Here is a 72,089-nt window from a genome sequence, read left to right as displayed (position 1 = left end):
GTGGGATTAGGAAAATTCACTTTTGGCGTATAACTATGAGGCTGATCAAACGGATGTTGCACAAGACCGCTGCCGCTGTCTGGAGAGTGCCTTAGGGACAACAGGACCAAAGCGGCCAGCAGCCACGTAAAGTTCATAAAAAGATAAAAAGTGGTAATTTTGTGTGAGACAGAAACGATGATACCACATGTTTGTATTGGTCTCTCTCTCTCTCTCTCTCTCTCTCTCTCTCTCTCTCTCTCTCTCTCTCTCTCCCACCACAACCTATTTATCTTCAGATAACTTTGTCAGATTGTCAAGCAAACTCTCCAGTGGGAGCTCAGCCCGAAGCCCATTAAGAAGGAATCATCTTCGGCCTGGCTGGCCACAGACAGCCAATACCTTCCCCAAGTATCACTATGACAACGTTAACCGGGCTCCCGTTACTGCCCCCAAAGCCAGCCGAGAGCATCTAATCGCGTTTCTGACTGCAGCTGACAGCTTTCTTCCACTGATTACAGAACAATAGGACAGAATCGCTTTCCCCAGACCAGATGTAAGACAAGTTTAACATGTCTGTAATTGTGTTGTGGATTTTGGTGCGATGGCTGGGCTAAAGGAAAGTGGTGAATATTAAAACGGCTTGGTCCTGGCAGCAGCTGGGGAGGACAGCGTTGCTGGAATGGTATGTTTCACTTTACTTTAACTCGCATTGACATGGAGTCAGGTTTTCTGCTGCTTCGCACATGCACACACTCACCCGTGCACATTTACACACACACACACACACACACACACACACACACACACACACACACACACACACACACACACACACACACACACACACTATAGACAGGGCTCATGAATAATTTGGCTGTGTTAAAGTTGAGCGCAACTGATTTATTCTGTGTTCTTTTGAAGACCAGCAAGCTGGAGGGGCTGTGCAGAGAGGATTTCGAACAGAGACGAACAGTAGCAATAAATGAGAGAGAGAGAGAGAGAGCGAGAGAGAGAGAGAAAGAGAGAGAGAGAGAGGGAGAGAATAAGAGGAGCAGGAAGGGTATTTGGTCTCTGTGGACTAAGTGGCCGCTCTTATGCTGCTGCCTTCATGTTCCATCCCCAGCAGCACAAACAAGATGAGAATTATGAGTCCCAACACACTGACAGCACATTTCAGCCCTGTGCTGACACACAGTAATAACTGGGCCTTCTTTAATACTGATGTGCTGTTGTGTAAGGAGGCGAACAGAATGCTGTTGATGTAAATGAACCAAAGGTTCCACCTGGATCCATCTCGGCTGAACGTGGAGCGGTAATCCCAGAGCTGGCCTGCGAGGCTCTGGAGCACAGCAAGTCCAAGGGGCCAGCATATCACCTCCTAATGTCCCCTGCCTGACACCCCAGTTTAACAGGGTAATGACCCAGAAATAACAGCACCCCATTCATTTGGCTCGATCAAAGTCAAAGTCTCTTTATCTTTCACTCTGCAAACACTCACACACACACACACACACACACACACACACACACATGCATGCATGCATGCGCACATTACATGTTAGCATGCTTCATGTTTTTCACTGAGGCTGACCGACAGCTATCTTAAACCATGATCATACATCTAGCCATCTAGCTGCTCTTATAAGAGGATATGTGTGTGTGTGTGTGTGTGTAGTGCTCCGGTGCTGAGATCTAACATCTGCACAACACGTTGCAAACGCAAAGCCACCAGCATTGTGGAAGACTCCACACACCCCTCACACAAACTGTTCACCCTCTTGCCATCTGGAAAAAGGTAGCGCAGCATTCAGTCCTTCACCTCTAGACTGTGCAACAGCTTCTTCCCAGAAGCCATCAGACTCCTGAACTCTTTCTAATTCTGATTCCAAACAAATGGACACTTCTATACACACATACATAGACACATGCTTATACACATTCATGCACACACACACACACACACACACGCAAACACACACACATGTATACACAAACATACACACACATACATACGTACATACATATCCATACATGCACACACACACATACATTGTTTTTATATCAGACAAATTGCTGAAGTCAAACTTCACACACACACATAATATGCACTCCTTTTGCACTCTTGAACACTCTTTCTACTTGCTGCTAGAATACTGTACTAAATCAGTACTGTATTCTGAACTGTTTATGGCTGCTACTGGTGACTGCTATGTTCAGTATAGCATGTCACTGACTCCTATGCAGAAACCTACTTTACATATTCTCAGTACTGCACTGGTCAAAAGAATGCACTGCCTGTTCATTGTGGATTGGTCCTGTCCTGTATTTATTTATTTGGTATTTTTGCACTGTACTGTATTGTTTACACTAGTGTAGTGTGTTGTCTGTTGCACTTGTTGTGTGTTGCACCATGGTCCTGGAGGAGCATTGTTTTGCTGTGTACTTGTATATAGCTGAAATGACAATAAAAGCCTTTTGAACTTGAACTTTGAACTTTAGGATGTCACCCCATACACCCTTTGAGTGGTTTGGTAGCTGTTTGTTAGCGTGATTTGTTTTTGTTGAAAGTAACTCCAGTAGGAACAGCAAAGCCTAAATTCAAACAAAACACTAAGATACAAGATAACTACAGGATAAGAGTTTCAGGTTTCACAGCATTTATTCTGTTAATCATAACATTCACTCAAATTCGCCCAAAATATTAATGACAAAAAGTAAAATATTCAGACATCATCAAAATACAGAGGAACAGCTAGGAACGAAGTTCTGTTGTGTGGGTGGCTGGAAAATCACATTATTTACGGTGATTCTGTATCATCGTGTTTGAATATGCGAGGGATGAAATATCGCAGCAGAAATCTAGGGAATGTATGAGGGGGTCCTGTTCCGGCTGGACCCTGGAGTCTGCATCTGTTCCTCTGCTACAGGCATGAAACAGAGCCCACTGCGTTGGCTATAGGCCCAGCTGGTTAACTCAATAACATAAAGCAGCCGCCGAGTAGCTGATATTCAGAAGCCCGGTCGAGGAATTTTGCTTAAAATCCAGTTAATGCATGAAAAGGGAGAGAGAGAGACAACCATGCAGTATATTGTTTCTTTTTATGAACTACAGGGCATAAATAATAACTTATTTTGGGGCATTTTCTTTCTTTAAATGCTCTTTAAATGCGATGTGGTGCCGCATATTGTTTGGAGCTGTACATGGTTTCTGTGAGCTCTGTTATTTGCATGCCAGGGTTGGTTTATTGTGCGTTCTGCATTGTATTAAGTATTATGGAACCTCAGTAGGCGTTTTACTTGAATAAATAAAGGTTCAACTTAATAATACACATAATAATTCTCTTTCTCCCTTTTCTTCTCTCTTTAATGCCCTGAAGGTTTAAGGCACAGATTGAGTTGGTGCTTTTAAAAAGCAGCCATATGCATTTAGATAGTTTCTCCATCATTTAATTTCCTATTTGCATTATCCACTTAAAAATAGGAACCAGTGATGCATATCACATGGACATGCACGTCTTGGAAACCACTGATGACATCATACTATGACCGGGTATTTCACCTTATTAGGAGAAAGGAAGTCTGATATTCCGGTGTGTTCATTTATACATCCCCAAAACATTGATCTTATTTCTATTTTCTTGCCCATGTCTGATCCATGTCTGATCAAGACAAGATAAGAAAAAAAGTTCCATTTGTTGTATGAGGGTATGTCACACTGTTTGTTTGTGGTACATGTTAATAATAATAACAACATATAAGAATATATAAGAACAGACTGACACAGCTTCATATGCATGCCATTAGCAGTCAACCTGAGAGTTTATTCCTCTCAAAGCTGTCTGATCCCTGCTTCAGTCTCTGTAGATATTCTCCTCCCTCCCATGTCTAGCCCACTCAGGGGATCCGCTGACAACATTCATATCATTATACTGTCTCAGCCCTGTGCTACCGATGAGTTGAGATGACAGGATAATATACATATACAACCCCCTTACCACACCAATCCTTACCACATGTACACAAACATGCTACACACTCATGCATAGACATCAAACACACATGCACACAGACACTAACAATGAACATCGTACTTCGACTCCGGTGGCCAATGAATGCCACTAGGCCTATTTTATTGGCTTCTGTTAGAAGCAAGCACACAGGCCTCTCTTCCACATGTCATTAAAGCAATTCCTTATCAAGCTTCTGTCTCAGCTGATCGGATCGAGGGTGCAGGGCGAGTGAGGGGTGACCCAGACCTGCCTCGGCCGCACGCAGCAGAGGAGACTCCTCGCACACTTTCGTAGGCGTGCTCATAAAGTCACTAATGCACACCCATACAGGCACTCTCCTACCAACCAATAGGACCAACAGATCAAAGTGCGCGTGCGCGTGCGCACACACACACACACACACAAACACACACACACACACACACACACACACACACACACACACACACACACACACACACACAACAAAACACACACACACAATGATCAGCCTTCCCAGAGGTCTTGGCAATCTCTATGTTCCTCCCCATTGTGAGTGTTGCCTTTTCACTTTTATCCATCTGTCCCACTGACTCATTGTCAGACTGTTGTCTGACTGTTGTCTGCCCCACCCTCCTGAATTACATCCTCAGTGTTGTATACCTCTGACAAGGTGTTTCTGTGTCTTGTATCACCTCCCTCCTCTCTCCCTATGCCTTGCTCTCACAAACCTACTTTCTCTCTCTGCACTCTACCTCCCTCTCTCTCTCTCTCTCTCTCTCTCTCTCTCTCTCTCTCTCTCTCTCTCTCTCTCTCTCAGTATGAATTCTGATGTCCTTTGGCAGTGTGTCACTGGACAGAGGAAAAAAAGAGTCTGGAATGGAATGGAAGCTCAGGGAATGGACGTTTTCTTCAATAAACCTTCAAAACTATTGAGCCCAGACCAGCTAGGGCATCATACAGCAGACTGATGGAGAAGATCTCCATTAACATAAACATTCTGGATCTGAATCTGAAGCATACATGAATCAGAAATTAACGTCTGTATACGAGGATGTTTTTATAACTTGTTTGGTTCTCACATGTCTTCTGAGTGTGTGAATCAGTACTGAAAATCAGTACCAGAACTGAATTAAAAAGCCAGGGCTCACTAAACTCTTTTTATAGGTATTTACCTATGATGGTCCCTTTGTTTGTGCTTTGGTGGAATGGCACTGGAGATGCTCTTTCTCTGTTCTTGAATATGAGCAGTAAAACCAGGCAGCAGTGAGCTTAATCCAGCTCAATAATTTCTGAGGGACTTTTCCCATCCTATCAGCCCCTCCCATCTCTCACTGTCCATGCACCTCTCCCACTATTGACAGGATTGACAGGAATTTTTCTTGTAATTTATTTGCCAACTGAAAATGACAACTGGATTACAGCAGAGGACAGAGAAAGTGATGGATGGGGTAGGGTGAGCTCTCGTAACCGCACATATTCCATCTAAAGTTCAAATTCAGACATATAATTTCTGAAGTCCCAGGCCCAACTGCCATCAGCCCGGTGCGTCTGTGTCCTTGATATTATTTCTGGATGGCGTGATGCCATCTGGGGGCGCATTGGCGCCCTGTTTAGTGTCAATGTCATAATGCGATCATGGAGCTCCCCCCGCGAGGCATGGGGACTGTAGCGAAGGCCAGTGACATATGTTGCATTTCGAACGTATCTCTCGGAGCCCTCCCCACTGGCAGAGGGGAGCAGGCCTCTCACCAGCGCCGAAGGCAAACGAGGAGACATGTCAGGCCCATGCCCACTGGGTGGTGGAGAAGTGGAGGAATGCTCTCCTCAGTGGGGAAGAAACGATAGGACACAAATCTGTCCTAACAGTCCTTCACCGTAAGAGACTAAGGAGCACTGCTGACAGTACCAAGAAATCTTTGATGCGGCTCTTTTCACTCATACTTATGGAAACTCATATTGTGGAGGACTCTTGGTAGGGACAGTCCCAGTCACAGGCAACCTAATACCTAATACAGAAGCAGCCAACCCCGGTCCTCTGTACACCGTGCCCTCCATATTTTTTGTATTTTCCACAAAATCAGACAAAAATGACTGAAGGCATCAGTTCGTTATCAATCCCTCCATGATCTGAGTCAGATACAACAGGAAGCAAGGAAAACATTAAGAGCATAGAGTTTGATAAACTTAGATGCTAATCTCAAAACATAGCGAATACTGCTAAATGGAGTGCTTGTTACAATATCTCATTTTGTATGTGCTTGTCTTATATTCCTCCTGTACAGTATGCCATTAGAGCACACCATCTTCGTCTCCGTTAAGTGGCTGGAATCTCTTTGAAGAGGGAGGGATAACCATAGACTATTTTAGTAAGGAAAGTCTCCAAAAAAGGCCTTGAGCCATTTTGAGACTCTGAAGAATAAGAGCAACTTCCTCAGTCTTCTGGAGCTAATTGCTCAGATGGCATCAGACAGGGGTGGAGCTACATGGCCTGGAGTGCACCAGGACCCTACAAACGGAGGACGTTTAAAGAAGTGGGCAGGCGTGCACTGTGTTTGTGTTCAGATGAAGAGGCCACCAGCTGCCCAGTAGCCACGGTCATCCCCTATAACAGTATTCAGATTGTGTAGAATATCTCTGCTGATAATCAGCAGCCCAGAGGCCAGAACAGGCTTGAGTTCAGTAATTGGAGGCCCAACTCACTTACAGCAATACACCTTACTCACCTTAAATAAGCTCCAGTCAGGGGGCTGAAATGATATATGCGTATCTTTTTCATTTTCATACACTGAATGCATTCTACCTTGGGCATTGTCTGGGTCAGTGGCTAGTAGATCTGCCCCTGGCTCTGCCGAGTGTGTTTGTGTGTGCCTGACTAAGGTAAATGACTTAAAGGTAAAATTCAGATAACAAATATGATGAACACCTTGTAGTAGCTGCTACCACAAAGTTCTTTGTTTTCCCAAAGGTAAACTTAAGATCATTTACATGACTGCACTTTTACCCCACTAAAGATCAAAGGTTCTAAATTTGATCTCAGCAATTTACTTGTCTGCCAGTGTGTCAAGGCTAGTGTTGCTAAAATGAAGTAAAAGCCACTGTGAGTCAAATCACCCCACCCAAATCACCCCAGCTGGATCACCCCACCCAAATCACTCCATTTACATTTACAGTTACATTAACGGCATTTATCAGACACTCTTATCCAGAGCGACTTAAAAAAGTGCTTTGTCATTTTCTCATAGAATATATCCTAGTACAGTACAGTAGGTCAGAGTCCCACATACCAATGCACTAGAATACTGTAAAATACAGGGATCACTGCGGATAACTAGAAGTACACAATACATAAGGTCTATCTTAAACAATGACAAGTGCAATAAACAATAAGTGCTAGACTATGTTAAACAACATAAACAATACCCTACACTAAGTATTAATTTAGTCAGTCAATATGGGAGCAGGGTCAGTTGTCCTTTAAATATTCTGCAAATAGATGGGTCTTCAGTCTGCGTTTGAAGACTGCAAGGGACTCTGCTGTCTGGACAGCAAGTGGGAGTTCATTCCACCATCTTGGAACCAGGACAGAAAATAGTCTCGATGTTTGTCGTCCATGAGACCTGAAGCAAGGTATTTCAAGCTGAGCCGTACTTGAGGTTCGAAGTACTCGAGGTATGGATCGGGCTTTCACCATTCACCTCATGTATGAAGGGGCTGGTCAATTTTTGGCTTTGTTGGCAAGCATCAAGGTTTTAAATCTGATATGTGCAGCTACTGGGATCCAATGAAGGGAGCGCAGCAGTGGAGTAACATGTGAACTTCGGAAGATTGAAGACCAGTCGTGCTGCTGCATTCTGGACAAGTTGTAGAGGTTTGATGGCTCTTAGAGGAAGATCAGCAAGTAGCAAGTTGCAGTAGTCTAGCTTTGAGATCACAAGAGACTGCACAAGCACCTGGGCAGCTTCCTGCGAGAGAAAGGGCCGAATCCTTCGTATGTTACAAAGGAGGAATCTGCAAGACTGGGTTGTATTAGAAACATGAGTTGAGAACAACAACTAGGTTGTCTAAAGATATACCCAGGCTTCGGGCAGCTTTGGATGGTGTTACCAGGGAATCCTCGCCAGATCACCTCACCCAAATCGCCTCAGCTGGATCACCCCACCCAAATCACCCCCATCAGAGCTTCACATAGGATTCAGCCCACTCATTTCATACCAGCAAACAGAACATCTCAAGTTCTTCACAGGGGTCATAAGGTAGGTACATCCTTTCATCTGTGCTTTGCTCGATTAAGCCCATGACACCACCAGAAGACTCAAAAGTGAGGTCTGGAATAACCCCCATTATTTTTTATACTGGTTTTATGTATTGTTAGTTTGGGATTAACTATAATTTAATTGCAACATTTTAATCATCGTAAAATAACATCTATTGTGTTGGGATTGTATAAACTGCAGAAATTAACTGAACACTACACTTTACATCTAACCTGAAGAACACTATTGGAAAATGAAGAAAACAAGAAAACACACTTAAATTTCCTTAGATTTATTTTGTTTCCCAAGTTAGCTAAATGCCATAAACGTAAACATAAACATAAGTTAGCTTTTACTTGATATAAGGAGAAGTTGGCTATGGAGAAAAGTAGGGATCAGATCTTCTGGCACCACCAAATGAAAAGCACAGTCAAAATATATATTTTGACTAGGCGACAAATACTGAAAAAAAAAGGTGTTTTCCTAAGCAGGCAAACACATTAATAAGTAAGAATGTATATTGGTCATATATACACTATAAATGAGAGGAATGGTCATAATCAATATTATGGTGTCTCTGGATTCCTTGTGGCCGTACAGACACTGCAGCCCAGCGCAGTGATGGCAGAGGGCTCTGAGATTTCAGCCCTGACCCAGGACCATGCATCATTAACTCCATTCTCCCACACAGCCCATCTCACTAAAAAACATCACTACAATTAATCCTGCTTGCCCAGTGGAACAGCCACTGCATCTCTCCTTCTCTTCCTTCACAAGCCAACACCCCCCAACTACAATCACTACCACCTCATTGACACATCTCCTACCCGGAATCACCCCCCTTGCTGACCTAATTGTTTGGGGTCTGTGCTCCTCTCCGTGGCCCCAGATCTCACTGCCATCTCTGGAGTAGGTCTGACCATCTCTATGGCAGGCCATGGGGTTACAAAAACCAGCAGACCCTGATTACCGAAACGTCTGTCCTCTTTCCTCACCCCAGGGAGGCCCTGCCCTGCACACCCATACCTGTGAAGCAAGTGCATGGCCTAGGCTGCTCAGGGTGATAGAACTAGTTAGCTCTGGACTGTCTTCAGCACCAAACACTGGAAAAGCATATCTGCATAACACATTTATGTCATTTAGCTGATAAATGTGTTGGCTCATTAGCCATTAGCCATTAGCTCAATCAAGCATTTGTTGTCCTCCAGGTAAATGAAGGTCACAGAATGAGGAATAATGACAGGGCATTGGGTAAGCTTCTGTTCACTGCACCAAAAAAATGAGGAAGATATTCAGAGCTTGATTATCAGGTTATGCCATTCAGATTTTATCTGCACAGCCACTCTACAAGCAACCATTCTCTGAAAAAATATCAACCAAGTGCATCTTTTTTATTTCAAAGTTGCATCAAAAGCTCTGTTGATATGTTGAATATAATTGTTGAAAAGTAACCAAGTGATAAAGGTAAAATACCATTCTGTTCTCAGCCATTTAACATTTTATATTCATCTCAACATGTGAACTGGATGATAACTGATCAGAAATTGTTTGCTTGATATGTAATTAGCTTCCAATATGAGCCTTTAATTGAGCCCTTATACCACAATTTATGGTTTTAAATCTTTGAAAATCACCTGCTGGTGAGATGGCTGCTGCTGATATGGAGCTGAGGGTATAGAAATACAGAAGTGAGAGTGGAGGATGAGCTGGTGTCCAGAGCTCTGGAAGGACGAGGAGCTTTATGTCTCTCACTGATGTGTACACACTCAACTCAGTCCTACTGAGAGGAGAAATGAGGGTTGTGGAAAGGGAAAAAGGGACAGATGGTGGGATAATTAGTTGAGGGAGGAGACCTGGTGGAAAGACAGATACAAAGAGAGAGATGGAAGGGGTCATGGGCACCAACTTGTGAGAGTGGTGTAGCTATGTAATGCCTGCAGATGAAAACCAGAACAGCAGACTGTTCTACAGACTGAATTATGACTTCTAATAGAAGCATTCTCAGGGTTGAGTGGCTTTGCGTCACTGATAAAAATTATTTTTCCTGTCTTTGGTCATATATAGTAAAAAAGCAGGCACCACGAAGAGACTGATTGCAACAGATGAAACAGAATGGCACCAGGTCATGTGTATTATGAAAATCCATGTTTATGCTAAGATGATGCAGAGATGAACATGCTGTGTGTTGGTGCATGCATTCTGCTCAGTTCAACTTCATTATTGTTATACATATAATATGAATTTCTGTGTAGTTGTACAGTAAAAGAACAACCTTAACTCATCATATTTGAGGTGCAAAAACATGATATTTGAGGTTTAAACATCCAGCATATAGCAATATACTGCAAACAGATAAACAATATTATTTTGCTATTGTGTCTTTGCTTATGTGCATGTCTGTTATGAATTCATGCTTTATATGGAGAAAATGACTGCAAGTTAGGCTATAATAATCATTGAATACCCATTCCATAATCCTCTACTGCTATGCCATACTTCTGAAAGGTCAGCAATTGTCTGTGGTTTAAGTGCAACAACTGTGATCCCCATAGAATGGTAGATAACTGGGGAGATGTTTTCAGAGACTAGCGCTTGGTCTCAGGATGCAAACATTTTCTGACAGGATGACTCCAACTGCCATTTTTCTACAATGCTTGTCATGGACATCAAAAAGAGCGAACAAGGGAGTGGCCATTTGGTGGAGTGCTTTGTTGATAGTGGTTGACTGTTTTTAGCCTGGTCGCTCTTCCCGAGTGACAGATTAACGGCTGTCCCCTTGGTATTGTTATGACACACTTTCAGCATCAAGGACAATCCAAAGGGCAACAGAGCAAAAATATAGAATGTAATATGTTCGCCTTACCTTGGGGAATGGACTACTCTTGCATGGATTGTGTGAGGCAGTCCTAGAGGAAAAAGCATGCCTGCTCACACCACAGCAACAACTTTTCTTTGAGATAGATCCAATCTGCACTAGGCCATTTCACATCATTTTATTTTTGTTAAATTAAAATTTTGATAATTAGATTGAGAAACATTGTTTAGAGTGCATCTGGGTGTTTTGACTTTCATGGGTGTGAAAGTCAAGCACCAAAATAAGCTTTCATGGAGACAGTCTTGAGATTTTCACAGAGACAGTCTTGAGTCTGGTTCCCATACCTAACAATTTGGCGTTAGAAAGAAAGAATACATCTTAGACCTCTTTATAAGCAAGAAAAAGAACTCTGCCTCCTCACCTACATTATTACAAACACCTACCTTTCACAAAGACTCACTAAATTAGTGAGTCTCGTACTGTACCCCTTTATTAGGAACATTCTTAACATGCCCATGACACTAACAGAAGTAGAAGATGCATGGTAGTGATATTTTGCTGCTATGAGTATATGAGGCAGAGCAGTGTTATTGCAGTTTTTACACGTTACTCCAGGGTTGATATGTTGCCATTTAAAAATATCCAGCCAGTAGTAAGCCTGTGGTTGGAAAATTAGCACTTATAAATATTTGAAGAATAGTTTACACAAATTGTGCATAGCAACATATAGGCTATAGTCTCTGGGATATAGAATAAATAAATGCTTCTGTTAAAGTGGCTGGTGAATTAATAGTTTTTTTTCCAGTGAAGTACCAAAAATATTTTTCATCTTATGGAAAATAAGTAAAGTAAAAGTAAGAATAAAACTGTTTAATAATATGCAGTGTCATTTCTTTAGATCTTGTTAAATCCTCAATAGATAATGTGTATAAATTAAGCTCAGAATGTAGCTAGCTTGTTTATTTAGGGAGTCATGCTACTACTATAACAAAAACTCACTGTTTACTTCAATATTCTATTAGTTTCCTGAGTTAAGCATTCTACCAAGTGGAACTAGGAATATACCAGTGAGGTGTTGTGTTGCATGGTCCGTACTGTCTGCAGGGGTTAGGAGGGATTCACATGAGACACTGGCAACCAACTGACCTATAGAAAAAAGTGCTGCAGTGCAGATGGTCATCACACTCCTTCTGGCAAAATCCATGGCGGTTGAAAAGGAGTCATGGTCATCAGGTTTGGCTGTGTGCCAAGAGGTTCGGTCCCAGCTGATAAAACCCCACTACTGCTGGTGTGCCTTAAAGCAACACACTGCATCCCAGAGTGCTACAACCAGACATCAACTGGTAGCTGTAAGATAACATATTAGGCCTGAATCAATGTTTAGATAGGTCTTCCTGAAAATAAATAATACATCCCTAGGCCAGTAACTATATATAACTTACCCATAATAAACAATGCATTACACCTTTCCATATTTTTCATTGTGTGTGTCCTTCAAATGCATGAAAGAGTGTATAGTAATCTATTTCTAATATAAATACATTAATGTTTATAGAAAAAGTAAACTTTAGTGGGAGCGTTTTATAAACGTATTTATGTGCATTTTGATGGTTACATGAGAATTTTAAGAAACTATGCTGAAACAAGTTTATAGTCCAGCTGTGAAATCTTATTAGTCTTTCTAAAATAATATCAAGCCTGTGACAAAACTACATAACATTTCACAGTCATTCAAAGTATGCACTCATTACAGCATAATTCCTTCTTCCCTATAACCCAAAGGTGAATGTTCCCCGGCTAAATGCAGGGGGTTGTGTGTTCAGGCCTTGCTCCCGTTGGGAGGTTCCCCTGCACTGCTTAAACGAAGAGTGCTGACAGGCGCGTGGATCTGCTGCAACAGAGTCGTGCTGTGCGGATCCAGCCTTACTCTCATTACAGATCATATTCACTCCTAAATAAAAAGATAAAAAGATACACATAGAAGGACGCTCTCTCTCTCTCTCTCTCTCTCTCTCTCACACACACACACACACACACACACACACACACACACACACACACACACACACACACACACAATCAACAACTTTTTTTCCCCTTTTGTATCCAATGTCATATCCATCTGGCCGGTTTCTTTGCCATTCCACCGCACAATGGCTGTCCAGTCCTATTGCTGGCCGTGGTCTGTGTCTCTGAGGACACTGCGCGATCATTCCTGGACTCGCGCTCTGCCAGCCTTTGCTTCAGAAAGAGGATCAGAGTGCACAAATGTTTCACTTTAATGACTAATTCACCGCAGAAAGAAAGCGCCTTTGTTGCGCTCTGAATAGAGGGATTTACCTTGACTTCCAAATCAAATTGCACGTTTCAGTATCATTTCATTTTGGATTTACTTAACACTTCCTGGACTTCCCCCTCTACTTCAGCAGTAGTGTGGAGTAGGCCTGTATTTATCATTGGCTATACATACTGCATGACAACTGTAAGCAGTGTATATTTTATATGAATAAATACATATATACCTAAGTGGTCGGCATCAAGAATATTAAACATTGCACATTAAGTACACAGTTGTTTGGAATGCGCCTCTCCGCGTGCGTTTTCTGTTATGAAAAATGACAACGGCAACAAAATTTGAAATTCAGATGGCTTTCCTTGGGGACTCCCATTTGCGATGCGTGGCAGTAATGTATTTGTTGTCTTTAGCACTTACCACTGACATTGAACATCATTAGGTAATGTGCAGTCGCTGGTGGAGCAAAAATAACGTGTTTATCATAATTATTTGCCGTGGATGTCATTTGAGCACCCCAGACTGGTTAACGCACGCCTCTCTCTCTCCGACCCATACTGCTATTCAGCTATCTTCACCATACTGCCCAAATCTTCCCATTCATCATTGCACTTTTACACACTGGTTTCTGGGGAAGAACATCATTAGTATAGTCTGTTTATAAAGGAGAACGAAATGACATTTGGGGAACAATAAGACAGCCCGCGGAGGTCTTTAGCATCATTAGCATGGAATAGCTATTAAGCTCCATGCAGAAGCCTTGTCACCTTATAGAAGGAAATCATGTCCACACGAACACTGATGTGAACCTCTTGACATGAACTCGAGTTGCACAATTACTGCAAGATTTTAGGTTCAGTGGAGAGAACAACTTTATTTAACAGGTTTCTGGGTTCAAAATAATTTTTGCATATTTGCCACGCTAATACTGAGCCCTAACATTTTACATCATTTTATCCGTATTTTTCAAATGTAATAAAAAAAATTAAATGCTTAATAAATTGTCTTAAATGTTTGTTACTCAGAATACCTAGAATAAAATTGCTATCAAAATGTTTCAACGTTTTCAACAGTTTTATGACTGATGTTTGTACACTGGAACAATAAAGTAAACACTTTATTGTTCCAGTGTACAAACATCAGTCATAAAACAAACCATCCTCATTGTTCAGCACCAGTACTCAACCCCCAACTGAAACCAAGCCCACATGGGACAGCTTTCAACATTATCTTACATACTCAGACTGTAATATTAACATCCTTAGTTCTAACAGTAAAAAAAAATTAAATAAATAGTTACATTTATAATGTAATAATTATATGTAGAGACTCTATTCTCTAATATCTTAATAGAAATGTCTAACAGTAAACAAAACATAGCTAAGCTAAAAATGAAGGGAAGACAAAAGAAAAAAAAAGCAAGAAAATGAAAAGAAGCACAAGCATCAACTAAAAGTGAAGGCCATGTCATGCAAAGCAGATGCAAATGAATCAGGTTGTGTCCAGCTAAGATGACACAATAAACATAATAATAATAATCATAACGACCTTTTTCATCATGACACTATGCTTTGACCTCCACTGTCTCTTTCTAGTGTCACTGTGCAGCCAATAACACTTTCCGAGAAGTAAATCCATCCAAATCAGTCTTCAGCATTGCACAGTAGACAAGCACATTTCCAGACATTTATTTATACATATGGGAAATAATATAGGCTAATATCCCTCCCTTACTACACAGAACCTTCATATTTTGCAATATTGGATTATTATTATTGAGGTTAGCAAACTACATACAGGGCAAACCCCAGAGTCTAACATTGCCCTGGAGCAAACTACAAAAAGGCTTATCTCACTATTTTGTTTGCCACAAAGACAGCCATGTATCTGGTTCTTAATAATGGAGAAATATATGAAACATGGCATCACATTCCCCGTAAGACTGCATTACAAGTGCTTTTGTTAGAAATTAGACTGGACATGAAAGTATCACAACAGGAACTCATCTATAAACTTGAGTAAAACAACAGCAATAAAACTGAGGACTGAGGGAAAACGAATTGATCCGCAACAGTGTAATAATGCAGAAATATCCTACTTAAAGTGTATAATGCTCTTGTTAGCTACTTAGTGTCATGTTGCTCTTTAAAATTATGTTTCCGTAAGTTTCAATAATAAAACAAACAAACAAGCAAAAGACATTTCCCCTATGTTCAGGATCTATAAAGCAACACTGATGAGAAATACATTTTCATAATGTATAACAATGTCTTGTTACCTGATACCTTTCCATATTTCAGACATTAAACTGCTAAAATGCCAATTCATGTCTTTAATGTACACAAAGTTATTAAACTTTGTTCCTGCTTTGTTTGTGATCATGTTGATACAGTTTTCATTTTCAGCAGTTTAAATACTGAGCACATGCTAGGTACTCAGTTAAACTCACTTAAAGTTTAAGTCTGTAAGTCATGAAATAAAGAAAACAAAACGCATACAAGTCAGTAAAACTGCTTCACTTTCGTGTATGAGGGTGTGTGTGTATTGTGTAGCTGTGCAGTGTAATGCTTCTTTTATTCCACATTCTCTTCATAACTCCCTCGCTCACTATGTCTCTCTCTCTCTCTCTCTGTCTCTCTTCCTGTCTGTGTTCGCTGTCTCCATCTGTGTGGCCTGCTACAATCTTTGCAGTTGGGTTCTCTATCTCTGTATAATGTGATTGCACGGTGTCTGCCAGCAGGCTGCACTGTGTTTGCGAGCAGCCTGGTCGGCACGTAGCTCGCATGCAGACGGGCTTTCGGACGGCGGCACACGTGGCACGCGTGCCAATCCAAGTACAAGGCTCCCTGCTCTACCGCCTGCTCTCCCACCCGCCACAACAGTGGCTCAGCTGGCATCCGAGGTGTCCTGACGTATGCATCACACACGTGTGACAGGATGCTGCAACACACACGTGACCTTAGGCTGCATGCAACTTTACACCACATTAGAAGAGACACACGAAGGGAGTAACACACAAAGAGGATGACATGCACACACATGTGGGAAGACACAGGCATATACACATACACAGTCACATCATTGTGGACACAAATGCACAGATATGCAGTTTTTGTGTGTGTGTGTGTGTGTGTGTGTGTGTGTGTGTGTGTGTGTGTGTGTGTGTGTGTGTGTGTGTGTGTGTGTGTGTGTGTGTGTGTGTGTGTGTGTGAACAGTCAGAGAGCACATTGTATTTGCAGCATTATGATACATGAATAGTGTGGCCACAGAATCTGCCATTGGCATGTGGCACAGAGAACTTAATTCTTTTACGCTTTGAAAGCGTCCTCTTTTTTAAACTCGCTCTCAATACTCCATGTTCCTTCTAATTACCATACAAAGTAAAATGGTCTATTATCCATCCGTAGAGGACTGTAGGTCCCGTGTCCCTCCTACCACAGCCCCTGGCATTTCATGCTATAATAATAACATTTTTACAAAGGTCTGTACTCAAAACAGATATAGTTGTACAAGTACGTTTGTTGACCGAGCAGATGATCATTAATGTAACGTTTTACGGAGCTTATTTCCTCTCCCAGTACTGTGGAGCTCACAAATATAATTTTCCTAGCTTTTTCTAGAGGTCAAGCGGATGCTACTTTTAGTGCTGAGATATATAAAAGGAGATGTGGAATATCTTGTCTAGGGTATAATAGTACATTACCACAATGCCAAGACAGCTACTCCATCAGTCCTTAAATGTCTCTGGTCCTCCATCCCCCCCAACCAACTCAAAGGAGCTGTCCAATCTTACCCAACCGCCTCTCTCTCGTTCACCAATCCAAGACTCTCTCCTCTCCAATAGCCCCCTCTCACCCCACTCTTTCTTTGTCGCCATCGGACTAATAAAAGCCCAAACCAATTACCAGCTAAATGTTCTCAGCATCCAGATGTTGAGATGCAAGGGGATGGAGATTGGGAGGGGAAGGCAGAGGGTGGGGTGTCGGGGATGAGGCAGAGAGAGAAAGAACACAGTGAAAATAGGTCATACGCACATGCATCTGTTCGCCGGAGCATAGCCGCAGCATTTCATGCTACATTAGGCCGCTTTTTAAAAGCTAATCCGCCGGCATGAACGTTTTCTGCTTAATTTCATGGCGGTGCAGCATGGCTACCTGGTGCCGGGATGGGGTGCTGGAGCGTGGAGTACAACTACGCCACCTAATAAAACTCCCATGGGGCTGTGGGCCTGCAGAGAGGGAGAGATGAGGATCTGTACCACTCTGGTCTATGTCTGTCTGCTGGTGGGGGAAGAATAACAGCTAGGTGTCATTATGGATTCCTGCTCCACTGCTGGCAGTGTTTCATGTGGAAAGCACAAATACAGAGCAGCAGTACGCTTGTTTGGTTTATGTTAAGCCACAAGGTTTCAGCTGGGATGCTTCTAGCTATGAAAATCAAGCAACAGGGAGAAGCACAGCTCATAAAAGCATCCTCCTGATATCTGAATACATTGGGTTTAAGGCTTATACACAGTAAAGTATATGCTGAAGCCTTTTCAGAATGAGGTTTTGCTACCATTATGACCCCTGAGTCTACTACATGTCATAGTCTTCAGCACCTCCAGTCTGTTTCTGCTGTTAGTGTTGTGTGCTCTATCCACACAGATCATTATCACTCTTCTCTTTCTGAAAGCCAGTGGGGGAGGTTTTGTGAATTAAAAGCATTTAACCTGACTCTGACTGAGCTCCATTTGCTGCATAATAATGCTGCTGCCCTGAAGCTAAGTGCTAATCAACCCTAACCCTCCTCCTTCTCTCCCCCCATTTCCTTTTAATTGGACACATCCAGCTGATTTGGCAATAGGGCCCTTTTACAAGTACTTACCAAGATCATTGATTTGAGAAATGATCCAGTGCACTGTAAGTTATGATTGGGTGGGTTCATAATGGCATTAGTGGGGCCGGAGCACTGATGTCGCATTTGCTAATTGTGGCTAATTTAGTGTGAAGTTTGTCTCGGGATGGAGATGTTTGGGGACTTCCCTCATGGCGCCTATGCGTAGTCAAGGAAAACCATCAAACATTTTATTAGTAGCAGGAGAGAGGAGGCAGAGAATATATATTGGTCTTGTAGATAGTAGTCAGGGGATCCACTGTACCTGATTCTGCAAAAAACGCTAATTATTATTATTATTATTATTATTATTATTATTAATAATAATAATAATAATAATAATAATAATAATAATAATAATAATAAAACCCTGGAAAATCCCTGTAAGTCATGTTTGACATTATATGTGTTATCATCAAGGACAACACCATAGTTGTGCATCAAAGTGATTGAAGTAACTATTGGAGAATAACATGCTGGACATGGAGATACACAAACATGGGATGATCTGGGCATGGGGGATCCACTCTATAAATCCATGATTTAAGTTTCTGAACCCCAAGAAGCATTAAAATTCCTTCAACATTTTAGGCATTTGCCAATTCAGCACTGCCTGGACATTCCATTGCTCCACAAAACTACTCCTGGTTCAAATCACTTCCATAAACATCAGGATGTCATCAGTGTAAACAATCCAAAACTGGTTGAGCATGTCTCTGAGGATCTTGTTTACATAGGTGCTAAACGGCCTGGTTGTCTAGTAGTCTGAGGTAGTACTAATCATTTGTTAGTGTTGTGAATGAATGAAATTGTGGGGGCTATGCAGGTCAAGCTTAGTGAAAAACCATCAAAGTGTAAGCATACAGAGACCTCTCTTCTTCTTAAAAAAAAAAGAAGAGACACATGCCAGGGAGGTAGATGTCAAATGAACCCTTCAAAGTCCCTTCTGGATGAACTGCTTTATGGCTGCAGTGTCCTTAACTGAGAGGCAGTGTACCTGGGAATGAAGAGCAGTGCCAACCAAGGCTAAAGCAGTGGCAGCTCTGTTGCCTTGGTTTTGCTAAAAAACCTTCATCCAGATTACGGTGTGCTGATGGGAACCATACTTCCTGGGACATTCAGGGGCTGTAGGGCACTTGGGAAGGATATAAATGTACATGGAATCTTAAGGCACTGCCCCTGGTACTGGGTACAGCCAGTGATTTCTTGTTTATCCTTGGAATTGTGGGAGTTCTGCTCTAGCAGCCAGGGTTGCCCCAGAGCACTGTGGCAACTCCTTCACTAGCAGAGATATGTGTCTTGTGTGGACAGCTCTGGCAGTGAGTTGCATAGGGATGTCCACTCATGGAGGATGCATTCAGAAGAGAGTCTGCTATGCAGATGTTTGGACCTGAAGGGAGGGACCCAGGTTGCCCTGGAGTCAATTAGTAATGAGATTAAACAGGCAGTTCAAAATGGGTCAAGCCCCATCACTGCCAAGTTGCCACTGTTGGGCCCCTAAACAAGGCCATTAACCCTCAATTGGTTGAATTGTATTCAGTCATAATTGTAAGCTGTTTTGGATAAAAGTATCAGCTAAATGCCATACATGTAAATGCACCGGGCCTCAGAGGTAAACAGGGCAGCAGATAATGCTGGCAAATCCTTAACTCAGGGTGAGTTCACCCTTATGTGGCTTGTCCCATCACAACAGAAGTTTGTGGCCTCTACTGCCTTGCCTGAGATCCCTCCATCAGTCCCATAACTTTGCCTCTGTGATGGCTTCTGAAGAAGACTTGAGCTGGGAAACTCCAAAGAGCCTTTGTCCAAGTGTCCAGATGGCATGAAAGGGTTGAACAAGACTGTCCTCAGTGATTAAGAATAGGCTGTACAGAGGACCCAATCTTAACAGCCAGCACATACCACAAAAGTAGTTTGCTACCACATGCACACAGGTAGAGGCTCACAGGTAGAGCTGCACCTAAATTTCAGAGGTGTGAGAAGCTTTAACTCTGGAATTTCTTTCACTGTGTCTGGGCTCAAGGATGTTAAAAATTTACAAATAAACACAACACATTAACATGAATACATGAAACAGACATTGTATGGCTAATGCTACTCTCATTTGAAGACAGCTCATACCTCTATAGAGGTGCTATTCTGGATCTTATGAGGTTGAGTCATAGTAGTATTTATTGCTGTGGTTGTAATACATGGCAGTAATTAGACGGGATCACTAATGAGCTCCTGTGTGCAGCATTTGGTTTAGCCTTGCATGTCTTTTTAAATTGCCAACACTATGTCCTTGTGCTTTTGTGCTACAGTGTAGCTCTTCGTAGGCCTCATCCAGCAGTCTGCTCTGAGTTTCTTGGGGCCATCTTGCCACCTACCCAAAGGTGAACTCCTGCCACCTCAACACCTGGCCGCCCCTTCTGCTGTGTCAGTTCAGGAAAGGCAGGCTCTATAATACAACAATCACATTGAAATGTGCTTTCTAACTTCATTTCTAAATCTCAGAGATTTTTTGTTCACGGAATGTTCCTCGTATAAAATGCTCCTAGGCTCAAGTGATTGGTGAAATGTGTCCCTCCAAAATGAAGCAGTATGTTTTAAAGGCAGTGTAGTCTGAACCCTGCAGATGCTGGTGGTTGACTCTGAATCAGTGATCTGTAGGACAGGACAGAACCCAGTGTAGAATGGATACTTTTTTACTTATTAATCTTCATCATTCATGTCTCTCTTTACACGACAGTTTAATGACGTAAAACTGCTGATTTAAGATCACACACACACACACACACACACACACACACACACACACACACACACACACACTATATATATATATATATATATATATATATATATATATATATATATATATATATATATATATATATATATATATATATATATATTCTTCCTCTCACAGAAAAATCAAAAGGTTATAAGCGCATATGTACCCACACCTATGATGAACTAATTATTTAGCCCTTCACATTGCCCCATTTCTATCTATAGACACCAGACAGAATGGTCTCCACCTCCACCATACAGAAGTCCTATTTAGACCAAAACAACTTTATTTCAAGGCCAGTTATTCTTCTCTCCTGCTCTAAAGCGATAGAAAGAGGCTGGTGATCTCAGCGCGAACTTCTCACCTCCCTCTTACCTCTCCATCTTTCCCCTTCTCTGTCCCCATCCCTCCTTTTTCCTGGACATATTATTTCATTTAAACTTCAATCCTATTTACGGCCCCTCTTTCCCCTCGAATCGCCCTGGGCTATCAAACAATTCATCCAACAGCTCTGCGAGCCTGCTCCACATCATAAAGATGCAGCAGGGATACACGGGGAGAGAGAGAGATAGACAGAGAGAGAGAGAGAGAGAGAGAGAGAGAGAGAGAGAGAGAGAGTGAGGAAGGGATGGAAGAGAAAACCTCTAACTCTGTCCCCAGTCGCCTCGCTGACGTCAGTGTTGGTGAGGCATCTGTGATGAAGAACAATGAAGCATTAAGAAGCTGATGAGAGAGACTGACAAGAGAGACTGCGATATACACACTCAGACACACACACACACACACACACACACACACACAGCGGGCACACAGACGTGTAAACAAATGCATGTGCGCACGCACACAGTGATGGCCATGCAGATGTGGAAGGTGAAAAACTGAAAGAGAGAGAAGACAGCAAAGCTGCTGTTTGCTTACCTGGCAGGATTTTGACATGTGTCACATTACTGTATAGCCCAGCTGGCTGACAGAGGCAGACAGTGTGGTATCGTACATCGGATAATGTGAGCGTCGGTTTACTGGAGTATATGTACGTGTGTAAAGGACGATCAAAAGAAAGGCCCTGTTTTGTTTTAAAGTGAATGCGCGTGTGTTGCTCACAACTGTCATGTTAAGTGTGAGGATATGACACACACAGACAGCTCTAAGAGAAAACCACAGGCTCAAGCTTGTCAGAGGAGGAAGGAGGAAGTGTTGGAAGAGCAACAGCACAAAGCCATTAGGAAAATGTGCAAATCTGAGAGAGGAGAGAAAAGAGCCTTTGAGATAAAACGAGAGAGAGAGAGAGAGAGAGAGAGAGAGAGAGAAGAAAGGCCGACAGAGAGCACAAGAGGAAGGAGGTAGCGGAGACTCTCAGGGAAGACCCTTTCCTCCTCTGCTGTGATAATTTGCACCCAGAGCACGCTGCTTGTTGTCCACGTCAGCAGGACCACGGCTGCCGCGCTCCTCTCATCTCCGACACTCCGGATGAAACGGCACGCCCGTCATCGGCCAATTAAAGCCTGACGCACGAACAACCGCACGCAGAGGCAGCGTTCAAGGCAAGCCGTTTGTAGACGTGGGCACAGGACACCTCTGCCCGACTCATGTAGGCATGTGTGGGGTGGGCGTACCTGGACGAGGCCTGCAGCGTAATCTTGCCGTGTGCCCTCAAAAGAGAGCTGATGTCAAAGGGAAGTGCCGTCAGCTCCGCCGTGTGGTGTGGCCCAGTCTCCAGATATCATATGCTGCTATAGGAAAAACAGAGGAGACCAAAGAGGAAGCGGCAGTACGCCGGAATGATGGACAGGATGGCAGTATCAAAAGCAAGACCCTGTTTTTCACCTGCACGACGGCTGCAAGTCATCGTGCACTGAAGTCTGTGTTCAGCTTCTCTGTCTGTTTTGAACACCAGAGACTGAGATTTGACTACTAAACACAATAAGAATTTTCATTTGTGAGTGGTAAAGTGACAGAGGAAAGAGAGAAAAAGAAACAGAGTTATAGAGACAGAGGCAAAAACTAGAGCTAAGATTTTGATGGGGAGTGGTGGTTGTAAAATACCCACATGCTGACCTATAGCAAGTTACAGAAAGATCCAGTGTTTGGGTTTTTTTGTTGTTTGTTTGTTTTTCTGAACTGATATACTTCAAAATGTGCCTTGCTGTATGCCAGTGGCAAGATTCATATTTATCGAATTTTTTTTTAGTATGTCAGTACATATGTACTATTTTGAGGGTGTGCAAATGAACTTTGCAAATATTCATCCAGGGGTAAGGGTATGTCTGTATGTGCGTGCTCTTAGAAATGTGAGAGAGAAAAAAGAGCCAGAAAGAGAGTGAGAGAGAATGAGAGATAGAAAACGAGGAATCGGGGGAATGAGAAAAGGATGTGAAATCATTTGACTGCTGACTGTCCTGCTGGCTAGCCTGAGGCTCTACCACATTTCCATTGAGTTACTTTATGATCAGGCCACTATGTTATTGAAATATTATCTCTTTAGTGCCGGCTCATTCGGCCATGGAACGGCAGGCCCACATTAGACCCATACACACCAGCGAACAGAGGGCACTCACTATTCAGACCAAAATGTCCCTTTGATCCCAGCCAAACCTGTATCCACAGCCACCTCGGGAAGGTGGGGGGGGTGTTATGGACATATTTTATATTTCACACTGCTTGATACTGTGAAATATTTGATTAATATATTAGAGTGACTGACACTATGGATCTCATGACAGTTGATATTGGTAGCACATATTTTTAGGCAAAAAAAATTAGTGATCATAAATATGTATAGGAAAAATGCCAAGTTTAAACAAAGTACATATTGGGAAGCGATTTGGAAAAGCTGGAATTTTTTTTATTTAGAGGCATAATTTCTATTTTACATACATATTCTTATGTACAATAGAAATTAATGTGAAAACATAACTGTGAAAACGGTAATTTGCAATGTTGGTAAACAACACGTGCAAAGAAGAAAGCAACAAAGAGAAACCAATTAATTGTAAATTCACTCCATAAACTTTTGTTAATCCATGGAAAAAATTGGACCAGACAGACATGGATGGATTTTGTACATTGTGACTCTGTTTTTGCAAAAGCACAAAGGGTGTGCTTGAGATTAGGCTAGACCCAGACCAAAACTAGATGTTACGAAGCATATTCACATCAACATTTGTGAACATTTGCTAATTCCTTTGTACAAGAGTCTCACTTACTCTGCTTGCCTTTTAAGGTTTATCTTGGTTCAGCCTAATCCTGCTCTACAGAAGTGGTGATTTAGTGCTTTTCAGTGCTATTTAGATTAGACTGAACTGAAAGTATGGGTGGAGCATATTGCATGCATGTCTGCATGGCAGTGGATGTACTGTCTGTCTCTTCCTGATCTAGCCTCCATGGCTGGGCCTGGGCCAAGCTGCTGGCTCCTCTAGCCCTCGCACCATCCGCACCATCCTCAAGCGTGAAGGTGAAGGGGAGCTTATCTTCTCTCTGAGCTGACGCTGACCGCACAGCCAGGAACTAGCTGGGCCGCCTTGGTCCGTGCCTCTGACTGTAAGGCTCCTCATGATGTAATTTATGGCCAACGCCTGTGTGTGCATGAGCACTTGTGTGTGTGTGTGTGTGTGTGTGTGTGTGTGTGTATGTGTGTGTGTGTGTGTGTCTATGTGAGAAAGAGGGAGAGGGAGAGAATGTACCCATGTTCATTTTAAATACATTTAAATGTGACCTTGCTTGTCAGAGGAAGAGCGTTGGAGCTTAAGTGAGTAGCATGTTCATCAGGCCTCCCCTGGTCATGGAAGTGTACTGTTATAATATCATTTTATTTAAAATGGCCTTCACTGTCTGTGTGACCTCTCCTCAACATAGATGGAAATTTTTGCCAAGCTCCAGATCAGCCTCGAGATGCAGTGTTTCCATGTGATTTGATGAAAGTAGTACTCACAAACATTCTGAAGTACAGACATTCATTTAACTACACTCGGATAAGGCTTCATCTATACTTACCTTTAGAAATAATACCAGCAATATTTGTACATTTTGTATACATCTTTGTTTTCTATATTATTTATTTTATAAGTGCTGATAGCACTTATATGTGGCTGAATAGTGTGCTCATTTTGGTAGTAACAGATCCAAAAGCAACTTTGCTATTTCATTCCCCATGCCTTACAGAAACCTATAAAAGATAACTATTTTCTCCTTGTTGTAGAAGCAAGTAAACAGATAGTATGTTTTTAAACAAAACATATAGAAATATTCCTTTAAACATTCATACACAAACCCATGAACTACAAGATTGGATGAGAGAAGGAAACTTCACCCACCATCAGAGAAGTTTGCTATCTGTTAAGGTATGGTTCAGTTTGTTATTTGTTAAGGTATGGTTCAGTTTGGTATCTGTTAAGGTATGGTTCAGTTTGTTATTTGTTAAGGTATGGTTCAGTTTGGTATCTGTTAAGGTATGGTTCAGTTTGGTATCTGACTAATGAGAAAATTAAAACAATATTTTTTAACGTGTTTGGATAAATCACAAAATCAGAGTATTTGGAACATCAATATGCCATCATGGTCTGAAAGCAACTTCAGAAGGATCTGAGCCCAGTGCATATTCAATTTAATTCAATTCAATTCAATTCAGTTGAGTTCAGTTGGATTCAGTTGGATTCAGTTTAATACATTGCTTTTAACATCCCCATTACAGACCTAGGTCTAGACCCCTAAAGAGTAAGCTAGGGGCAACAGTGGAAAGCAAAAACTTAGTGGCACAGCAAAAACCTGTCTGCTTGGGGGAAGTAGACTCCTTGGGTGACAGTAGATAATAATAATAAATGGAGGCATGATGCAAAGTAAATTATGTAAATAATGATAGTCTAGTACATCATGATGATATACATTATTCCCATGCATTATTTTGTCTACTAATTTGCAAACGAATATTATTCACAGTACTGGATGATAAGGTTACTTAGATACTTAAAGGCAAGATCACTTAGAGGTTTATTGGTTAATAATAGTCTTTTGTAGTCAATATGATATTTAAGTGGCAGTCAGTACAGTGTCAATAGAATTGGCCCAGTATGGTTCACACTGTCAGGTTCTAGTCAGTCCTCCAGCTGCTGCATTTTGGACTAGCTGGAGCTTGCTTAGACTTATGGGAACATCCAGACAGCAAGATATAAAGGCAGTCTAACCTTGAGGTGATACACACACGGACTAGAGTGAAAGGCCTGAAAAAGAACTAACATTGAATAACATTGTAAATAACATTTATAATACTCTCGGTGTTGATTTTGTGCAGCAACACCATGACTGGATTCAGCAAGAATATTTGGTTTCTAGTCTCTGTCTGAGGACTTGGGCTAGTTTGTTTAGTGGGTACCTATTTGTTTTATGGCAGCATGGGACTGCACCTCTTTCATACTAGTTCAGATATCTTCCCAGGCATCTAAAACCACATTAAATATGATGTGCAAATTCCCAAGCTGCTGCTGAAAGCATACATCACAGAGCGCTGGCGTTCCTCTCTCCGCTGTCTCCGGCTCCTTTCATCTGTTATTCACCACTCCAGAGCGGAGGAGAGGGAGTGTGCGTGAAGGGACGTAAGACACATTTGCGTGCTCATCTTTTTTTCACTGAGCGCCCCTTCCTGTGTGGAGCTGTGCCGGCTCGGCCTCTAATAACGTTTTCAGCAGTGTTTACTAATGTATCATTCATTAAGCTGCAGCCTCCACCACGAAACATCATCTGTCTGGCAAAGTGGAGATTATTATCGCCTTAAATCATCTGACAATATACCTGTGTGCCCGGTCCTGACACTTACTCTCTCTCTCACTCTCTTTCTCTCCCTCTCTCTCTCATACTCAATCTCTCTCTCTGCCTTTTGCCCTAAGGGTCCGTGGCCTTCTTCTGCTTTTCTCTCTCTATCCCCCCCCCCCCCCCTCACTCTCTCCTGCCCTGATGAGATATGAGTTCAGCTTCTGATGAATGTCATATTACCAGTGTCATTGGGTGAGTGCTACTGGCTGGTGCAAATAGTATTTCTCCCTCTCTTTCTCTCACTCACTCTCTCTCTTTCTCTCTCTTGCTCTGTCCTCTGTCACCATTCTATCTCTCTTCCTGTCGGCTTTCATAGTCTATTCTCCATCTCAGTCTCCCACATCTATATCTTCTGGCTTTATCCTACCATACATCATTTAAAAAAGTGTAATAGGTCTCTTTCTCTCTCCCTCTTTTTCTCTCTCTCTGTCCCCTTCTCTTTCTAGCTTTCGGTATTTCTTTTCTTTAGTCCAAGAACTGATAGCTGTGTTTGCACATTTTCTTTGTGCAGAAGGATTCATTATCATTACAGCTTCTGTGCTCAATATCTACATAAACACAATTAAGGTCTACACGTGTGTACAGGTGCTGAGCTGGGCTTGAGTTTTACGGGTCCTCCTTTCTCTTTAAATGCACATCCATCTCTCCCCCTTATAAATCCCCCCCCCCCCCCCCCCCTTGATAGAATATAATTACGTTTGACTTTTGAGCAGCATCTAAGACCCAGCATGGTGAAGGAAACCCTTATATTCACTGCTGGGAGCGTTCTGAGACCAGAAAACTGGTAAAAAAAAAAAATAAAAGTATTGAAGCTCACCATAACAGTCAGAATAAACAGGCTCACTGAATTAATTGCAGAAGAAGTAAAAAACACAAGTAAGCAGAGCTTAAAAATATACCAAACAACAGTCACCGAGCTCCTGTGGCCATGCCCACAGCCTTGAAGTTCTGGAACATTTTGACCCTGCTGCTTCCACACAGCCTGAGCTCTGGCAGCTAGATCAGTGTTGCTGTAGCTAACTCACAAAGTGCTTCTCACATTTGCCCGAAAACCAAACACTTTTATACTCTTTTTATATACTTTTTTTAAAAGCATCTCTGAAAATGTTTCCCACTGAAAACAATCCAACATCTAATTTTCAGTTTTCTCCAAAGTAGGATGTGAAGCTTTGTGTATGTGTGTGTGTGACCTCCATAATTTTTCTTTGCCCAGACTGTAGTAATCTGCTTATTCACATAGACTCTATTAAATGTTCAGTTTAATTTTCAAATATTCCTGAGAACTGTTCACCTAGAGTTGTAAGTCCCTTACAATGGTGTGTACTATCCTAATTCAGGGGTCAAATATACTTTTTAAAACTTAATTTATGTTTTTTTAATTCTCTTGCTGTGATATGTGTTCATTTATATTTGTTAATGAGTATCAGGTTTATTTACATTAGATAGGTCAGTAGATTGGCTAGAATCTAGTTATCAATAATAATAAAATCAATAATCAAAATATTAATAATGGAAATGAAAACAGTCTTTCCTTTACCCCTGAATACACAAAAACATTTTGAATATTATTTATATACTGAAATTTTGGTTCTCTGATTTATTACTGATTTGTTACTTAAGGCAGACACTTCTTAAATAAATTTTGGATATATGAAAGGATATTTCAAATAATATTTTACTGAGCATTGGGCATCGTGGCATGTTGGAAAAATTCATATATTGAACTCTTAACTTAACCTGAATAAATTATCCTGAATCTTTTTCAGTTCAATGTATCATTAACGCCAATGAAAATGTCGCAGTATTTCTAATACCGAGGTCATCAAAGTGGCTACATGACACTGGGCAGTGTAAACTATAGCTCTGTAACAGTTCATACCACTCTGGCTACCTTAAGCTCTATTGAGAAAATCATTTTCCAACTGAAGCTCCACATAGGCTGACCTATAGAAATGGATTTAGGCATTTTCACTCTTGGCGAAAATTAAGTAGAATGTCTTGGTTATTCTCTGTGGTTCTCTTGGCCCTAATTGGGACTTGAGGAAACCCCTCAACTGTCTCAGAAATCATTATTTCTCATTGTAATTTTCTTCCTATTGTTAACCACACATTCCTGCTCATCCAGATATATACGTTGACTTCTCTCTCCCTCCCTCTCTCTCTCACCCCCCCCCCCATTTATTCATTTGCTTTGTGGACTGAAACTAGCCTAGAACACAGAAGCCTCCCTGAATATCCAAAAAGAATATCCTTAATGCGCTCTCTCTCACTCTCTGTCTCTCGCTTCCTCCTTTCATTTTGTACTGAGGGGTGCCCACAGCTTATAATAAAAGGCATAGGATTTTAAATTAGAAATTAATTTGGATAATTTGTCTCCTACGAGCAGCCTCCTCTGACGCGCCTGCCAGGAATATGTTAATATATCATATTAAGTAATTGCTGGACCCAGATGCCCATGATTATAGCACTGAAGAGAGGGCTCATCTAATTAGTGTGAGCTGCCTCACCCACATTAACACCACAACAGTCTGCTTGGAGCACCACGAAGTCAGAAATTACAACCTTCCAGCACATGGAACACATGCAGAGCGCTCACACACACACACACACACACACACACACACACACACACACACACACAGACACACACACACACACACACACACACACACACACACACACCTTTAGTGCAGAGTGATTAAACACCCCTTTGAAGATTATGGCGAGATCTCTTTCTTGATTTCTGTGTGTGTGGGTGTCTGGAGGAAGTGAAGTGTGTGTCGTTTGCCGATGGTACAGGCCTTCCCCCCACCTTCCTCTCCTATCAGTAAAGGAGCAATGGAAGCAGAGAGAGAAGGAAACAGAGATAATGCAAGGTAATGAAATCACCATGACTCACTCCACTCATTCACCTTTTCATGTCTCACAGTGCATTGTACACACTTGGCCTGTTTGTGATCTGAAGAAGTACATTCTCTGCCTTATGCCTCCTCCGAACCCTATAAGGAGCCCTACAAGGTTCAACTTTTTTTTGGTTTAATTGAAATGTCATAACGTTTCCGAAACTGATGTGAGTACACAAACTGGGATAAGGTGCTTGCTAAAATGAGTTTTCCTCTTTCCTCTGGATAACATTATGAAGTGAATAAAAGGGGTTCTTGTTTGTGCTCTCAATGTGTTCATCCCACTGTTAAAAACTAGTCATTTTTTTATTCATCAGGCTTCACACGGTGCACTTGCAAACACAGTGCTGAATTGAAAAAGAAAAACCTCACCCACATGCAGAGTAAGCAAGAGAGGCCGCTGTAGAGCTGGGAAGCTCTTTTCCATCCAGAGTTGAGCACTGCATTATGGCCTGTGGTCATCCTCACCAAAGTGAAGGGGAAGAAGGGCTTGAGTAATAACCAACACACACGAAAATTAGACTTCATGTCACGCCGTGGCTTTCACACCAAACCTTTTTTCCCAGCAGCCCTTTCTGTGGGTGACGTATATCTGTACTCTGTGGCCTGTCATGCTGGGCGACATGTCCTCCAAGTGTGAATTCACCGTTTCAAATCGTCCCACTCTGTTTTCCTGCACTTTGGAGCAGTTTCGTGGCAACGTGTGAAATGAATCCTGCATGCTATATGTGAAGACTTTGAAAATGCCCACTGGAGTCGCCCCAATGAATTCCATCATATTTTTAAGGATATTCTATATGATGGAAACTTTTCCCAAGTCATTTTGCAGTGTTAAAGCAGCATGCTGGCCAAGTTATATCAGGACAAGGTAAACATACAAGTAGAGCGAATGTGCCTTTATAGGAGGAGCACTGCCGCCCATGAATTTTTTATTTTTTTTTTTTTTTTTACAAATGTTTAATTAGGTCATATTAATTAATAGAGTCCCTCCCTCTATCTTTCTCTCTATCTCCTTCTTCTTCTTCTTCTTCTTCTTCTTCTTCTTCATCTATCCTCCTTTTTTTCCTGATAGATCTGCAGTATGACCTCTAGTTAATTGAAACCCAAGAGACTCTTCTTGCATAAAATCAGATTTATCTCCCCTTAAAAGGATTCTGGTAAAAATAGTGCGAGAGCAGTGGCTGGGGAAGCGAGGGCCCGGAGCCATGGAGATGAGGCTCACTTCCGCCCTTTGCCCTTCCTCCATCGCCGGCCTGAAACAAGTGCTAGCACTAACTAGCTGGGGATGCATTAATTAATTGCAGGAAAACACAGACAAAATGTCTATAGGGCAGATTTCTTTCCCCCTGAATAAGGGAGAGAGAGATAGATAGATGGAGAGAGAGAGAGGATAAGAGAATAAAGATTCACTGTGTAAGATCCCCCCTTGACAATTAGGTGATGATCGCCATGGAGACAGTGGTGCACTATACCAAAGCTCTAATTATATGTGTCATTCATGGATGGGCACACAGGAGCTTCCTGTCTCCACAGAAGTCACCTGGGTGCATTACACCTACTTTTACCACACCTACTTTTATGAGTTTGTTATTGCGGAGAAATCATATCTCTGGGAAATTCTTTGTAGCAGTCATTCACATCTCCACCCAGAAATGTGTCCTATTGTCTCAGTCATCCCCATGCAACGAAAGCACACGTTTCCTATAGTGCAGATACTTTATGTCCAGGAAACATAAGGGTCATAATATTAAATGAATTGCAGATCTCCATTTCGAATCAGTTTTCAGGTTTAGAACTGAATCAAATGGTTTGCTGCTCCCTATGAATTGCACAAGAAAGGGTACGTGCTAGTGGGTTTTTACACCCTGCTTAGAGCATTATGTCAAATAGGAAGTCATTTTGTATTCAGCCTTGGTCTTCTTTGTGCTACAAACAGCACAAAGCAAATGTGTACTGAACACTGGGACCAGGAGAATGTGAGTCCAAGGAAATGTAGATTCACTGGCAAAGTCCGTACCTTCAAACAGCGGACAGAGTGCTACCATTCACAGATAAACCCATCTAGGAGGGAGGGTCACAATCTTTGTACCCAATTACTGCATACACATATTTCACATTCAGACACGGGTGCTATGCCGAAACCAGCCCGAGGGCAACCGTTATTGATGCTACACCCCCAAGGACACACACATATGGGCCCCTATCTCAGTCTTCTATTAATTCCCAGTTATATACCTCTTCCATGCTAGCATTTACATTGTGGGGAAATAGCGCTATAATTAAAAAAAAGTAGTGCGCGCGCGTGTGTACGTTGCTTGCAGCTGGGGTGATACATAACACAACCGTGTTGTGCCTCAAATCTGCACTCCCAGGCTCCCCCTCTCGATCTTGGCGCAAATTAATAGGCAACCGCCACTGGTGCGTTAAATTGCCTCACGTCGGCCGCCGAAGACGACCAGATTATTTATTATTTCCGATTAAAGCAATTCCTCTGCTCCGCTGTGGGGTAGCACGGCTTCCTTCTTAACGTTACATCATAAAAGGGCCGAGACGCATTCGGTCTTATTATGCACTAAGTTGAGGTAATGTCTAATTAAATGCCGACGTGGATCCACTGGTTTCTGAAATAACCCTTAACCTTGGCCTTTATGAAAAGCGGGCAGTAATGCAAATGTGTGGAAATGGCCATGGGCCAATAAAATTAAGCAGAAACTTCATTCTTTTCTGAAAAAGGAAAGAATGTAGTTTTGTCATATGTTGTAGGTTTCTTTGGATAATAGGACTGAAAGTGGTTCCTGGGGTTTAAGGTGTCAGTGAAATGTTTAAAACAAAATCAACAGGTGTTTAGGCATCAACTACATTCTGGACTGTTTAACATAATCAAATAATCTGCATCATGTTAATGTGTTGGTACAGAAGTAAGAGAGCAAGAGACAGTAAATGTCATTTAAGCACAACCTTATCTCGGTGGCCTTTCATGTTCTTTAACTGACAGTTGAATGAGGATATATTACTACTGGGGTATGCAAGAAAGGTTGTAATTGTTAAAAAGAAGTTCTGACAATAGCTGATAAATGCTATTATTGCCTTTAGGGTAAATAAACAAATTTGGCTCTACTTCTGTTGACCTTCCCAAAAGTAAAATTAATTATCCTAATTTTACTTATTTCATATGATTTTACCTTAAAGGAAGCAGGCTCATATGCGTCTGTCTCTCTCTCTCTGTCTCGAGCTGTACAGCCTGCAGGTCTTATGCAGCCTCCTTGCTGTATCTTTGTAATGTCTGTCAAAGGACTCAGCTCGCCTGACACACACCAGCCCAACCTGCTCACCTGCCCACTGTTTACTAGCCCCCCCCCCCCAGTGTCTCTGCACACCTCCACTAAAAACCCAACTCGTTTTCCTCTTTTTGCAATGTTTGTTGCATAGTACCGTTGTCCCATGCACTGGTACTGTCTCATCAAAGGTCACTGCAGTGAGGTCTACAACAAAACCAGATGACTGACACACATGGAGATCAGTTGGTGGGGGGAGGGGTTTGGGTGCCATATTCTCCACTGATTTACATTTACAGCATTCAGCTGACACATTTATCCAAAGTGACTTACAATTATGACTAAGTATAACTTGAGCAATTCAGGATTAAGGGCCTGACTCAGGGGCCCAACAGTGGCAACTTGGGGCTTGAACCAGCAAACTCCCAATTATAAGCGAAGTACCTTAACCACTAAGCTACCACTGCCCTAAAACTAGAATGGGTAATCCATTCATTTACCTGACACTTTTATTCAAAGCATCTTACAATTATGACTGAATACAACTTGAGGGTTAAGGGCCTTGGTCAGAGGCCCAAGAGTACCAACTTGGCAGTAATATGGCTTGAACCAGCAACCGCCTGATTACAAGTCAAGGACCTTAACCACCAAGCTACCACTGAACTGATGAATGTCATTACTCAGAACAGGTAGTGATTCTACACCAGCCATAACCCAGATGCTCTGTTAGAGAAGAGAAAGTTGTTCTCTTGAGTCAGATGAGAACAGATTCAAGATGGCAGCTGGTCTAGCAACTCTTTCAGAAACAACACTACACAAAGGGTCCATCCATTGTTGCTCCATGTGCTTCAGCTGACATAAATGTATCCTCAAGGGGTCACTATCTGACCTCAGAGTGCTGAAGTGTGCTCCTTTTTTAGGTAAAAAGCCCTGGGTGCTCATGTCTGGAGGAACAGTAGCTGTACCTTACAGAATTCTGCTCTGGTGGCAAAGATTTGAAGGTAACAGGGTATGTAAGTTCTGTCCTTAAGGTAAATATTGCTATAAATTAGGTGTTAGACTTTGCGACAGCTTATCTTGATGCCAACGCATAAACCGACCTTTTCTTTTAAGTCACACACACATATCTCCACTATGTGTTTGAGACGGTATGACTTATTGAATAACTAGTTTTAGCTTTGAGAAAGATTCACCAGCTATGGTATGTCTCCTTTACTTAAAATATGTGTGTGCCTGTGTGTCTGTGACAAGGTGAGAGAGAGAAAGAGAAAGGGAGGGAGAGAGAGAGAGAGAGAGAGTGAGTAGGTGCTTAGCATTCTGAATTTGTCTGTCTGTCTGTTGTAATTTATTGACGGCAGTGTGTAACAAGCGTCTGCCACCCGGATTTACGTGCTGATTTGAAAAATAAATAAGAGCTGTGGCGAGCAGTGCTGGCTTTAATCACAGACTGTAGGAACATGAAGGAGTGGAAAAATGAAACATAGGGAGGAAATTAGATATTATGCCCTCAAGACAACTGCAGCCAGTGGCCCATTCATTATTAGTGTGATATTTATTATTGAGAATTCCTCTTGGTGACTGAGTGTGGAATATTCTGCGAGCTCTGACAGTAGGACTCCTGTCACAAAAAGTGGGAAGATAGCTAGCTAGTGTGCTGACAAGGCATATCTATACTGGAAGATACATCACATGCATTACTGTCAAATACACACACACACAATATAAAGCCAAGTGAGAACTGGCAGTCTACATAACTTCAAAATTCATGAGATTAATATAGTTTATGTGATGGCAGATCGGCAGATGGTTTAGCGTGATAAAGTCCTTTTGGTAAATTTAAAAGCTTAATGGTGTTTATCATTGACATGTCCAGTCAAAAAATATGCTGTATGATGATTATAACTGTGCTGAGTAAATGACTAGACAAACATTTTTTTCTTGAAAATCCACAGATGAAATTAGAAATCTTCCTGCTTTCATCATTAAGAGTTCTACATTTACGGTTCTAAACAGCCTGCCTTGTGGTAGTGAGGCATGAGTGCATGTATGTTTTAGATTTTTCCTGCTTTCTCACCTTATCCAACTCATCAGTTTGTATATAGACAATATCTATGTCTTCTCTATTTATGTTTACTACTACCTAACTTGCAGCCTTTGCCCCCACCATGTGGGTCAACCCTCATAAGACGCAAACTAGACGCGTCCCATAAGTAGGTGCTGTAACCACACGGATGGGATGAGGTGCAATTCTCTTGCACCTTGGAGTGCACGTCATCACCAGGGCCTGAATGGAGACTGAGCATTCACACTGAATCTAAGGCAAATATTTATTTTCTGCTTTTTGTGAACAAGTGGTTCAACTTTTAGCTCAGTATACATAGAACTCTAGAGTGGGTAATATTACCTTGTAGACTAGATCGTATGAGCAGTACATCTGTACTTTATATTAGAAACATTTTAGTAACATATAGATTAGTCACAATAGAAATTTTGCTATATAATGTATAATTAAGTTACATGTCACATAGATAGTATGTCAAGAAAGGACAAGTGATTTCCTTTGGTTCACATCAGGGCCATTCGCTCTTCTGTCCCAAACTCTCCTACTGTTTGTTGACTTCGGCCAGCAGCTGTGTGCAACCCCAGCTGTTTGTTGTCCCGAATGCTGGTTTTGACCCACTTTAGACCTCTTGGTGTGATTTCTCTTCGGTCCCTTTTACGTGACCACACCACCCGTATGACCAGCGCTGGCCGGCCGGGGCCCAAGGACGGTGGTGGTGGCCGCCCCATGGTAATGGATGGGCTGCCAGCCGACCCTGCTGGGCTTGTGGAGGGGCCAGGGCAGTTATATGGGTTCCTAGCAGAGCCTATTTACTGAGGTGATGAGCTTCAGACATCCCCCATTATTTATGAAGGGAGGCCAGAGTTGCAGGCAGAGGGGTCAGTGAACCTGGGCACACCCAACATTAATAAGAGCCTCACCCAGGCTGGAAGGCTTGTGTGTGCGCGTGTGTGTACTGTATGGGGATGAGAGAGAGTGCGGTAGAGAGAGAGCAAACAGAAGATGGAGAGGATGTTAAATGAATTTTTTGTCTCACTGCAGCAAGGTCAAATGTATTCTCAAAGTAAATGTACCATTCTAGTTGGTGAAAGCTTGTCAAGCTAATACATTAAAACGTATATGCTAATGGAGGGCTTTGTGCTATTCTGGTTACGCTGTCTGCATTTTATCCTAATCAGGATTATTAACCAGCCTTGCGGTTATAGCACTAGGCAAAATTGATGATCTTACTAATAAACACACGATCGGTGAACCCTTCTAAAAGTCCTTGTAGCTATGTAGCATGTGTTCAGAGTAGGTAGACCATCGGGGGTGCAAAGAATAAGAGCGCTGTTTGATAAATGAAACTCGTCGCACTTCAAATGGGTTTAAACCTTCATTGTGCACGTTGCTGGCGTTTCTCTCCACACACTAAGACAAATGGTCACGCTGGGCAGCAGTCAGCTGGGGTTTGCAGACCTCGCGTGATCCAAATGGACCTTTCAGTCGCCCGGATAATAACAAGCGCTCCACTGCTGCCCCTTAAGACAAATTGGCTGCATTTAAAAGGGTTATGATTTGAAACAAAGTGCTCACAAAGATAGATAACGCTATCCAACTCCGGCCTTCTCTCCGGACGTTTCACTTTCCAGACAAAGGCTGGGTAGAACGCGTCCGTTTCAACCATCTTAAATGCAATAAAAGCAGAGGGAGAATTCATAAGATTTGGGTGGCATTGAAGATATTTTATGAATATGGCTTAAGTACATTTATAACATGTGAAACATTAAGCTGGTTTTCACTTAAATTTTTACCACAGAAATGCATTTTTTATTCATCGACTTCATCTTAACCGTTGGAAATAAAATGTCTAAAATACAGTACTCTTCTGTATGTATATTTATTATTCATCTTTCCAAGCATACATTTTATATAGAGGGTTTTGGTTTTAAATTTTGGGGTTATGATATTTCCCCTTTAACCTGTCATCGCACTACCATCACCACCACTGCAACAGTGATAATTTCGATGCTTATGTGAAAGATGAACATCAAAGAGCAGTATCTTCCATGGAGAAGGATATTTGAGGCCAAGATAAGGGCAACAAGGAGAGGAGTTATCCAGCTAATAGAAATGCAGAAAGATGTGATGAAGGTACTTGAGAAGTAAAACAAGCTGTCCATACCTGAGGACTTGGAGATGGCCAAACAATGATTAACAGCTCTAGGTGCCTGTCTGAAGAGGTACACAGGAAATGTCGAAGCCAGGAGAATAAACAGGATGTTCTCATACAAACCATCCATAGGGTATGCTTGGTGGCAGGGTAACAGCATAAGGACAGACCCACCAAGGATGGATAATGAATGATACCAGAAAAGCATATCTGGAGCAGCTAAATACCTACAAAGAGTGAGGCAAGTCCTGAGAAGTCACCTGAATGGGAAGAACAAGATCTGTGCTCTTACACTTATGCTCTGCCAGTCATCAGACACACCGCTGGCCTAATCAGTGGGCTAAAGGAGGAGATAGAAGCCACAGACTTCAAGACAAGAAAACTTCACAATGCGTGGAGGGTTTCACCACAAATTCAGCACTCTTGAGACTGTACACTAAGCGGAAGGAGAAGAAAGCAGAAATACAAGCTGGATGAAATGAGGAGGAACAGGAACCATCATGAGAGGATGGTTGCATGGTATGTACCACCAGCAAATGGTGGATGTAGCTGATATGACAAAATCCTACCAATGGCTAGACAAGGCTGGATTGAAAGATAGCACGGAGGCACTAATCAAAGCAGCACAGGAACAAGCCCTGAATACAAGATCAATAGAGGCTGGGATCTACCGCACCAGGCAGATCTACCACACTGTGCAAAGATGCCCCTGAGACAATCCAACACATAATAGCAGGATGCAAGATGCCATCAGGCAGAACATGGCATGCCATAACCAAGGGTTGGTATAGTATACGGAAACATCTGTGCAGAGTATGTGCTGGAAGTTCGAAGATCAAATTGGGATACCCCCGAAGGTGGCAGAGAATGACTGAGCCAAGATCCTGTGAGACTTAGCTTGGTCATTGTGGCATCCAGAGTGACAAACTGTAATGGCTAACTAACCAGACATTGTAGTGATGGACAAACAGCAGAAGAGGGCCGTAGTGATAGAGCCCAAGTGATAGCAACATCAGGACCAAGGAACACTAAAAGCTTGAAAAATACCAAGGGCTGAGAGAAGAGTTGGAAAAGATGTGGAAGGTGAAGGATACTGTGATTTCCATGATGATCAGAGCACTAGGAGCTGCGATTCTCAGACTGGGAGAGGGGTTCCAGCAGATCCCAGGAACACCATCCAAGATGTCTGTACAGAAGAGCACAGTTCTAGGAACAGATAGGATACTATGCTGGACCCTTAAACTCCTAGGTCTCTGGTAGAGGACCCGAGCTTGAAGGAAAAAGTCCGCCTAGAGGAGGGCGAGTGGGGAATTTTATAGCCAAAGAAGGCTACCGTAGTAACACATGTAGATATTAAAAATTGTAGTGAAGTACACAAAGTTTCTAGAGAAATAGGATGATTCAGACAAGAGGTCCTTCATCAGCTGTGCAAGAAAAGTGCTTCTGAATTTCAATGAGGAAGCTAGGAAGCACTTTGCACACAGCTGATGAAGGACCTCTCTCAAACATCCTGTTTCTCTGAAAACCTTTTGTACACACACTCTCTCACACACAAGGTGTTCAGGTCCTTGTGCCACTAAAACATCTCTGACCCGACAAGACAAACACTCCACAAGACCTCTGATAGTGTCCTGTGGTTTCGGACACCAGGATGTTAGCAGCAGATCATTTAAAGTCCTGTAAATTGTGAGATGAGGCCACTATGGATTGTACAGGTTTTATCCAGCACATCCCATAGATACTCAATCGGTTTGCAATCTCAGGAATTTGGAGGCCAAGTCAACACCTTGAACTCTGTCATGTTTCTCAAAACATTCCTGAACAAATTTTGCAGTTTGGCCAGAAAGAGGTAATTGAGATTAGGGAATACTGTTGTCATGATGGGGTGCATTTGGTCTGCAAATGTGTTTAGGTAGGTGGTACATATCTTAGTAACATCCTCATGAATGCTAGGACCCAAGGTTTCCCAGCAGAACATTGCCCATAGCATCACACTGCTCATACTCCAGAGGCTTTCCTTCTTCCCATAGTGCAGCCTGGAGTCATCTCTTTCTAAGCAAAGCAACACACACACACGCCCAGCTCTCCACGTGATGTAAAAGAAAATGTGACACCACTAGACTCTGTGAAGGTCACATGGGCCTGGCAAACACCAAAAGCACATCCTCTCCTCCTAGCTTCACTGTTCTTGACCAGTGGCCATCAGGGATCAGAATCAAATTGGGGTCTCCACCTAGATGTCCTCAATTTAGGGTTACAGCTTTGTTTTGCCTGATTTCTCCTCAAAATAAAAATGTACCGAAATCATTTGAGCCTGGCTCCCTCATCTGTTTAAGAATTATTTACACTAGGTCATAAAAGTACAAACTCTGTTAAGGAAGTGACATAAGCTGGAGAGGAATAATGCTTCAAAGCTTTGGAATCTTTAAAACCCAAACTTTGGTTTGCGCTGCTGAGAAGGGAAGGGTTCGAGAAGAGAGCCACACTTCCTCATCAGATGCTGCCTCTGTGCCAATATTTGAAACTCACTGACTGCATGTGATTCACTAAACTTTGACAAGTTATGACCTGACTTAAGCCAAGGGTGTTATTGGCTAGTTGTGTCATAGTCAGCTGTACTGATGGGCGGATTCAAAGAACAGGGAGGTACTGCCTGCACAATATTGCTTTCCCCAAGCATCTCTCACTCTCTCTCACTTACATGCACGCACACACAAAGACACACACACGGCTCATCTAAATTAGGTCTAAAGCCAAGCCCTATGAACAATGTTTGTTTTCTTTCTAGTGCTATCTTATTCCAGGATTCCTAATCAAACAAGCCCTGGGCTATCGGAGGGCTAAACATCTGAGAAGCTGCTTGGCAGCTGTTCAACTCTCTGTGCTGCAGCCAGTGGATAAGAGATGCCTGGCAAGCTACTCACGCTGTTGCTCTGACAACCACTTCAGTCCGCTTGGATAAACTTCCCAGTTTATTTTTAATGTAAAAGGAGCTGCCCTTTCACCAAATTAATGGATAGCAAATATGGCAGTTGACACACTGATAAACATTAGGATACAGTCATATTACTTGTTTTCCCTCTTTTACTCACAGTTAAATTAAAAAATTTTAAAAAGAAAAGAAAAATGGAAATGACTGGCTTCTGTGTAAAAGGACGCCAGTGTTTGTGGCACATGCAGGTGAAAAAGAGATTACTGCGATGATCCTTTTGATTAATCATCCAGTTCAGACATGATTAGGGAGGAGTCTCTTTTTCTCCTTTCACAGTTTTGCTGTCACCCGGCCGACAGGATTACACCTCTGGCTGGTGCAATAAACTGCCGTTTGGCTAAAATCGTCACTCTCCCTATCGTTCACCCACTGGTCCCTGTTGCCAAGCCTTGTCAGAGGACCGCAGGTCGCTGCGTTGAACTTGCTACCACGGCACCCATCCACTTGAATGGAGAAACCCCATAAAGGTGAGGTCAGAGGTCACTTGCCTACACAGTCTGAGAGAGCATGCGACCCTTCCTGCCGTTGAGCACAAGCTTGCGGAGCTCGGCGATTGAGGGCAGCTTCATTTTGTCCCTGTTTTTGCTGTAAACGTTGAGGAAGATCCCAAAGACGACCAGCAGCCCTCCCCACACATACCTGCGCCAGACACAGGGACAGCCATCAATACACAAAAAGAAACATGCAATGAGCGTGCAGTATAGATCCTGCCCTAGAAAGAACTACAAAAGTATCGCGCTCTCGTTTTTATAATTTTAAGGGGTTATGGTACTGCAAGATATTTTTACAATGTGCTTTTCGAGAAAGGCTCTTTTGCTGCTGTAATATTTAGCACAAACTTTTCTTGTAGTCCACCCTTGAGTTAATCGACCCCAAGCATAAAAATGTGTGTGTGCTACATATAAATGAGTGTGCATACAAGCTCTCAGTAAAGTATGCAGACTTTAAATATATTGGTTATACTGGGCTAAGAACACAATGTCAGTACTGTTAACTTCATGTCTGTCCTGTGCAAGCAGCGCTGTGATAATCATGGATTAGAGTTCTCACTGAAAAGTGAAGGGTTTTGTGAAGAATAAAAATGACAGGACGATCGTCATGGCCTTCCTTCCCGTTGTCACTAAGAGAGAAAAAGAGAAAAAACTAAATAAATTCACGGTACCGCTCAAACACTGAGCGGTCATAAGCAGGTTTGTCAGAACAGACAAAACTGCTCAGTATCAGGTGCAAGCGGCTCACCTGTGACGGCCACCAGAGCTCCGAAGAGCTTTATCAAGGCCAGCACGAAGGAAATGCCGAAGTAACCGGTCAGAGAAAAGAAGAACGCGTAGCCGTATGTGGTCAACGGGTGCTGACGCAGAGACAACAACAAGACTTAACACATTCAAATCTTTGATCTGTGTCAATATATAGAAATGTGAAATATTGCAAACATTTTATGCCATATATTTAACAGAACTGTGGCTTCTGTTCATGCAGTATGTGTAAAAGCTGACCTGAGAACAGAAGGCCACTGCAGGTGCCAGTCCACCCATACATAGCAGACCAAGTAGAATGTACACAAACCCAATAGAGTAAGAATACAAGACCTGAAACAGAGAAACAGACAAATAGTTATAAAAAGCACCATATAAATAAATGTCACAGAACAGGGTGAAATGATGGTGAACATGCTTAATGATGTGAAAAGATGGGTTTCATTTCTATGGAACACTCAAGCTACAAGTTGTATAAAACTGAATATGAGAATTGGATTCTGGCTACAAAACTTGAAGTAACCCAGGAAAACTGCTGGTGTGCCTGCTGGAAGTGGTTTTACCATTTCAGAGTTGGACCCATTGTGTAGCTTCATGGCTTTTTCCTGCACGTTGCCAATAGCAGCATCGGCACAAAGCGCCAGGGAGATGAGTATAACCCCTGAGAGAAAATCACCCCACCCCCCCAAATAACAATTTTCAAAAAAATGAAAAACAAACAAAAACAAAACCACACCAAAAAATAATAATAATAATAATTTTACAACAGCCAGAATGATTATCTGTACACAAAATCAGTTCAGCTGCACAGCACAGAAAACTTTATTCCATTGTACACTGATAGATAAGAAGCAGCACACTACCTGTCAAATTGAAATTTGGTGCGACCTTGCTGTCTGCAAGCGTGAACCAGATGAGACCCAGACTCATGCACAAGGCAGCAGATACATCGGCAAAGTTGTAGCGTTTCCCTGCAATGCAAACCATCGCTGTAAACAACAACAAACACTACCTTAAGAAGTCAAAAAACCCTCTCCTTAACTTTAACAAATGAGAACTCCAAGGGTGAACTGAGTTTGCTTTGGCACCTGTCAACTCTCTCAAGCATATGCACCGTTACTGAACCAGACCCACAGGCTTTGCTCGGCTGGGCTCAGTGGCCGGGGCCAGGGCCCGATGCGTCAGCCAGGGAAACTGAGGCTCCAGATTATCCTCTGTGGCTCTGGAGCTGCAGTCATGTGGGGTCGGGTGGGGTCAGGTGGGGATGGGCTGGGTGGCATGCTGAGAGCCAGAGCTTCAGATCAGCATGGCTGACAGCATCTGCACTGACACCGGCTTCAGGTCGGACCTCTGAACAAACTCAGCCCTTGACAAAAAGTTGCCTTCATCAGCTCAACAATCAGGGCGGGAGGGATTTCTTCCTCTTGTTGTAGGACTTCTCAATTCAATCACCAGCCAAACAGGAGAGAGTGAAACAGAGATGATGCCTGCCTATTTGAGGTTGGACATGTGGAAAAAAAAAACAAAAAAAAAAAACAAAAAAAAAACAACTGCCAAGCAGGAGAGAGAGAGAGGAAAAAAAAGTATAGAGACACACAAGGTATTCAGAAGCGGTCCGTTGCCGTGGGGATGACAAGGTGACGCAGCAGGTTGGTCTGTAACTCTTTGATTCTGGGATGCTTTGATGGACTGGCATCCAGCACGCAACACACCAGCCCCAGGGGACCAGAGGACCACAACGGCAAGAAAGAAAAAATATCCCCACAAAGAAAAGAAGAAATAAAAAAAGTGATCAGTGCTATGGGAAAGCTTGAGAAAATGATGGGGAGATGAAAGGAGAGAGGCTGAATTTGGCTCTCTTCATCTCTCCTTCTATCTCATGCCCTTTTCCCTGCTTTCTCCAAGAAGCCTAACGCTTGCGTTAATAACGTGAAAAGTGAAAGCACCTACAAAGGCTGGACGATGGTCACTGCTCTGAGTGATGGATTAAAGAGCATGAGAGGAGCTATTGAAAGGAGTCGAACATGAAGGAGAAACCTTAGAACACTTATCGGCTTGTTTTTAGTCTGTAAATCCATATTGTCCTCAGTGGTTATTAAGGCTACATACATGAAGTATTATACTGCAGTTACAATGCTGCATATGTGATATGACAATGTGATGTTTCCATGAGACATCGTATTGAAGTAGGCCTACGTGTTGACAAATACTTGTCTAAACATTCAGAGAACGCACATCATCTGAACTCAAAACGGCAGTTTAAATTTATCAGACTGCCTATGTGCATATTGCAAGGGTTTTCAATATCACACTGAGACCACCAGTGCTGTGCTTAACAAACAGTATATGGGGACGACTTAGTGATCATCTTTCTTGGATTCCCACACCCATTCTGTCATTTACCTTGTATGAAAACTCCACCGATCATAACAGGAATGAGTTTGCAGCACTTGAAGATGACTTGCGTTGGATAGTTCAAGTATCCCAGCGATGTATTGGAAAGGCCCATGGTCCCAACCGTTAGAAATGCTATGATCATGTATGTTTTTCCTGGGATCCTGAAAGTGGTTCAGAAGAAAGCAAAACATCTTAAACATGTTGGTTCTGCATGGCAGTACACAGGACGGAGACGGGAGCAAAACCTGAGCCAAAAAACAAAACTTAGTGACTAACCATGGTGATGTCTGCCCTGTGATGAAGTTCCCATGTTAAATGCACATTGGGCTCAGTGGGCTGATCAGAGGGCTGCTGTTTAAAAATGTGTGGTGAGGAATTTAAGATATTAATTAGGCCTTACCTGCTGGAGCAATGACTCTTTACTTGACTGACTGTGGGTGTTATTACATACTGAATTCTAAATTTCTCATTTTGAGAACTGAAATAGCTTTTGATGTTACTGATTGCTTTAATTTTCCACAATACATTTGAATCCAAAACAGACAATCAAATCAAGAGTGGGAGTTTGTGACAACCAATGTCACACAATAGAGACCCTTAATGTTAATCTGGTTAATCATGTTAATCTGCAACCTTTTCATAAACAGAGTCAGCCAAGAAACCAGCTATTTCTAGAAACGGAGTCTCATTAAATATTCTGTATCCATGATGACAACCTTTAACCCTAATGCTAACCCTTCCTCTCCAAGTCAAGCTATGTAGGCTCCACCCACCTTCTCCTCTTGTCCTGTGTAAGTTGAAGTTCGATGAGGCCAAATATGGAGTAGAACCCAAACTGGACCAGGGTGAGGTACCAACCGAAGGGTTTGAAACCTTCTATGGAGAATATCAGTTCCTAAAGGGAGAAAGTGAGACAGACTTGGAGGATATCAAAAAATGATGAATAATCTAGAAGCATCAGATGCCTGCAGGGAACAAACACTGCAGAGATTAAAGCTCTCCTTGATTTAACACAGCTGAGTCAGGTCAGTGGGGAAACCAAGCCACCCTGACAAGGTGAACTGCATAAACACCAAACTGTGCACTGTTTCAGCCTGAGTTTGATACTCCTGTTACTTACACCTCAAATGATAATACATGCTCCACATAAGAGACTGAGACGCACACGTGACATAACCTTAAAGGAGCTGCGATTTGTGTCCTTTCATATATGCAAGTGAATAAATCCAGCACAGTAAGATACTTCATATGCTTATTTTATCAGATCTTTGATAAGCAGTGATTCAGGTTTTTCAAACAAAGACAATATCTCATTTCAGATTATTGCTGGCTGCAGTTGCTATTGTTGCGAGGTTTAGTCAAACTAATCATCTTACTTGCAATTAAAACAAGCTTGTCAGGTTAGAGCCATACTACCAGTTATAAACCCATACCCATGCCAATAAGAGCATAGAAGCTTCATACCTGCAGGTAACCATAGATGAGGTAAAAGAGGAAGACTCCCGCTACACAGATGAAGAACTGTGTCAGAGTGTTGAAATTGCTTAGGTTGACCCCTAGCACTCGAAGATCCTCGACAGATTTGATGTGTGGGGACATCACCTCTGTGGAGGAAGGTATGGAGATGGAGATGTGTTTCCGGACATTATAGTTGATCAGCCCAAATTTGGAACTCATTGTGTCTGCAGGATCCTGTGGATTTAGAGGAGATGCAATCAGTCATATCACCAAAGCCATGTTTGTACAGTTTGCACAGTTCGATGTCACTTCAAATGAAGGAAATGTAATATTCCTTACCATAATCTTGAACTTTTCTTATTCAATTATTATTTAAGTTAGACTAGCCTAGTGTAACATACATAGATAAATTGGAAATACAATTGAGATTTAAAGAAAATACAACAAAACGGTTTAATAGCATTCTGTTGAACTAGAAGTACTTAATGGTCTGGAAGCTACCTCCTTAAGAATAGCAATCTTTGACCACGGTCATTCAAAATCTGTACCATTAATGATGGGCGGCTGGCTTTGGCTACGTGTTGCTAGTTATTTTAGGCTTGTTTTCCATTGGAGATTACTGCGCATTTTCCCTACAACCCTCAAATACCATACGACACGTCATCCAGACAGGATGCGCTTACCTGAACTAACAACAGAAGTGAAATGCGATTTGTCGATTCGTGTGAGGCATCGGAGAACAAACAGATCTCTGCTATGACACTATCAAATGGCCTGTAAGGCACCTGGAATGCCAGTCAGGAACATAACAACGACGCTCAAACATATTCACCACCTCAGTCATTTATCAACGTACAAAAGAGACAGCTAAAACAGTGACGGTCAACACAACTGGCAAGCACGTCAACTCGCGGTACGAAAAGGGAGACATTGGAGCCAAGAACACAAGCTAAAAGCTAAATGGCTAGCTATAAGGCTAAATAAAACTTCCGGGACTGGCTGCAGCACGTTAACGCTTAGCTGAAGCTTCTTTGTAAGAGTCTGGCGTTTATTATTTCGGTTGCCGCCGTGAGCGCTTCGTTCTTAGTAACTTCAGTCCAGTACAGCGGTATTGTGGCACTTCAGCTAGCCAGCCAGCCAGCCAGCTACATCGCTACAGTGTGCTAAGGTAGCGCTTATCCCTGCTACAGCCGTCTCCCGGCAGCGCCGTGCGCAGACACCGCCGCGAGCCAGCGACTTCCTCCGCACGCGAACTCTGACCCGTGGAGCCGCGGCGCCATTGGTCGCGCGCATTCGTTTCTCCTTGCCGAGTAATGTTCCGACTCCGTGTTAATCCTGCGTTCAACACTTGTTTACAGGGTCGACAGGACTGCTGCACTTAAGTTAAAAACTCGCCAAAATCATAAACTAAACCGAAGTAACGGGGGATAATGTAGAACACGTTTAGTTGAATTGCATTTGATGGATTTGTTCTGAATATCGTAAGAAAGTTACATTAAACAGTGTTAGTTTTCATACCTTATTTATTTCTTGCGATGAATCCATTATACATTGTTGGAGCTAACTAATGACTTGGCTACGACGTTTAGGTTTGTTAAAAACAAAGCAAAGCAAACAAAGCAAAAAAAAACAAAAAAAACAGCACTCTGTTGTAGTGGAACTTGTTTATCCAGTCTACCCTGATTAACAAAAGACGTAAAAGGAAGATTATTTGGCACTTTTTTTTCGTATATGTGCAAGGGAAGATAGGCTACTAATTTTGCAGTTTCTATTTACTGAGTGCCACAAACCCAACCAATGCATGGCCTAAACCAAGACTAGCTATTTAACTGTAATAGTACCCATTCAGTATAAGAGAGACGGTAAGAGGAGGCTATTCCCCTCTCTCTCGCTCTGCCCGTCCCATCCATTTCCCCTCCCTTCCGCGCTGGATGACAGGGGCAGTCTCCATCCGTGGCGAGAGGTTAATTCACTCACGGATGGCATTATTCCCTCCCAGCTCCTTTGCCAATATAAAAACTCCGAGTGGACAGACCCATCCCTCATCCATCTCAGATTTGATTGGAGTGGTATTGCCTCCTGTCCCGCTGAGCCCCTCTGCCACGGAGCTCCAGCTTTATGACACTAAATAGCCGGGCTACAATTTTTCCATCTATTCAAAAAATACTCTTAATAACTCATACCTCTGAATGTGAGCCCCCACTCCTTTGCCCGCCGCCACGGACAGACGCGTCCCGCGTACGTTTACGGGGTCACTGAGATAGAGACCTGGAAATGTCCGCCAAGCCGGGGGTTAATTAATCTTGGTGAATTTACTGTTCTTTCTTGGCCGGCCTGCTCGCCGTGTCATGGTCCCAGAGAGACGGCCGCACCATTTTTACGGCCCACTAATAGTATTCAGCAATGCACAGAGCTGTTTACATGCTCACAGCACTTTTCTCACCCAACTTTCAAAGTGAACTCAGCAGTGATGGATTTGTGGAATGAATTTTGCCTTTTGCCCTCCTTCTCATGAGATACTAAATAATGAAATAAATATTTATTGATTATTCAGGGAGGTACATATTCTTGTGATAGACATACAGCACACCACATGCCCATTGATGAATAAAATATTAAATGGGCAGGAGAAAAAATGGCCTCTGAAACAGTTCAATTTGGACCCAATAAGGCCTGTTGCGCTGTGATTCAGAGGGAACTCAATCTTCTGGGACGCTCAAACTAATCCTGCGAACTGATCTGATTAGAATTCATATCCACCTGTTGTCTGTTTCAATGGCAGAAGATGAGTCATTTTAGAAAGCATTTAAGGAGAGACGCATGCACGAAAAAATTCTGATATTTAATCTAGGGTGGCCATACATCCTCTTTTTAGAAGTTAAAAATGTATTTGGCCAGGATTTGTCTTTTCTTTCATGTCGACATTTGCTTTCTACGGTCTCCACACACATCATTGCTGTTCTTGAATTGCTTTGACCATTCTTTATAGGTCCCGCCTTCTCGCTTGCCACAATTGGTCGAGCATGTACACGCCCGAAACGCAGCCATTGGTCAGACTGCTTCTCAGCATATGCGTAACCAGTTCACAGAAGCGTATGGCCAGTGAGGATGCGTGAAGCTCTTTTGCATGGCACCTTAACAAGGCCTAAAAATGTGCAAATATAGAGCTGATACTAATGCTCTGAAGGTTGGGCTTGCTTATGTGTGTATGTACGTATTCATTAATTAATTATTTTTTAAATCGATGTAAATTTTTGTCCATGTAATGCATGTGACAATTTGACATAAATCAGTCTCCTTACGCTTACACCCCACCACCTACTGTCGGATTAAATGATTTTTAGACAAGTCTAATAAAACAGAAATTAAAATCACGTGTGACAGTTTTGATGTGAGTGACAATTTTGAGGCCAGAGATTGAATGGAAGTCTGTATTAGACGAGATTCCCACATGGGGATTAAACATCTGCCTTGTTAAAATGGTATGTTTGTGTCTAAAACAGACTGATCTTCAAGAAAGTAACTCAAAACCTCTGAATAATGTCTAGTGAAGTTGTGGATTTTTATAGTAACTGATTTTCAGTTATTCCATGACAATGACTATATATATATATATATATATATATATATATATATATATATATATATATATATATATATATATATATATATATATATATGTTTGTTTTGTTTTGTTGTTGTTGTTTATTTAAAATGACATTTGAATCAAAATGAGATGTCATTAATATCTACTATTACAGTTATTAGGTGCAGTGTTATGTTTCCTGTAGGTATCCCCACAATGTCCAGTGTGATGGTCTTTTTAGAGCATGATCCCAGTATAAAAACTGCCAACACCTATCCTGCTATGACCCAACATTACAGGTGAAACCAGCCCTTGTAACTCTGCCTCTTCCATCCAACAGTTATACCTTCAAAACTGACATCTGGCAACTGACAGAGGGAAAATAATCTTGAAATGTCATACAATGCTTGAGTCTTCTGATATTGGGGGAAAGGCCCTGTTCTGGAGTATCCCTTTAATGTTTCCCAATCTCATATTAAGTTGAAGGTTCCTTAATAAGGCATTCGGACGCCCTCATACCAAGCTAAAATGCTCTTTCTGTTGTCCTTTTCCTGCTGAATGTCTAGGGAAGCAGATGCTATCTCTGCTGTATTACTCTACTTAGAGCTCATATCCTCCATCATGTTATTTCCTCTGATCTACTAGACTTGCTGCTCTGACTTTTCTCTTTCCTCTTCTCTCTCTCTCCCTGTCTCTCCCTCTTTCACATGCACTTTCTCTCTCTCTCTCTCTCTCTCTCTCTCTCTCTCTCTCTCTCTCTCTCTCTCTCTCTCTCTGCTATTTGAGGCCTGTACTCACTTGAACAAGGAAGCTTGGTGATGTTTATATACTAGCTTTCTCCGAGATGAACTCTGCTGACCTGATTTATATTTTATGTCTTTATGATTAAAAGAAGAGACGACAGCACATCCCAGACATCACTGAGGCAAGGTTTCTGCCTTCAGACCTGAACTGTCTGAAACCACACATTCACGTATAAGATGCTTTTACAGTTGCACAGTTATGCAATGTTTTAATAACACTAAGGCTCTTGATGCACACACATAAAATGAAAACTTGTTTTAAAAAATGTTGTTTCACTGTAGCCTCCTGAATATAATGCTACTGTATTCTGGCCTGATGCATTACTATCTGAGAACTCATTTGAGAAGTTTAAATACAGATTATTTTCTGTTATGCATTACACGGATTCCTGTTTGGGACTGATACAGAGCCTCATGTTTCAAATGTGCATCGAAACGTCTGCAGCTGTTCAGACGTGTTTTAAGTTTTTTTTTCTAGAGCAACCAGGAGAGGGAACCAGACCTCTGTCTGAATGTGTCTAGCTCTGGAAGCTGCCAGTGCGTTTGTGCGTGCAGTCTGTAATTAATTAACTTCACCTTGATTAACCACTGATTGCAGGAGAGGAATTTCTGAAAAAGTTTGTAAATACTATATATATTAAATCCCACCTTGAAGGAATGACTTACATGATCTGATACAGTTTAATTTAAAATAGTTCTATGTAGGAAAGTACAAGAAAGCAAATTATAGACTATCATTTAATTAAGTTAAGATTGGCTTTGAGCAATATTGTTACCTTGCTTGCTTTGTACCTCATATTAGATTTTTAATCTAAAAAGGTTTTATATATATATATATATATATATATATATATATATATATATATATATATATATATATATATGTGTGTGTGTGTGTGTGTGTGTGTGTGTGTGTGTGTGTGTGTGTGTATTTCTCCATTCTGACCTTGTTTCTTGAATAAATGTTTCTAATTGTACTTAAAAAAAAGGAAAGTATTCAACTCTCATAAGCCATTCGATGCAATACACATTCTGCACTACTACTACTACTGCATTCCCTCATTTTAAGCTCCATATGCTTCTGTGAAGCATGTTTGAGGAGCTCACTCCACACAAATGTGCATTCCGAAACTGCACTCGAGGGGGCACAGCACATTGAGCAGGGCAGCGGTGTGACATGTTCCACTTCCTAAGGCCTCGCTGGGTGCTCCTCTCTTTGTAAAAAGCCCTGAAAGAGAATGTGTGGTCAGGGAGGAGGAAAGAAAGTAAAATGATGGAGCTTGTTGGTTGTGCAAATCACGCATGTAATGTTTTATGGTGTGCCAAAAAGAATTCAACACCTGTGATTCACATGAGCTGTAATTGCATATGAATCACAGGATTTAGAGGAGGTGTTTTTCTTGGCATGGGCAGGTAGGGGCAAGGAGACCAAGGGAAAGGAAAAGGAAGAGAAGGAGAGGAAGAAAGCAAAACAGAGAGGGATGAGTCGGGAGGGGTTCATGCATTATATTTGAAAATCACACAGTGCAGCAGGTTGCCAAACGGCGGTTTCAATTGGGCTGGTAATTACTCCATTTGTTTGTCTTGCCAGGCTTTGGTAAAACGTTTCATGAACTGCAAAACAGGAGGAGTCATCCCTTTCCTTCTAGATCCTTCACACATATGAGCTTTAATTAAACATGGCTGTCACTGAGCCACAAATCAGCACCTGCACAGAAGGTCGTTGTCATCAGGCCGCTTATTTGACTCCCAATATTATCTTTGCTTCATAGTTTCTGGGTTTCTACTGCCTCGGAGAAATTTCTTTTCATAATTACTATCGCACCAAAGAAGGCCATATTAAAAGTGGTGTACGTAACTCTTTGGTCAGCTGAGTTGCTTGGGAATGAAACTCAGACTGAACTGATCGTGGTGAGTTAAGTACTAGCAAGGGCTGACGAAAGGAAGTTGGCCTAATTTGGGAGACCTTAACTTCTGAGCATCTGTGCTGGCATGCGTGCCAGAGAAGATCCAAATTCCAAGAGCCTTCTCTTAAGTCTGATGCTTTTATCACTAAAGCTACCTTAGAGTAGCAGCCATTGTGCCTTTTTCATGGTTTAGTTAGGTGAGGTAATTGCTGGTAATGCAATAGCAGGTAATGGCTTACCTTACCTCAAGCACTTTAAAAGAGTGTAAAGTATGTGCATTTATATTCTCTCTCTCTCTCTCTCTCTCTCTCTCTCTCTGCCTACAGCGTGGAGTTAGTGTACAATTACATATAGTTTAATATATCTGCCGAGCAACCTTAAACAAGCATCCTCAGTCCGTGAGGTGATTTGTCTTCCCTAGCCATTACTCCATTGTACATCTTGATAGCCATGGATTGCTTGCAGCCATGTTTAAGCATTAAATAGTGTATTATTATTTCACATAAATCAAGCAGGCTGTGGGGGGAGGGGGGTTCATAAATTTTACATTTCACAGAGACAGTATTTTAAAGTCTTCCACACAGTAGGATATCAGTATAGAGAGCCATCTACTTATTCACACACTCACACACACACACACACACACACACACACACACACACACACACACACACGCAAATACAGGAACAAATAATCAAAGAAATACTACGGCCTGTAAATTCCTAACCACTTCTAAAAAAATTAAATCTTATAAAGTACACCACTACCAGTATAGATCCTGGTCTCACCACAGCATATAGTGAACGTGCTCCAACTCCATTCGCCAGACGGAGTCCTAAATAATTGAAAACCATTATCGCTGACAACACTTTCAACTACCTGGAGTTCTTCGAAAGATTTTATGGGTTTCAGACACATTTGTATTCAGATATTAATAATGCATTAACATTTCTCAAGTCCTCTTGTGTTCAATCCCTGATAGTTTTGCCAGAACCCCCGTTTCACCCTTCCTCAGGAAATTACTTCTTTCAAGAAACCAGGTGCCGGCCTAAAACTGGAATTAACTTTTAGCTTGTTTGGACAAAAGTGTTTAACACTTTGTTTTAAATTAATATAGTGACAAGAATAATTTCCATGTAAAAAAGAGACTTATTTAAATAGTTAAATACATTTAAATACATTTTATTATTCATAAAGACTGTTGCTATTGTTTCAAAGCAACAAGTACATTGATATCTGAATTGTAGGCATGTTGTGTGACATTACATCTTACAGCAAAATCACCAATCATAATTTCTGGAATGCTTTTTTACATAATAATTATGGCTAATTTGAGTTACCTCAGTTTGTACAAAATAGGACAGAAAAATTTTTCTGGATCATAAGAAAATAGACAGCATCTTATTGAATCCATAACGTGCTATATCGTGGTGTGTGTGTGTGTGTGTGTGTCAGTCATAAGACCAGTCTGTCTTCTTTTTGCCCTCCTTAAGGGCTCCAGGCATGATCCCCAACAGGTACAGGCAGCTGTTTCTTTCCTTCTTTTTTAAACACTCACCTTGTCTGTGGCCTGCGTTCAGTGACATGTCACGATTCCCTTCATCCCCACTCGCTCTGGACAAGGTCGTCTGCTAAATGTTGTATTTGTAAATGCACAGAGACAGATACACATGAGGGACAGATACATGTGGTGTTAAACTGAACCAACAGACTAGCAGTCCTATACCCTCACCTCTGACCTGAGTACATCCACCTCACTGCATGATGGATACGCACATGCCACCACTTTCTCACCCTGTGTGTTCTCTATGTCCGCCGATGTGCTGACGTTAGGAAGACATGAGATGGACTCTACCGACAGATCACAAGACCTCTGTGGAACCTCTTGATGTCACCAGAACCTCAGCTCAGAATGAAGGCCAAGGCAAATAAAAAATTACCATTCTTTGAACTGCAGCTCTTCTTTGTGCACTTTCATAGCATAACTTCATAACTGGATGGTCCAGCTGCCAAACTAACAGATCTTTCTTTCAGTAGATTGGAACTGGAATATCCATCCATATCGTGGTATGAATCTCTAACCAGAGTCTGTCAGCAGAAGGAGGGACTTCTTTGACAGGCTCAGGTGAAACAGTTCTTTGAAGCTGCTGTTGTGAGATCGTTGAGCTGCATCATTGGAATCCAATACTCCGAGACTCGTATGATTAATAGTTCGAGAGGTACCACTTCTAACGCAAGTTAAGATAGATGAGCTATTGAATGTCGGTAATAGCTCTTTATGCACACACACACACACACACACACACACACACACACACACACACACACACACAAATGCGCTAAAAAGTCTAATGTCTCACTGATACAAAGTTGTTAAACCATGTCCTGGAAAAGGTTATTCTCAAGTGTTCTTACAAAAAACACTAAACAAAAATACAACTGGTACGCGCACATGCCATCAAAACCACAATTTTAACAGATTCACGTAAGGCTGCGTGTTTGGTTTTTCCTTCCTCTTCTATACCTCTCTCCCTTTACCCCATGGTTAAACGCTCTTTGGCTTGCATGATCTCATTTCAGGCTGATTTTCTTACTCCAGGACTGCTTATCAAATGGTTCCAATTTCAAATTCTTTCTCCTCAAAGAGAGACAACATTACAAATTGAGCGAAGCAATGTGTGGGTGAGTGCTGCTTCTCAGTACTGTCCGGGGCTGAGAGACACGAGCTTTGCGGGGACTCAACCAAGCGTGTAGCACAGTAAAAGTGTGCAGCACAGTAAAGGCATATAGCACAGTAAAAGCGTGTAGCACAGTAAAAGCGTGTAGCACAGTAAAGACGTGTAGCACAGTAAAAGCGTATAGCACAGTAAAGGCATATAGCACAGTAAAGGCGTGTAGCACAGTAAAGGCGTGTAGCACAGTAAAAGCGTATAGCACAGTAAAGGCATATAGCACAGTAAAGGCGTGTAGCACAGTAAAGGCGTGTAGCACAGTAAAAGCGTATAGCACAGTAAAGGCGTGTAACACAGTAAAGGAATATAGCACAGTAAAGGCGTGTAGCACAGTAAAGGCGTGTAGCACAGTAAAGGAATATAGCACAGTAAAGGCGTGTAGCACAGTAAAGGCGTGTAGCACAGTAAAAGCGTATAGCACAGTAAAGGCGTGTAGCACAGTAAAGGAATATAGCACAGTAAAGGCGTGTAGCACAGTAAAGGCGTATCTTCGTCGTACGCGTCTCGGAGGAGCCAGGATCCGTCTCTGCACAGCTCAAGTTCTGTGCGTACACATGGGAACTTTTACAAGCGCTGCACATCCATGTTAGCATTTCGAACGAATTATACTGTAATAACGTTGAGGTATGATGTTATTTCCAGCATAAACAAAACAATATGCACTTTTTATAGCAGCTTGTTTTAAGACAGACATTCGATTTGAATTTAACTATTTGCATTGATTGAAGAGAATCAGACGCTGAAATTTATTAATAGCATGTGTGATGTAATGACCATGTTCTGTCCCCTAAAGCATCTAATTTTCCAAGTTTTCTTAATACATTCAGTGAAGTTTCCCTTATGAACTGTGATGGCAGATATGTATTCACTTAATAAGATCATGTAAGGTATATCTGTAGGCGTTTTAAGTCATATGTGATCCATTTAACAACAAAAAGCATGTCTTTTTGCTCTAAATATTCAGGAATATAAATTCTAAAATATAAAATCTTTTCAGCTGTATCTTATTCCATTGTACACGGTCGGATGTGTAATAGTGAGAGAATATTATTGCTGTGCTCTCATGAGGACTAGTAATGCTCTATTTTCACCGAATACAGAGTAAACTAATGCAAATGAGCTTTCCACATTTGACAAAAACCAGTGTATCTCCAACAAAATGCTGACAACTTTCAGATTTCTTTAATTACCCCAATATAGTAAATTCAGATTAATAATTTTGATGCAGGTTTTTATGTGTTGATGAAAGTTCCAATGTCATGTCGTCATACGCACCCAGTAGACAGCAGTCCTTAGAACAGCAGTAGTTAAGCTGGAGTAAAGCTACAGGATCAGGGCGTGGAGAAAAACCATCTGTTAGTCTTGCAGTAATCTGAGGAAACCTCTGGAAACCTCTGAAGTTTCCAAAAACCCAAAACGCAGAAGAAAATCCCAGATGTTTCCAGAATAATCCACAGTTCTTAAACCCTGCTTGAAATAAGAAGTTGGGAATTTAAAAAATCTGAATTGGAGCTGTCTGAATTTATGCTTTTTCAGTGTATTTGCAATAACCGCTGATATTGTGGCTGAAAAGCTGCTTTGCCCTGTACTATTGTAACTGAGGATTATATAATGAGAGGATTCTCTTTATTATTCACATTCTTCAACCCTGCAATTGTCTCGGTGTAGCATGACTTCAGAAACATTGTTTGCATTTTTATTTTTTGTTGGCTTATTGCATGGCTAGGTGTAAATAGTGTGTGAGAATAATAGTATGAATCCCAAATTGTTTTAAAACAATACCAAAAAATTTACATGAATCTACCTAATGAATCTATCTCAGTCCAAGAAATACCTCAACCTCAATCAAATACCTCAGACTCTTAATACTGCTCCCAAACACCCCCTGTATCATGGTTGAACAGAACTTGCTTTGATTAATACTGATCATACTGATAGAACTAAACAGTTTACAGCGCAGCACTTCCTAAAAGACAGCATTACACAGCTATACAGGTCTTATGAAAGAATGTATACATGCAATACACACAAGTTAACATGTAACTGAGTAATTGTGAGTGAACTGGAGGTGTAAGAGTTGATGGCTCAGCAGTTGAGGGGCTGCCTAAGTGATGGTCAAATGTTGGTCTGAATCGAGTTTCCCAAGAGTTTCATCCTAATGTTGTGGCCTAACTGCCACTATGAACCCTCTCTCTCAAGATCATCTCCACTTTACGACACTTTCGGGAGATGGTGTGCTGACTGGCCCCAGGTAGCTGATTGATGGGCGTCTTCTGGCTCAGGGTCCCTGTTTGGCTCCCTTTGTAATTGAAAAATAGCAGCCTCTGTTGTCTGGGGAATTGTTCTCTATGAAACAGCTTCAAAACAGGAAAGCCAATGGTGGGAATAGACCCTAAGCATAATTAATTTTGGGACTGTTATTATTGGGGGAGGAAGAATTCTAATCAGTTGCAGATTCCTTCCTGTTTGCTTAGCGTGACCATAGCCAATTACAACTGAACTCTATGTTACAGTTTCACTTCCTCTTTTTCAAGAGCAAGTGGACAATGAGAAAGACTGACAGAGATACACACACATATATCCACGGGGACAGAGAGAAAGACAGATGGAGAGACACACTCGTACACAGGGACAGACAGAAAGTCAAGGAGACACAAGCTCTTACTGCACAAAAATAACTTCCTAGTGCATGTTGAATAATAGATATGTGTGTGTGATAACCTCCTGATTGAAAAATAGTAGAGACTACATCACACAGAATATGCATGGGAGTGCATATATTAGCTGCCAAACTTAAATAAAGTCATTTTGACAGGGTCACAGATGGGACTTTCTTAACAGAACATCATCAACCACAAGGTTTCATCAAATTATGTCTACACCAATTATCCTAATAAATTGTCAGTCATTGCAATGAGGGACTATTATAATAATCATGACTGTATTGTGTAACAAATTGTTGTGTAATGTAAGGAATGCAGCTCTAAAGGAGGGCGATCTTGCTTTGATTTATTAATGACATTAAAGAACTTAATTAAAGCATCAAGTCTTGCTTGTTTTCTACAAGCAGACAAACATTTCAGTTTTCACAGTCAAACTGTCCATAATTGTGCACTGCTACAACATATTTTACGGGAAAAAAAAAAAAAAAGAAATAATATAATGATTTTTATAAGCAGAGGCAAACAGGTATGTGTATATATATATATATATATATATATATATATATATATATATATATATATATATATGAATAGAAAAAACAAAAAAGGCACTGAGAGGTATTAATACATTTACATAGCTGTTTTTTTTTCGCAGATATTCCCAGTCATGGAGGACAGCGATAAACCAACCATTTCCATCATCTAAAGCCCAGACCTTGCTACTGCTAGCGCAGGGAGACCTTTATTCACTTCATAGCCTCTAGTGAAGGCTGATCTCAAAGCACGTCAGGACTAACAAACATGACTATTTATTCCGGTTAAGTAATGCCTCATCCACCATATTCCACAGAGAGGCTGCAGTATAAAACACTCATAAGGTGAAAAATGGTGTCGTTGGCAGTGAACATGGGGACCCAACTCACTAAACTAATACAAGCAGAGCAGAATCATCCCCCTCTGTCCCACGTTGGATCATCTTCCAAACAAACAGTATTCCTGGAAGAACTGATTCGGTTAGATGGTACATTGATCACCTACATCGCCTGCAGAAAGGAGATGGCTTTACAAGCAATAAAATGAGGGACAATTATATTATTCTACTGAAATAAGACAAAGTGCAGACACAGAGTGCCAATAGTGTGACAGGGCTATACCACAGGCCAGTTCTCGTCTGTTTGTGTGTGCATATGTGTGTGTGTGTGTGTGTGTTCGTGTGTGTGCTTGTGTGCGTTTGTTTTCTTCTCAAGTAGCATGATAATCCAGTGAAGTTTCTCAACTGTTTCCTTCTGCAATCAGAGAGTGGAGGCTCAGTGCAGATTGTGTTCATTTGTAAAAGCAGCCAGCCAAAATTGCAGCCCAGGGCTGATAAGCCATAAAGATGCTGATCAGAAGTGGAGCTAAGCACACTACACTGGGGGGCAGAAAGCGTCACAGGCAGATCTGCAAGACCAATGACTCTGTGTACCTGATTCAAGCCGGCGCCCCTGCCTGGAATTTACAAACACACAGCAGAGTGAGAAAACACCAATGACAAATCAAGTAGTGTTCTTTCACTTGTCCTCATCCACCTCCATCCCCATTTTATTGCAAAATTACCACAAATTTACAACTAAACAAATTCACGATTTGAATGTATTGTTGACGCTTTACAGTAAGTTAATTCCCTCCATGAGCATGTTTGGGTATGCTTTATAAGTCTGCATGCACTTTTGGATCCTTTGGGGCAAATGCCACATATATACATCCCACATACCTAAATAAATCTTGCTTAAAAGTTGATTAAATTAAAATTAAAATGATCAAATATTCCACAGAGTGTGATCACATAATACACTATTTAATTAAATTGCTTTTATGGTCCTGAAAGACATTTAAAACAAATTTTTACAAGAAAAATATTTAACCTTTTCATTTCTTTTCTTTTCTTTTCTTTTCTTTTCTTTTCTTTTCTTGTCTTGTTTCAAAAATATTAAACGCCTTGAAAATTGTGCAAACTTTGACCGTGTGTGTCATCAGAGGGAGTGGAAAATGCAGAGAAGACATAAATGGGAAGCTTGAAGCCTGCTCTGTGATTGACAGCTCTACCCCTGTCTCTGCAGCCTGAGGCTGATTGACAACATGGTTCATCTCACATTTAGAGAGCGAGCTAATGCAGCAAATTCCTAGCAGACGGCTCTCGGCCCCGCTGAGACCGCCCGCGCCCTGGTGGACTTCCAGATCCCAAAATAAATATGTTTTTTCCATCTGTGAGTCTGATAGAAACCAAATATAATTAAATGTGACTATATAATTAAGCCTGTTTAGAAAGCACTCATTTACAATAAATTAATACATAGACTAATTACACGTGGGGATAATTCATCTGTTGTGGTAAACGGTTCATATTTGTGTAGGTGTCTGAATATGAGGCCGGGAAGAAATTGAATCACATCCCTGGAACAACTGATCTCTTGCCAAGCTTAATAATTCATTTATGGTGCAATGCTGTCACACCACTGTCTTCCTTTGTTTTTGCCTGCTCCTTATGTAAGTAGTGACTAAATGTGTGGTTGTGGTCTTGTGGCTTCCATTTTGTTGAGTCTGGCAATGCAAAAAATATCTGTGACCAGGAGAGGCCTAGAAAATGTCCTAAGCTAGAAGCGTATCCACTTAGCCCTTAATTAGGTTAATTAGTGTGTGAGCACATTTTTATACAGGCAATCCAGTATATGGCAGAAGTGTAGCATGTAGAATTTTCATTAATTATTTTGGTGCTGAAACACACTTAATCAGGGTTAACTGTAGGTTTACATTAGCGGCTTAGCCTAGCACACCTAAGTTTGCCGGAGGCAGCCGTTTTTGTAACATGAGCCCTGGGCCCAACGATGCCCACCTGCGCAGCCTTACACGCTGCCGCTAGGGGGAACAAGGAAAGAAAGAAAAGAAAATATATTAGAAGATAGAAATAAAACATCAACTTTTAAGCAAAACGATATAAAACAATATCACCCTCACATATCACTTCCAAAGGTCTTTCTGGGAAGGGACCACACCTACTCTCTGGCACAAATGTCTTCAGATTTACTTTATTATATACATATACGTGTGCAGGCTTAAAAGAAGTCCTACATGTCCTTCGTGTGGAAATTTCCGTAAGCTTGTCTATTATGACAATTGTAAATTAGATTTTCATGACCTCTGTGAAAATTACATTGTAAGTATAAATATAACCACCACCCCCCCCCAGTATTTCTATCTGTCTCTGTTATCTTTCTCTATCTCTCCCTGCGTTGGACATGGACAGTTTGAAGTGGACTTGTTCAGTTTTTCATGCGTTAAATTCAGGGCTGAGCAATAACACCCATCATTCCTCTGCCATAATGTGTTTTATGTTAAATAATAAAATGTATGAAAGACAGACTAAGTGATTAATTTTCGTTAGCTAATATGATAACGTCTAGCTCCCCATTTTACTGTCAGTCTCATAAATGAGATTGGTCACAGTAAAGTTCTTGTGATTTTACCTTGAGGCAAGGAAATTTGTATTATTTTATGCAAAGACAAAAATTGTTTTGTATAACTCTAAACTATTATACTGTCTATTGACCTTTTATAATCAACTGTAAGTTAGAAAAGACGATAGGGTGGTTTGGTAGGTTTAAAGTCTTTTCTATAGGTGTCAGTCAAATAGTACAGGTGAACTAAGGTGAGGTATAGGATGAGAGTTTTTGAACTCAATAAGCAAGCAAGTCTTTGAACTCAATAAGCAAGCATAAATCAAGCATTCTTTGTGTGATGTCTCTGAACCGATGGGGGATGCATATGAGATGTTTTCTTTGTGTGTGTGTGTGTGTGTGTGTGTGTGTGTGTGTGCGTCTTTATTGTGTGTGTTGCGCATGTGTATGTACGTCTTCTTGTCTGTGTGTGTGCAAATGTGTGTGTTTGCTAGTTAGAGTTTGTGCATATGAGGGTGTATGTGTCTGTGAGTGTGTGCAAATGAGCATAAGCTGTGTGTTTTTGCTGCATATGCAAGTGTATGTGTGAGAGTATGTGTGTGTGTGCATGCACATGTGTTTGCATATTCTTGTGAGTGCGTGTGTGCCAGCACATGTGTGTGCATGGACTTGTATGTGCTTGCACGTACATATGATTGTGTGTTAAAATGCCTCAAGCTGGCTTGACTGGGTAATCTTGTATGGGATTGACAGTTATCAGCTCTCCCTCCCATTCTCCTTTGCCCTTATTTGACAGCAAAAACTGACTCATTACAGTGCAGTGGGAACAGTCCCTCCCAGACAGCCTCAGTGACTCAACTGACAGCAGCCTGATCAGTCAAATGTGCATTTCCACATGACAGTACTTAGCAGTAAGCAGGACAATAATGTCATGAACCCTCATACATCTCACGAATGGGTGAGGCATGGTTCTCGTAGAAAATAATAACTGTGTGATTTCTTGTTAGTATCCGAAGCAGCTGTCATTTGCCACATTTCAGCGCAGTCCTGAAGAGACTCAGGCCCTTAATCTTCATGCTGGGATGATGGTGCTAATGGTAAAACACACATGACACAAACGTCGACTTTTTCCCATTTAAGCCAAATGCGTGGCTGCTCCGGGGAGGTGTGGGGGGGGGGGTGGCTTGCTGAACGCCGGCCAATAGTTGCAGAAGTGAAAGGCGGGAGCCGATATATCATGGCCTCGCAGGTGCCGTCAGCCTGCCACTTACGCACAACAAATGACTGTACACAAACCTAAGCTCACCCAGCCTATGCAGATAACGCAGTCGTTCATTTCCACATGTGCATGCTAAACCTGCATGATAAACACCATGCCTGCGAGCACTTTCACCTGCTTTTCATCACGCCACCACAGTCTCCTCTCTCTCTCCCTCCCTCTCCCTCTCTCGGTTCCATTCTCTCCTATTGCAATGCAGATTGAGGCAGGTCCAGCTACCAATCTCTGTCAGACAGCCTACCATGGTCTCGTAATTAACATGAACAAGTGCTGGTATTTCTCTTATCTTGCCCTGGGATACAGCAGTATGACTTGGCCACTTTAGCTACCAGGGTCTTGTTAGTTGCAAAACAGGTGTGACCAATCAACCAATTTGTCACTTTACAGTATATCAACCAAAACTGTCATAGAACAATCGTCCCTGTCACAAGCTGAAGAACTGATGCCTATAAAAGACTGGGTTAGTGAGTCCAGATCCAGGAGAGAACATTAAACCCATTCTTGTTTTTACCCTTCCTCATAAAGACAGACGGTGGTCTTCTGTAGTCATAAACTCCCCGTCTCATCTCTTCCTTCGCTCCCTAAGCCAGGTCTGGCTCTCTGTCAGAAAGAAAGTGAGTGAGAGAAATAGAGAGAAAGGGAGCGAGAGATAGAAAGAGGGAGAGCGCATAGATATAGTGTGTTATAAAGCACATCGTTAATAGCTAGTTCTCTGGCCTCTGCTGTGTGCTTTAAATCATTAGGAGAGATTTGTGTGGATGACAGTGGAGGGTCAATGCTAAGGACCTGCTGGCTGTGTTTAGCAGCCCCTCAGGAGTCATTACAGCTTCTGAGTTACTACTGAAGGACAGAGCTACATCTCCACATGGTCAACCATGTGGGTGAGCTTCTCTCTGTTTACTTCTTCTCCGTAACCAGTCAGATATGTGGTCAACTGCCAAAAAGCTCACCACCAAAACCCGAGAGGGATCGAGTAGGGATGTCTCCACAGAGAGTGCTTCAGAGACTTGCTGTAGCACAGCTGTACCTCCAGAAGGTGGCCGCATCATGTGTCCACCCACGAAAGAGTGTAATTGGCAGGGTGCACGTGAGAGGGAAAGAGATCCAGGAGCAGTGGGCAGGCATAGCACGACAGGGTGAGAACACAGGATGCAGGGGACACAGAGGCCTGACACCCAGAGGAAGACTTTCTCCGAGAAGACACACTATCTGTCACTCTCCGTTCCTCTCTTCCCGCTTTCCCTCTGCCTCTCTCTCGCTTGCCTGCTCTCTCTGTGTCTCCCTGGTTAAATCACATCTCCAGGAATTCACACACCTCTTCTCACATTCCTAAAGTGAGAAAGTCACCCCAGCAGAACATCACCCCCCCCCCCACCTCTCTCTACTCCAGCCCTTTCGGAAGGCTGCCTCTCAAGGCTGCTGAGCCCTGCTGAGCCCAGAGACATCACTACCAGGGGAGGCACTGTCAGGCCTCCTCAGCCATGGGAACCCCTGCGTGAAAAGGAAGTGAAAGACACATCAAGATGCTTAAGCAAAAGTATCATTGTTGATGCAGGTTTTGCATAATGACAGTGTTCTGACTCATATATGTCATATGTACATACAGGTCTGCATGTCTTGTATGTTCTCGGCTGACATATTCTGGGCTATATGCCACTGCTCTTGTTCCTGACTGTGGTGAAACTCACGAAAATCCAGATTAAAGCAGTCAAAGAGTGTGAGGGTGAAACCAGGAAAGCATGAATATATAACTCCAAAATTTGAGCTCAAGTTATTAATAAATTGAATTATGGTTATTGATATATTTACTGTTTTTACACTTATAGATGCCGGTTTTGTTGACACCAAAATGGTATGGTGTTTTCTGTTTCTCAAGTTATTGTGGGATTGAGGGAGAGGGTTGAGGGTCCTGGGGTCTGGGAGAGCAGCATGTGAGTGGGGCAGCCATCCCACTTCAGGGGCCGTCGCCTCAGTGTGACTGCAAGACCAGGACCGTAGCCTCTGTACAACTGCAGGACCCCACCATTCTGCTATGGAGACCTCGACTGAGAAGCCACATCACACAACTATAGAGAAAATGGCAGAAGGAGAGAGAGAGAGTTAAAAATTTAGGGAGAAAAAAAAAAGAGGAGAGGGGGAGAGAGAGTTGGAGAGAGTGAGTGGGAGAAACATGGAGAGATAGAGAGAGAGAGAGCAAGAGAGAGAGAGAGAAAGGGGTAGGACAGAAAGAAAAAAGTGAGAGGTCCTCGGAGCCTTCCCCCGTCATTTTTAAATCATGTGTACAAGCTGTTTCCAATAAACTGTTAAATTTGATAAAGAGGCCGGTATTATATTACAAAGCCCAGAAGGCTCTTGGACTTCTGCTATCATGAATACATTTTGCTCTGATAATAATGTTGCGACTTCAGTTGTCTGCTAACGGAGAGCCTACACTTGCTGGAAATCATGTCAGTGGTTGACACCTGTATAAATGGACAGATGATGAGATTATAATATATTTATGCTTGGTGTATTGGAGCTGAAGGAGGAGTGGAAGTGAGAAGGGGAGGGGTGCTTTCCACGAGGCGTGTGAATACGAAGATCACTCCGAATGCTGTTCTGTTCAGCTCGCTCTACTGAACTACAACCTGCAGCTCACCAAACGTCACTCAAGCAAGATGGATCCTCATAAGATGAGGTAGGATCGAGGAACAGATGGAAGCATTTATGGGTGTTTTCTCTCTTTCTGTGCATGTGCGTGTGTGTGAGAGAGAGAGACAGAGAGAATGAGAGAGAGAGAGAGAGAGATAGAAAGATAGAGAGAGAGAGACAAAGAGCATTAGTTTAACATGTGCAAATGTGTGTTCAGTTAGTACTCTGTTTTGCTTTTATCTGGGAAACTTTATAATTTGTATAACATTTAAAAACTAAATACAGGAATAAAGAATAAAGAATGGAATAAAAAAGTAACTATACACAAGAGCATAAATATGAAACAATTAAACATGATAGAAAAAATAAATATATTAAGGAATCTCAACTCTGGCTTCACTGAAGAATTTACTATTATAACCCACACAGTATAATCAACGTATAATCAATCCTCTATGGAACCCCAACAATAGTATAATAGGCATCTGAGATTCTGATTAAAGCAAACAATTGAAACACTTACCTTTTTAAATTACAACTCCTGTGTTGGAATGAACAAATGCTCTGGTGTGTGGTGTTTGGTTCGGGCCCACCAGTGGGGAGTCTGGTGAGGTGCTTTCCTCTGCTGCTGTGATGTATGCCCACTGATTTGAGGGCTTCAGCGCTGTACGGATTTGAATGCACGACAGAGAGGAATGACTCTGCCTCGGGGGAAATTTCCAGCACACAGTGCAGCGAACCTGTCCGAATAACAGATCACACCTCAACCTGGTCACTTACACACATGCGAATGCCTTGATGCACACGCACACACACACACACACACAGACACGCACATGCTGAGCCACCCACATGCCAACACATGTAAACAGCGTACACTGACACACACTTTGTGCTGTAGGTAGTAAAAAAACTGTAGTCAGAGTGAAATCCAAGGTGAAGTACACAGGTCAGCAGATTGAAAGAAATTGTACTTAACAAACCAAAACCACTCAGACAAGATTGGCATAATGTTCTTCAAATGGGGTCATTTTTCATGCCTGCATGTTAAGTAGACATGTCACATGGCATGGACAGCCTTGATTCCAATAATGGTGAACGCGCAGGCATATTTATATTTGTAATATCTCTCAGCCAGGTTCACATAAAGCCTGATGTCTCGCTAAAGGAGTGTGAGCTCTAGTTATCGCTCTGACCGCACAGCCTCTGAGTCCCCTGGATCTCAGCCCTTATCAGCCCTGATAGCCCTTATCAGCCGCTTCTTTGGCAGTTAAATGTCAACTTTCTTAGCAATCAGTTACAGCAGCATCCATCCAAAACGATTGTAGGTTAATGTCGATATCACCATTGTGTGACAACCTCAGTGACCTTTTCTTTAAAGGAAGACGGAGCGACGGCTGCATGGGGGAGAAAACGTCAGATGCCATAAACCAGTTTAAAATCCACACGGCACCTGGGAAAAATGCCAACTCACTCGTCACGCTTCAGGACCTGATGGGGATGGTGCTATAGTGGGGTTTTCTGAGGTTCTCCTGCACTTCAGTGCTCCCTGACCCCATGTGGAGGGAGAAACGTGCCTTATCCAGCATGTAATGCAACGTCACAGTCTTTCTGAAGGAGCTCAGGGTCAAGAGCCCCGCCGGTCACCTTTTTCCCACAGAAAACCATCTCATCCAGCCAGTCTGCTAGAAGCCCAGATGGTCTCTTTGAAGACCCTGCAATTGCAAACAATCTAACTTTTGGGCCAAATGCACACCTTTCTCCATAACAAATTATAATAATTCAAGTAACCAAACCAGCAAGACCAGATGGATTATGTCCGTGTATTGTCAATATATAGCTGTTCTGATAGAAATGTTTCATTTGATGCATACCTGCATTTCAGAGGAGGTTATGGCAGGTCATGAATGTCACAGGGAGCTATTTTACACACACCTCACTGCTCAGACACATACTTGACTCATAAATTCCCTTTTTTCTTAGTTAGCCAACATGTCTCACACACACATGGGGTTTCCCTCATAAGACAAATGAAGGAAACGCACTTGAAATAAAGGGACTCAAAAGTACAGGAGCAATATTTGATTATGCTCTGACAATCTGATATTATAACAGAGCTAGTGTTGTAGACCTTTATTGAAGTGGTTCAAGTGGTTATTTTGTGGCAAGATTACACACGGCTTGCCGTATTTAACAGTGTGTACAGGGGTTGTGCATCAGGATGCTTTCATCGAAAATGCAAAATGCTAAAAAGGTTCAACATGTATGTACTATATACTGGACACATCCCAGAAGTCAAATATGCAGCTAAATAAAACCAACCAAGCATACACACACATTCCCACACACAAGCCGGCAGGACTCCTGCAGCTCCTAACAGAGGCAGCCTCTATGGCATGTTTTCATGCAACTAGACAAAACAAGCCCACTTCCTCCTCTATATTAGCTAGAAAAAGCTCAGTCCGGATGTTTCCTATTAGGGCCAGCATCAGACCTCTTCAGATTATTAATGGTACGATTATTGAGTTGTGCACAGACCCTTTTGGGACATGTCTGTTTGTGTGTTTATGTGTGTGTGTGTGTGTGTGTGTGTGTGTGTGTGTGTGTGTGTGTGTGTGTGTGTGTGTGTGTGTGTGTGTGTGTGTGTGTGTTTATGTGTGTGTGTGTGTGTGTGTGTATGTATGTGTGTGTGTGTGTGTGTGTGTGTGTGTGAGAGGGAGAGCTAGAGAGAGAGAGATGGTATATGTGCATGCGTGTTGCTTTGCACATGTGCGAGTGTGGCTGGGAATGTGGGCTTGGATCCTCCTGCACTTTTAATTGGAGGCCCTCTTCCACAGTCCTGTCCTAAGTTCCATCCCCCAAGGTGGAGGGAATTACCATGTCTGCTCCTATATTTAGCTCATTTAAGGTTGTGGTCTGAAAGCTAAAGTCAAAAGATGCCATTCTTTATTAATGTCTAAGGCTATGAAATAGGTCGAGTTTCCTGCATTCACCCCAGAGGAATTCACCTTTTCAAATATAACAAATGCCTCAATTAAAGTCGCTTTCAAACACCGTACTTATTTTTCTGTAACAATCGCTCTCTCTAGGTCTCTCTGCCGCTCTCTCTCTCTCTCTTTCTGTTTCTCTTTCTCTCTCTTCCTATCTCTGCAGTTTAGAGAAATGACACAGGAGAATGAAGGGAGAAAGAGAGAGATGGTGGTCCATGTTAGACCGTGGCTGAGAGTGGCAGAGAAACAGGAGGAAGAGACAAAGGGATTGCACATGTGTGGAACCAGAGAGCAGCAGTACCAGCAGATGGCAGGGTAAGAGCAGTAATCAGCGATAACAGACAGTCCACAAAGATCCAGGGGATCCCTCACTCCAACGTCTCCTTACTGTTACCACTTCTGAGCCGTGGTCCACAACACAGGCCGAACAGGAAGCCATGTGAGTATGCCATGTGTTTGTGTGCACCGTGGTTCAGAGAGGCCTCTTCCTGCCGATCTCAGCTCAGACATTTACCCTCAGCAACTGTAATGAAAGCATAAAATCCGGCATTTTGGAAGTCAAAGATCTAACGGTTTTGTTTTCTGCAAGGGGCTTCGGATAGATGTAGTGAAGGCACTCGGGTTGCAAGTCAGCCAACCTGCATGCAAGTCTACTTGTTGGATTTAGGTCAATTCAACATAGTTGTCTTACATATGTAAAATGTGACATATGCCGTATTCACTACAGTCAGCCCTGTCAGTGGCTGTTGCTGACACAGACTGCTGAGTTGGGTCCTACTGTGCTTGGCCACTCTGAGGACTTCCCCTCCCATCCACTGATGCACTACTGATAAATCTGCCTCAGAGCAATAAAGCAAATTGAATGACTGGTTCCTCGTTACCGCTACAGTTTGAGTGGCAATGCGAATTAGGCTTGTCCTACACAGACTCCCATTTGCAGAACGGAACCCAACAAAATGCCACTTAAGAAGATCCATGAACAACAAACGGCTAAACGCAGAAAACATGTTGCCTAGCTGACTCACTAAGGGGCAGGAAAATGATCAGCATCTGAAGTTATACTGAAAGCCTTTCCCCCACGGCTGCATCTGCTTACCTCTGCTCGTCTCGACTGTTTCCAATTAGCCTTAAGGGAGGAAAGAAGATTTGAAGGAAAACACAAACTTTTTCCGTTCCCTAACTCTTTAGCGGTTGACAGTCGCATAAACATATAGGGTGGGTGTCCGGCCAAGCGTACGCGTGAGACCAGAGGGCACGCATGTGCTTGTTCACAGACCCTACATACTTTGACAGCCATGTTTTTGTGAGTATACTCCGCACTTCTGAAATTCTACCACACTTCAGCAGTTTACCCTGCTCTCTGTTCTCGGTGAGGCATTCAAGTGCTCGCTCTCGTGCGCAGGAGCTATTTGTACAGAATGCTCACTTGGCACGTCCCAGATAAAGCAAATATTTTAATATAGCGTCAGTTTTTATAAGTGAAATGTCTGTCAGATTACACAAATAGTGACATTCATGTCAGGATCTTCAGAAACTGATTGGGAATTAGTCGCTACTTCTAGCAAGTTCTGACAGAGGCAGCGTGTCTTCCTTTGAGCTATAGCCCTCCAAATCCCTGGTTATTATTTACTTATAATATAAATAATATAAGTAATAAGAGAGGCTTTCTTCAACTGGAGTGATGTAACACAAATCTACCACTCAATAAGCTGATGGCTGCTAAGGCTTCTCTTTCCTTTCTCTAAATAGCAGCTGATAGTGTCAGATGATGATTACCAGAATGTGATGTAATGGTGTATATATGATTATTTGTTGTGTGGTCCCACTTATAATGACTGATGTTTGTTGAAATGTACAGAAATTGGATGTTGTGATCCCCTGTGAGAGCTCTTGCATCCACACAGCAAAAAGAAAATAAATCTTTTTGACTGCAATAAAAATGCATTAGGTTTCTGCTATGTATTATGTGCCGGCTACATTTTCGATTGCATTGCCAGCCCTCTGTGATATGGTCCCTGTAAAATGTGGACAGATGTAACTTTGTTAGGCTGCCATTTCTGTATGTGTTTTGGGTGTTATGTCTTTTATTTGAGTCGAGACTGAGAAAGGTCAAAAGGTTTTAAAATTCTGTAGCAGTTGCACAATGCAGAGTGATAGTGTTTACACAGACATCAGTGGGATAAAATTAGTTTGTTTCAATTTAATCAATTTTTATTAACTTACAAATGTTTTATAACTTAATGCAAGAACTTTTACCTACATTTTTTTTGTTTGTTTTATAAATAACATTTTGCATGAATAAATATGTATGGTACTTAGAATCCAAATTTATACAGTCTTATACATTTTTAATAATGCTCTCCAATCCATAAATATGAACAGGGCATGTTTAAACCACATTAAATCAAAACAAAAATCCATAATATCTGATAGGCCTGAGATGCAGATCAGACATTATTAAAAGCATCATCTAATAATCTCTCAGTCACCAGAACAACCCAACCCTAGTCTAATAAGTTATAATATTTAGTACATAAAGAATTTTTAACAAATCTATTTTCATTTTTTGTTATTGCTCACCTAATATTGAAGCAGAAATATTTTAATCGTTCTAAGATCCTGACATTGTAAATCTTGCAAAAAGCTGAAATCATGCTGTTATACTTGTTAAACACTTCTGAAATGGTACTGTCTCTTACACACATGTAAATAAAAATATCACTGTAATTTAGTTAACATTTAGTTAACTTTTTTTTTTTTTTTTTTTTTTTTTTTTTTTACACAGAATATTACATATACTGCATTCCAAATACACACTTTGGCTAAAAATTTTCCATGGATAACTCTAGTGCTTTAATGATATATGGTGAAGCTAGTCTCTGCCTTATTCAGATTATTTAGAATATTTGTACCATTCAGCTGTACTCAGTATTTGTACCATGCACTTCTACTGTGCTTCTTTGTGAGGTACACCTGTCCCATAGACACATTCTATACAATTTTAGGCTATAGCCCATCATTCACTGTTTGTCAGCTCTCTACCTCTGGTTTCTGAGCACTGGACCACTGCTCACGGGATAATGTTTAGGTGAGGGTCCTTTCTAAACACAGCCTTCACATGAGCAGGGTCACAACACGGTTGTAGGTGTTGTCAATTTGAGCTGAGAGTAGCTTCCCACACCAAAATATCCAGTCACCAGCAAGCCTCTGGTTAGAGCATGCACACTGATGGAGGACTATGGGATGGCTAACACAAGCTGTGCATGGCAACAGATGGGCCTACGAAGTGCTTTTAATGAAGTTATGTTTCGAACAAAGTGACTGTGAGCGTAAATTACATTGTCAGTGGGAACTGAGCAAAGTACGACACAATTGGCATCCAGTAAACTGGCCCAGAGCGTTATAAGCATGTTGTCAATTCAGTAGTAACTTATTCTCTACCTTAAAACAGTGCAAGCGTTACTGCTAATGGCATGTGTGGGGCCCAGGGCCCACCCATGCCATGCTTCCTGGGTCCTGGGTTCTGCATCCTGATTGAACCCTTAATCAGTCTCCGAATGGTCATATCAAACATGACTATCGACTCCGATTTTGGGCTCTTCTTCATCCTGACAGTAAAACAAATGGCCTGCCTACACTCTGTGGAAATTGGAAGCCATTTGTGGCTGTTTGGCTCTCAAACTTGTGACAAATAGTCAAGCCTGGAGGTATAGAATGTATGATATCACTCATAGGAAATCTGAAACATATAGATAAATGTGCAACTTTCTTGTGGTGTTACTATAAATTATGTTTAAACTCATTGACTTTACTTTTAATATGTTTTTCATTTTAAATTATACTTATGTTGTAAATTACTATAGTAATACCATCACATTTCATGTTCACTTTGCTTGAGTTGCTAAATAAGATGCTTTGACTTTTAAAGACACATGAACCAAATGTACATATGTATGAAGCTCATAAGCTCTGATACTAAATATGCTGTAGTATGAGAAATAATTTTTTTATGACTCCTCACACTTTGCGCATGGTCCGGGCTAATTAATTTTGACTAAAAATGAGATGTCTCAATTCAGCACACAAGGCCTAAAAACCCACTTTAAGGGCACTATGATAAGTTTTCATTTATTTTTGCTTTTAGTCAATTGTTTGAAGAACTAAAAAAAACTTTGCTTATTCTTTGGCAAGAATCTTTGGCAACCTCTGGTCAGACTGCTCCCACCTTCGACTCTTCTACACCTCACATGCCGCCCCACCTCCGATCTTGGGCATCATATATTATTTACATGATTACCTCTGACATGGTAGGTGCAGGTAACCCCCTTTATATCAATATCGCATGTCTCTCTGGTAGAAGGTTACCGCATCTCGGCAGCAGGAAAATCATGGACTGATTTTTTTGGGGTACGAATAAAATATAAAATATGCGTTTAAGGACAGCAGTGCAATCATGACACTTTTGTTATAAAGATAAAGGCATTCCACCCACTTCTTACCACCAATGCACTCATACGACCCATTTATAACAAGGCTTCTACATGTAGTCTGCAGACTTAGGAAAAATGTTTTAATAACATAATGTTTACAACAACAAAAATAACAATACTAGTATTACTTCTACTACTACTACTACTACTAGTAATAATAATAATAATAATTTGTGTGCTAATTGTGAAAGGAAAGTCCAAAACAGCTGTAATCAGTGAAGTAAGTGTAAACACAGTAGCTTTTAAGATAATCATGCTGAGAGGGACTTTCATATATATGCAGAAATGAT

General features: G+C 41.8%; 1 protein-coding gene across 5 annotated transcripts; it reads right to left on the bottom strand.

Annotated features, from left to right (window-relative positions):
• Positions 1-40,135: 40,135 nt before the first annotated feature.
• On the bottom strand, positions 40,136-46,494 carry slc35b3 (solute carrier family 35 member B3). 5 transcript variants are annotated; one of them, XM_027013622.2, is made up of 11 exons: positions 45,786-46,494; positions 45,624-45,671; positions 45,291-45,518; positions 44,600-44,721; positions 43,833-43,987; positions 42,293-42,400; positions 41,993-42,090; positions 41,670-41,762; positions 41,413-41,524; positions 41,224-41,293; positions 40,136-40,812 (listed from the first exon to the last, which is right to left on the bottom strand). In XM_027013622.2, the coding sequence occupies exons 2-11, from the start codon at positions 45,624-45,626 to the stop codon at positions 40,662-40,664; spliced, it is 1,140 nt and encodes a 379-aa protein (XP_026869423.2). In that variant the 5' UTR covers positions 45,627-45,671; positions 45,786-46,494; the 3' UTR covers positions 40,136-40,661. The 5 variants fall into 5 exon arrangements, with proteins under 5 accessions (XP_026869423.2, XP_026869424.2, XP_026869422.2 ...); XM_027013623.2 differs by having other exon boundaries at positions 45,968-46,494; XM_027013621.2 differs by having other exon boundaries at positions 45,624-46,494.
• Between the last annotated feature and the right edge of the window lie 25,595 nt (positions 46,495-72,089).

Source organism: Electrophorus electricus, chromosome 5, assembly GCF_013358815.1.
Source record: "Electrophorus electricus isolate fEleEle1 chromosome 5, fEleEle1.pri, whole genome shotgun sequence".
NCBI lineage: Eukaryota > Metazoa > Chordata > Actinopteri > Gymnotiformes > Gymnotidae > Electrophorus > Electrophorus electricus.
Note: the sequence above shows the minus strand (reverse complement) of the source record. Positions and strands in the feature narration are given on the sequence as shown.

Excerpts from the sequence above, each read along its gene's own strand:
- slc35b3 (XM_027013621.2), bottom strand. Across the intron at positions 44,722-45,290 it reads TCATCTATGGTTACCTGCAG|GAACTGATATTCTCCATAGA; the intron begins GTATGAAGCTTC and ends TTCTCCCTTTAG. Across the intron at positions 41,525-41,669 it reads CAGTGGCCTTCTGTTCTCAG|CACCCGTTGACCACATACGG; the intron begins GTCAGCTTTTAC and ends TCTCTGCGTCAG.